At 35.1% G+C, this 72089-nt stretch overlaps 3 protein-coding genes and 2 long non-coding RNA genes across 5 annotated transcripts; 4 read left to right on the top strand and 1 right to left on the bottom strand.

The window, feature by feature from the left end:
• Positions 1-9742: 9742 nt before the first annotated feature.
• LOC145737136 (uncharacterized) lies at positions 9743-13074 on the top strand. Its single transcript, XR_014180267.1, has 2 exons — positions 9743-11061; positions 11567-13074. It is a non-coding gene; the product is annotated as an uncharacterized LOC145737136 (long non-coding RNA).
• A 12037-nt stretch (positions 13075-25111) lies between these two features.
• LOC145737119 (uncharacterized) lies at positions 25112-26515 on the top strand. The gene is made up of 3 exons (XR_014180243.1): positions 25112-25290; positions 25351-25639; positions 25698-26515. It is a non-coding gene; the product is annotated as an uncharacterized LOC145737119 (long non-coding RNA).
• Positions 26516-32716: 6201 nt separating this feature from the next.
• Positions 32717-33226, bottom strand: LOC145737319 (uncharacterized). Its single transcript, XM_081991954.1, has one exon. It carries the CDS (start codon positions 33224-33226, stop codon positions 32717-32719), a length of 510 nt encoding a protein of 169 aa, XP_081848080.1.
• A 1344-nt stretch (positions 33227-34570) lies between these two features.
• On the top strand, positions 34571-37096 carry LOC145737131 (uncharacterized). Its single transcript, XM_081991722.1, has 5 exons — positions 34571-35551; positions 35610-35859; positions 36130-36204; positions 36260-36403; positions 36660-37096. The coding sequence occupies exons 2-5, from the start codon at positions 35820-35822 to the stop codon at positions 36977-36979; spliced, it is 579 nt and encodes a 192-aa protein (XP_081847848.1). The 5' UTR covers positions 34571-35551; positions 35610-35819; the 3' UTR covers positions 36980-37096.
• Positions 37097-48842: 11746 nt separating this feature from the next.
• LOC145737116 (E3 SUMO-protein ligase ZBED1-like) lies at positions 48843-50572 on the top strand. The gene is made up of 2 exons (XM_081991715.1): positions 48843-49116; positions 49181-50572. The coding sequence occupies exons 1-2, from the start codon at positions 48944-48946 to the stop codon at positions 50553-50555; spliced, it is 1548 nt and encodes a 515-aa protein (XP_081847841.1). The 5' UTR covers positions 48843-48943; the 3' UTR covers positions 50556-50572.
• Positions 50573-72089: the final 21517 nt, after the last annotated feature.

Genomic DNA, 72089 nt, shown 5'->3' with positions numbered 1-72089 from the left:
GCTAGATTTTGATACTTCTTTCCTTTTATTGACAGAGGAAGAAGATCCCAAAACTTATAAAGATGCACTAGCAAGTGATGATTCTGAGAAATGGAAGCATGCTGTTCAAGATGAAGTCATTGCCTTAGAAGAGAGCCAGACTTGGGAATGTATGCAGAATGTTCCAGAGGGTGTTACTGAAAGTGATGTGATAAGTTGTAAGTGGGTTTTTAGGCGTAAGCAAAATGAAAGTGGTAGAGTGAATCGCTATAAAGCTCGTCTTGTAGCTAGGGGTTTTCAACAGAAAGAAAATGTGCTTTTTGATGATTTTTATAGCCCTGTGGCAAAATTAACATCTGTTAGAATTTGTATGGCTTTATGTAATAATTTAAAAATACCTGTTTTTCAACTGGATGTTTGTAGTGCATTTTTAAATGGTGATATTAAGGATAATGTTTATATTTCTTTGCCTGAAGGTTGTAAATATAAAAGGGGAACAATTTGCAAGCTAAAGAAGTCATTATATGGTTTAAAGGGTTCTCCAAAAAGTTATTATGAGAAATTTCATTTTGTAATGACTGATTTATCTTTTGTACGCTCTGAAAATGAATACTGTTTGTATGTAAAAGTCACAGAATCTTATAAAATGTATATTTTAATATATGTTGATGATTTGCTTTTAGCTGGAACTAATCCAAAAGAAGTTGAGTATATTAAGCAAATGTTGAATTCCAACTTCAAAATGAAAAATTTAGGTTTGGTAAAGTACTTTTTGGGTATGGTAATAACTCAAGATATTACAGCAGGAGAAATTAAAATTAATCAAACCAACTACTTAAAGAGTATTTTGCTGAAATATAATATGCAAAATTGCAAACCTGTAAGTTCACCAATGGATTGTAATTTCAAACATGATGTAACATATTACTTAGGAGTGCTTCTGAAAGTTGTGAACATGAAAATAAGTGCAGAGCTTTAATTGGTTCACTGATGTATAGTATGTTATGTTCAAGACCAGATTTTAGCATTTCTATTAGTATTTTAAGTAGATATCAAAAATGTGCTAGTTATGAACTTTGGCAAGCACTAAAAAGAGTCTTAAGATACATTCAGGGAACTTTGAATTATAGTCTTATATTTAAATGTAGAGACAGTTTTAATGAAGCAAACTGTATTGTTGGTTTTTGTGATTCTGACTGGGCTGGTGATGGGGTAGACAGAAAGAGTACATCAGGCTATGTATTCAAATTATTTGGATGTACTATATCCTGGACTTCCAGAAAGCAATCTACAGTTGCCCTGTCATCAACTGAGTCTGAGTACATAGCTTTAAGTTTTGCAGTGAGTGAAGCCTGTTGGCTCAAACATTTGTTGATTGATTTAAAGTTGTTTAAAAATGTACCATGTGTCACTTTATATGAAGATAATCAATCCGCTATAAAAATAACCAAGAATCCTGAGTATCATAAGCGGCTCAAACACGTGGATATAAAGTTTCATTTCATTCGTGAAAAAGTGAAAGAAGGAGTAATCAAAATAAAGTACATTAGTACTAAAAATCAATTGCCCGATGTTTTTACCAAGCCATTGGCTCCAACTGTTTTCAATGTTTTTTGTAGTCAATTGGGACTTGGATGTTAGATGTATATAATAAAAAAAAAATAATTTTTGCATAATACTGGATCTACCATTGAGGGGGTGTGTTATAGAAGTGTAGCAATGGTAATCCAGTTGCACCCTTAGTTTAGTTGGTTAGGCTTGGGTTGGTTGGTTAATTACGGGTCATACCCTGTCTGTCAGCTGTCAACGTCAACTCAGTGTCTTGTAAGTGAAGTTGAAGTTCGAGGTTTTTTTTTTTGAGAAGTTGTAAAATGACATGCTGTTTTGTGAATGTTAGTTTAACATTCTTTTAATTATTAAAACTTAAAACTCAAAGTTTCTGGCGTTTGAATTACCCTACTGCCTATCTATATTATATTCAATACCTAGCAACAATTTAAACAATGTTTTATTCACTAGTAAATTAAGTTTTTTTCAAATCACTCTAAATGACATTTGCTTACTTACAAACAAACATCAATGCTACATCTATAGGGTGCGGTGTAAATTTCACAGAACTGTAATTTTAGTTTTTTTTTTATTATTCACACGAAGAACCACTAGCTAGGCTTGTGCGCTTTATGTGCTGCTTATTTGCATTAAGTTAGTGTTGAGTAATATATGTTATTGATAATAAAAATAAAACAAAATCTCAACCATGTCATACATATTTTGAAAATATTTAGTTCTCGATTTAGTTGCATAAGATTATGTTTTTTTAAATGTCATTTTAGAAACAGAAAGATGTCAATAATGTATTTACTGAAATTTAAAATATATTTTTGTTTGTATTTAGTTTCTCAGAAATGTGGTTGGTCATAAAATTTGTTGAAGAAGATCTAGTGGAGGCTGTTCCAAAATCTTGGTTCAGAGAAGATAGAAATGAATGTTTTTGGCCACCCAACACAATTCCAGTTGACAAAGTATCTAAAATGATATTAAGTAATGCATGATGTCCCATTGATGATAGCTGGAAGCTGTATCCTGTGGAAGTCTTAGGGACTGATGGTAAGTTAAGATGCTGCAAAAAATTTTCCTTTTATTTGTTTCACACCAAAAGTTTTTCTTATTTCACTGTTGATTTTTGTGTACAGTTAAAGAAACAGTTAAGTAATCTTGAATATATGACTTATTATTTTTTTTTTAGCAAACATTGATATTGCCCGTAAGAAAGCGAAAAAAGCTACAATGACAAGTGACTTGTCATCTGGCATATCTGGGGCTGAAACCCATGGTAAAAGAAAAAGGTCCAAACGTTCATTTAATAAATGGATGTCATCCTCTGATGAGGGTGAAAACTCCTCTGACGATCAGAATAATTTTCCACCATTACCTGTTATGAAAAGTAAGTTTTTTGCTCGGTTGCTTGTACATAAGTCAGTTTATTTTATACTATCAAAACTCTGGCATTTAATAAACAAGTTTTTGAAAATATCAAAACTTAATGACATCTTGTATCTCAAAAAGAAGAAGTGGTGATGTCAACATTTTGTTTATGTGATAATGTCAAAGTCCTGCTAATAAACCAACTTTCCTTGTATATTTTGAGTGAGTCTTTTAAGAAGGTCAACTAAAACTCTGATTTTGTTTGAGTGCAGATCTGTTTTAATGTGGGATTGTTTCAGGTGGAAGTCGTCCCTCTTCATGTGTGCGACCTAAATACAGTTCCCAAACTGGAACTGTCAGTATGTGTAGTACTGGTAAGTAAAACAGAATAATTATATAAGTTATTTGTACCGGGTGGCCAACTAAGAATGTGAGATACCATATCTAGAAAACCAAAATTGATACATGTTTCAGACAAAAATTTTCTTATGTACTTCTAATATGACTATAAAGGCTAGGCCAAACCAACGCGTTCAATTTGCGTCCGCGGTGGCGTGCACGGTGGCGATCACTGCCAGCCTGGAGTCACGTCATTCAATACAATGCTCTCTGATACAGATAGTGAAATTGAAGAAATTTTACTTTTGTCTACTCTCATTGACGAAGAGGAACAAGAAAGGTAAGTACGACACAATCATTTACGAAGATATTGTGCCAGTTAAGTAGATACTATTGTAAGGTAATGTCTATTATGCTATATTTTTTTCAGAAAAACAAGAGTATGGGTACACACTATAAATGAAACCAGAGAAAGGGAAGGTGAATTCCATACCTTGCACTGGCAATTACGTGAAGATGAAAAGCGATTTTACATTTACTATAGAATGACGATTGAAAGCTTTGATAATCTTTTGAATATGATAAGAGACTCTATTAAAAAAGAATTCACAAATTATCGCAATCCAATATCACCAGTAGAACGACTGTGTATAACCTTAAGGTAAGTAATTATATTATAATATATAAAACACGGCGATAGGCTGACAACCTGTCACGTTTAACAGTGTTCGATATGTCAACCGTGGGTGGCGTCTCATCAACACTCGGGTTGTCATCCGAGGGGTGATGTGATGTCATCTCTGCTCACCCCAATAGGGAAAAATGGGCGTGAATTATATATATTACTGAATGAATGAAAGGTTTATTTTTATAATCAGAAACAATAATAATTACCAAATGAATTAATTATAGGTTACTCAACATTACTACTATCATCACTTGTGAAATTTCTGAAATATACTGAAACATCTTGTGTAGACCTATTGGTGATAGGAGAACGTTCACGAATGTGTGCTAGTTCTTGTTCCATTAATAGTTTTGCCATTTCAAACTTGACCAAAGCTTGTCTTTCTGCCGAGAATTTTTTTATAGTCTTAGCATATCCGAGGCAAATATGATCTATATCATCATAGTTTGGTTTCGAAGCACTCCGATTTTGAAGGTAATTTAATACTGAAGACGTGGTTGATCCAACGTTTGGAGAAGCATGTGTTCTTCTGGACCTGGCTTGTGAACCAATAGTAGAAGTATTATCTGATGTAGGCATAGAACGATTATCAAAACTTGCTTCACTTTCTATTTCTTTCTCTGTTGTATTTGCTGTAGTATTTTGGGTTTCCGTAGAGCTCAACATAGTTTTCTACAGTTAGCTCTATTATAAAAGAGGTGTGCACAGCTATTTGGGACAAATTGCAACCAGAATACCTACCTGAGCCAACAGAAGAAATTTGGGAAGCTTCTGTACGAGACTACAACAATCTTTGGGGGTTTCCAAATTGCTTGGGCGCCATCGATGGCAAGCACGTAACTATTAAATGTCCAAGAAATAGTGGATCTGATCATTTTTCATATTTAAAAAAGTTTTCAATAGTTCTGATGGCAATAGTAGACCCACATTACAAATTTATTACAATTGATGTTGGAGCATACGGAAAAAACAGTGACGGTCGTATATTCGAAGAATCGGCTGTAGGGCGTCGCTTAGAACAAAGAACAATGAATGTCCCACAAAACAGACCGTTGCCTGGTTGCCAGGAATCACTTCCATGTGTACTAATAGGAGATGAAGCTTTTGCGTTAAGTCCATATTTTATGCGCCCTTTTCCATATCGGCAATCAAGAGACGACCTCAGATTGACTACGTATAATAAACGACTCTGCAGAGCAAGGCGAGTAGTCGAAAATTGTTTCGGAATACTAGCTCAAAAATGGAGAATTTTCCACAGACCCATGGAGGCAAAAAGGTCAACGCTTACTGTAATTGTAAAAGCTGCGTGCATTTTGCACAATTATTTGAGATCAAACAGTCGAAATGTGCACTATGATAACACTCTTTTGACACCAGTTACTGAACAGCCAAATGCCTTCATAGCAATGCAAAATACAAATCATAGAAGTGCTAACTATGCTTTTAATATTCGTGAACAATATGTGAGATATTTCAATCCATAAGGATTTGTATAGAAACTTGTATCTATAATTAATGTTCTGTTACTTTATTGGAATAAATCTAGTTTTATAATCAAGTGTAGTTTTTAATGTAGGTAAAATATAATATTAGTAGGTACTTACCACTTATTCCATATCTCCTTCCTATTTCATCCCACACCTGGTCCTTCTTTCTGTTATTTTTATAATCGCAATGAGAAGTATCATATAGCACTGGGTTTTTGTGAACCTCATTTATAATTTGTTCCGCTTCCATATTAAAAAACACAGTTTTTAATAGCTGCGTGCGGCGTCCTAACGCAGCAAGCACGATCTGATCGCCACCGCTGCGTGCAGACGCTGCACCGGACGCCTCGGTGTGAACACGTCGCTACAAGTTCGCATGTAACAACTGATCGCCACCGCGGACGCAAATTGAACGCGTTGGTTTGGCCTAGCCTTAAGGAATACATCATCTAAAATATTTTCCTGTTTCCAGCATTACCGCACCGGCCACCCTGTACATGATATACTATGCTACTGATAGAAATTTTTTATATTTTTATTATAGCATAGCGTTGCTATCAAGGTTTCTATTGAACTAAATACACGTTCCTCCTCATGTGCATCTACCTTGTCGGGGTGAGGAGGCTTGTGTGTTCAATGATTTCGAGAGCCATGCCGGCGGTAGCATTGCTACCGGTAGGGTTCCACCCATGCCGGACGGGTCAAGAAGGAGGACCAGACTAAGTGATGCACGAACCCCAAAGCTAAGCTGTCAAGCGACCCGTGGCGATGGCTACCCTCGCGAGGGTTGGTATCAGGGGTTATTGATACCGCGAACGGAGCCTTCAGAATACCAGGCGACCTTCTGGAGTAACCAGCCTTACTGCGGTATGAGGCTCTACCGTAGCTGACATTTCATCCTCAATACTCGTGGGACTAATATGGACAGAGTAGAAACAAAAAAAACAAAAAACCCTCAGCTTGAGCAAGAGATGTCTTCGGACATGGACTTGCCAAGCACCTCAGAGCAGACGTCTAGCAACGAGACTGCTGAAAAAACTGGGACAAGTGAGAAAGACTTGGTGGAAAGGGTCACCTCGATGAACCTAAAAACCAAGAAGCTCTCGGGGGCCCAGCGAAAAAAGCTTACCAAGCAGAAAAAAATCGCTGAGGGTACGTGGACCGCGGAAAACCCGCGGAAACGTCCTCGCAAAAAGGAAGAAATTCCTAAAGAGAAAGGTGAGGAGGTGGCGAGTGGAAGCGGGGCTAAAAAGAGACCACTTTCAGACTCGACCACGCCGCCCTCGCTTGGGAGGAACGTCAAAAAGTCCAGGGGTTCTCACGAACGGACTGGTACTTACAGTGACGTAGCCTCCGGGCACAAGATGGCTGTTGTCCACAAGCGGCACCCGGACGGGACCCTTACTCAGGACCAGGCGGACCTGATCCAGGGGAAGGTTCTGGAGGCTGTTGACAACATACAGCCAGGGGAACAACCTCCACAATTCCTGGGGTCAAAGTTTGTGTGTGGCGTCATCACGATGACATGCGCAAACGAGACAACCCGGGACTGGCTATTGGGGACGGTGCAAGGCCTGGGACCTTTGTGGGAGGGAGCTGAACTGACTGTGGTCAAGGCAGCAGACCTTCCTAAGAGGCCTAGGTTCACTGTCTGGATACCAGAACTTGTGGACGAAGACAAGGTCAGGAAACGCCTCAGTCTCCAAAATCCAGGGCTAAATACGGCAGACTGGATGCTGCTTAGTAAGAAGCAGGCAGAGAAGGGGCAAACCATGGCTTTTTCGGTGGATCAGGAATCTGAAAAGAACCTGAGGAAAAATGGCTTGAAAGCGTACTGGGGGCTAGGAAGGGTAACCTTTAAGCCTCTGGAAGCCAGTAAAAGCGCAGAAAACGTGGGCAGAGCTGAGGGTAGCTCAGATAAACCTGCAGCACAGTAGGGCGGCAACAGCAGCCCTTCAGGTAATAAACGAAACAGAAAGGGTAATAAACGTATCGCAACGCTCGGAAAACTAACTGGGAATCCTTTAGGACAGACTTGTTTTCAAACATTCAAAGCGTTGAAACCAAAATAAAAAATGTGATAAGCCTAGAAAAAGCTGCAGGAGATTTACAGACTGCAGTAATAAAGGCATATGAGAACAACTGTCCTCTTATCCATAGGGTATCCAACAGAAATGTTGTCTGGTGGAATAATGACCTAGCGGCTAAGAGGAAGAAAGTAAGACAACTTTACAATAAGGCAAAAAAGACAGGACTCTGGGAACAGTACAGAGAGTGCTTAGTAAACTACAATAAATCACTCAGGAAGGCTAAATATGACTCCTGGAGAAGGCACTGTGAGGATATTGACAGCACTCCAGAATGCGCCAGACTCCAACGAATCCTATCTAAGAACTTCCAAAATGTGATAAGCAATATAAAAACTCCGAGTGGAGAATACACAAAGTCAGGCAAAGACACCTTGGAAGAACTTTTCAGGGTACACTTTCCTGGCTCAACAATCACAGAGAAACTTTCAGTAACTGAAGGCCTGGAGACTTGCAAAAAAGCCTCCAGAAGCGACTGGAAGGTAGCCTCACAAGTGGTGACCTATGACAAAGTAAAATGGGCAATAAATTCGTTTGAACCGTATAAATCACCGGGACCTGACGGAATACTACCCATAATGCTACAGCAAGGAACAGACTTGCTCACTAGCAAACTAACCAATGTTCTAAGAGCTAGCTTAGCACTAGGACATATTCCAATGAACTGGAGGCAAGTTAGGGCGATTTTCATACCCAAAGCAGGGAGACCATCCGACCTGGCTAAATCATTTAGACCAATCAGTCTCATGTCATTTATTTTAAAAACATTGGAAAAACTGGTGGACAGACATATAAGGGATGGTGTTTTAGTAAACAGACCACTACACCAAGACCAATGTGCGTACACAACAGGCAAGTCAACAGAAACAGCGCTTTTCCAGGTTGTACATCGACTGGAACAAGGCCTGGAAAACAAAGAGATAACATTGGGTGCCTTCTTGGATATAGAAGGTGCTTTTGATAATACCTCTTTTAAATCAATCATCACGGCAGCCAAAGAAAGAGGACTTGATGACACCTGCTGCAGGTGGATCAAGGGCATGCTCAAAAACAGATTGGTACATTCTTCACTCATGGGTGAAAGTCTTTCAGTGCAAGTAGCTGGAGGATGTCCCCAGGGTGGTAACCTATCGCCTATCCTATGGAACCTTGTCGTTGACGGACTGCTCAATAAGCTGAGCAGGGAAGGCTTCCATGTTAATGGATATGCCGACGACATAGTTATCATGGTGAAAGGGAAGTTCACAAGTACAATACGGGAAAGGATGCAGATGGCCCTAAATACTGTAGCAAGATGGACTGCAAGTGAAGGGCTGAATATAAGCCCCACAAAAGCCACCATCGTCTCATTTACCAGAAGGAAAAAATTGGATGGAATTGGACCAATTTATCTTCATGGTGAAGAGTTAACATTCAAGGGAGAGGTTAAGTATTTAGGAGTCATCCTAGACTCAAAACTAACCTGGAACCAGCATCTGGAAAAGGTCATAAACAAATCGGTAACCACATTTGCAATGGTTAGACGAATGTATGGAAAAACATGGGGTCTCAGACCTGGTATGGTGCACTGGGTGTACACCAGGGTGATCAGACCAGCAATAACTTACGCAGCTGTAAGCTGGTGGCCAAAAGTCATGCAAAACACTGCGATACACAAACTAGAGAGGATTCAACGAATGGCCTGTCTAGGCATAACTGGTGCAATAAGAACCACTCCTACTGCGAGCATGGAAGCTATATTAGACCTGCCTCCACTGGACCTAATAATTTTAGGGGAGGCAAGATGTGCTTACCAAAGGCTCCGGGACTTGATTGACCTGCCGGGGAACATAACAACGACAGGTACAACATCAATTTGGAACACAGTAAGGGATCCAATTCTTGAAATGAGATCGGATTACATGTGTCCTAAATATCACATTCAGAGGAAATTTGAGGTAATACTGGATCAAAAATTCTGGGTAAATAATGCGAAAAAACTGACCCAGGACTGTCTAATATGGTTCACAGATGGATCTAGACAGGAAAGGGGAAGTGGTGCAGGAGTTTATGGCGAGAGACCCAAGGTAAGCATCAGCATACCACTAGGAAAACACGCCACAGTTTTTCAAACGGAAATATATGCTCTGTTATGGTGCATAGAAGAAAACATTAGAAGGACTTACAAAAATAAGCAAATTCTAATAATAACTGATAGCCAGGCGGCCTTGAAAGCACTGCTTACGTGCAAAACATCGTCAAGATTGGTAGATGAGTGTCTACAGAGAATTACGGAACTGGCAGAACATAACAGGGTAAAACTTGTATGGGTACCAGGTCACTCAGGCATTCCTGGAAATGAAAAAGCAGATGAACTTGCCAGGCAAGGCTCAAATGCAAACATGATTGGACCAGAACCATCTGTAGGCATACCTAGATGCTCAACAAGACGGGTCACTGGAGAATGGATCAACACAAAACACCTGGAACGCTGGAAGACGTACCCAGGAAATAAGCATGGGAAGCAAGCTATTGCAGGACCAAATAAAAATAAGGCTCAAGAACTGCTAAAGTACAGCAGGAAAGAACTGAAAGACCTAACAGCGCTTCTCACAGGGCATGGACCTGTGAGACAACACCTGTTCACCATGAAACTATTCGATGATAACCTGGACTGCAGACTATGCGGGGAGGGGCTAACACATCATATGTGAATGTGAAGCACTTGGTCAAAGGCGACAAACAATCTTCGGGAAAACTAAGTTAGTACTGAAAGAGATACAAAGAGCACCAAGCAAGGACCTTCTTCACCTCGTACGGGAAACAGGGATAATGGACTGGTGTAACTAAAGTACCACAAACATGGGGACAGTACAATAAGCCATTAGGCTTACGTGCTATCTGGAGCTGACAGCCGACAGACCCATGGAGAAAGAAAAAAAAAAAATACACGTTTCTAGGATCGAGTACTCTGCCTAGTACCAGTACTTCAAAGGTCGAATGATGGCCGGCGACGTCAAAATGCATGTTCAACGGATACAGGTAGGTAGAATTGTAAGTTTTAATATGTAAAATTAAAGTGTATACCTATTATGTATAGGTATTAGAAAATGTTAGGTATATAATATACTATGGAAAGTTGTGAGGTAACAGTGATAACACAATTCTATTTTAGGCTTGATTCGTGCATCTACTACAGGACGGGAAGCAGGTCTGAGTGATACAGGTAAATGATACAAAAGTAGAACTGATTTGAGTTACGGCCAATCTTTTTTCCTAAAGAAAAACAATAGATAATAGACATTATTTTATTGGATTGTTTTATGATAGTTTTTTTTCAGATTTCAAAAAATTGGTTGTTGACGAACTAGCACAAATTAATTTAAAAATAAATATGGTGCTCGATAACATAAGCACCTTACTTCAATCACAAAGAATCATATCAGAAAAGGAAGTACATATGCTGCCTCAATCCGATTTTGATGAATTTCGAAAAATGATCCCAGTTAAAAGTGCTGAAGACCTGAAATTGTTAGAATACTGGTTGTCTGCAAAAGAAGCAAATTATGTTACAATGGTAAAAATTTTTTTAGTTAATTTATAATAATATATTTTTATGGTTATAATGTCATATTCAATGTGCAAGTTTAATATGGCATTAAGTTCTGCAATAAATTCATATTCACATTGATTCAGGTAAAAGAATTACGCCGAATGGGAGGTCAGTCCTACGGCCATGCTGTTAGAAGATTACTTTATTTGACTATTTCAAATAAAGTGGGTTTATTGTTTTCGTGGAATGGGGCGAAACAGAAACGCCCTTTTAAGAATTTACATCTAGCCAAAGGCATTCAGCATGTTCAGACTATTTTATTTATAAAACTACAGTTACATTCGTTTTTACATTTTGAAGAAGTTTTTTTTTAACATCATCTAACTTATTTTCTGAATTATTGAATTTTGGTGAACTAATTAAAAAGTAATATTTTCTACAAATATAAGGCTGCTTCAAATAATAACCTCCAATACTCTGAATGTAAATAAAGAATTGTTATATTAACTAAGCGTTTTTGAATTTGCAGATGCGATAAAACAGGAGTTTCCAGCAGTGTCAGAAATGTTGATAGTGAACGCAACCAAGGTTTGGTTAGTAAAATCCAAGCAAAGGATTCAATACCAAAAGAATCAAAATGGACAAGACTTGCCCAACAGTGACTTGGAAAGTATTTAGAGCTTTTTTCTTTTAAGTTATAAAAACTATTTATTTTACTAATAGTCTAAGAGCCAGCGCTGAAAAAACTGTTTGAATTTACTAAGGTGACGGTAGCTGTTCCGCGAGTAAAGTTCAAACAGCTTTTTTTCAGCGCTGGTTCTCCGTACGTCTAAAAGACTAAGACTTGGTTGTGTTTATTTTAGGTTGTTTTAGAACTTTTGTTTTTAAGAATTAAAATTATGTTTTATTTACTAAATCAGTTCGTTTTTGTGCATTGAAATTTTTCCAGGTAATTTAGCAAACAAATATTGAAATAGAGTGTACATAAGATGCTCTAATAATCTAACAATGATATGCAGAGAAATCTATAAACACAAGAAAAGAATGTTCCATTCAGAACTAAAATATAACCTCGGTTTTATTGAATAAAATAACAAGAATGGAATGTACTATATCATCTGAAAGAAGGGGTTTGTAACATGTTACATTCATGTGATACTCTAGTTCCCAATGAAAATTTTTCACAATCTTATCACCTTTCATATGACTAGAAGAAGATTCTTGTAACATGTCAAGAACGTAAAAATGTTATGTGGGTGTCAGTGTACACATCATAATATTACTTATTATTGTGGTGTTTAAGACTGAGTTGTGGTTATGTTAATGAACATGGCTTTAGGTAAACAAAGCCAGCAGCTTATCCCTGCTTTAATATCGTTTTTTGAACCTGAACGAGATCACCGAGGTTCTTTTATCCTTTTGGCTGCTGTGAGAGAAGTAAAACCAAAATTATTGCATTAGAGTTTTTTGTTTATCAACAGTATTTTTAGCAAGTGCAAAGCACTTAGACTGTTCCCACAGTTAGCCTTATATCCCAGAAAGTAAATCCATGCATTTCGTTGAGTTCACCTAAAATAGGTTTATATAGGCAGTCCTAACTAATTGAATCTCAATATATGAGATGTATGAAGAAAGTAAGTGGTTTTATTTATTTTATGTTCTGTTCATTAATGTTTTGGTAACACTTTGTTGTAGAAGAACTCATAATCCTGGAAAATATTTATCAAAAGTTAAAAAATAAAGAAGTATTTGTTGGTGGATGAAAATTATTGTCTAAAGTGCTTCACAAAGTTGTCAAAATATGTGTGTAATTATTATTAATTAGTTATTTGCAATCATACAGATTTTTAAACTAATTACATAAATAGTATAATAAATTATTAGTTTTTTAAGATCGTAACTTTTTAATACAATATGATATTGAAATAACTACTTTGATTTTTCTTTTAGAGGCACAACATATAGTTTTAGCAATTTTCAAAAGGATTAGGGAATAAACCTCCATATTGACTGATATTGTTATTAAAATATTTCTGTTAAAAACTGTGCCAACTTCTATATAAAAAATAAATAAATACAAAATTGATGTAAAGTTCAGGTTTTAATGATAAATAAAACATCTGGCAACGTGGTGCGTTAAACATCAATGACGTGCATCGGCCGATATAGTGCCGAGCCTTATATTTCTGAGCATGCTTTTAGATAAGGCTACATATACTCGTAAGACATATTAGCATTAGAGGTTCAGCAATGCAGTTTACTGAATCACCTAATGATGATATTGTTATATTGTGTTAAACATAAAAGACTGTTGATAACAATTCTATATGTATATGAACACTGTATTAGTTTATAAGTCAACTGTCATGTGTGTCATGTAAAAGATGTCAAGGGTAGTAGTTGTAGGAAGTCATGTCATGACATGCCATGTCATGTATTTTGTTTAAACACTGATTTAAAGTGCAATAAAACCATTAAAGTTAAGTTATCTTTTATTGAAAACTACATACAAAGAATCAACAAATCACAAAGACCACTGTAAACTGCAATGATTTTCACTTTTCAGTTAAGGGGGGAGTAGGGTTTTGAGGGTTCAAAAAAAGTGATTTTTTTATTGCATATTATGAAAGTATAGTAACTCAAGAATGTTGTCTGTTAATATGAAGTCAATCGGAGCAAAACTCACAAAGATATAGCTTTGGAAGTAGGCGTGTCTCGAACGACTACCAGGGTGCGTATTCTTGAAACAAGGGAAGGGAGTTGTCAAGAGAAAGACCTGTAGAATGTGACAGGAACCCGCCATTGTCAGCTTCTTCTGTCACATTCTATCAACACTTTGCAGACGCGGAGTGTAACAGTCGTGTTTTATTTTCTTACTCTATTTCGTTGTGATATTTTTGTTGTTCGCAAAATGCCGAGAAAAGTTTCCAGAGAGTGTAGAAAGGAGACTGGTAAAAAGTTGTATCAAGCTAAAAAAATAGTTCCTCCGCATAAACGAAGAAACGATGACGATATTGAGGCAAGAAGTACGTCAACGAAAAAAATCAGGCTAAGTTTTAGCCAAAAAGTTGCTGAAGATACAGATAAGCATTTCAGAATCATTGATTTTCTGTTAGTTTTTTCAACAATTTCTACGTTAGTGAAGTGTGCAGTTTGTGATAGTACAGTATCATTTCAGTGTTGTGGCAAAATAGGTCTTGGTTTCAAGATAAAAATAAAATGTGAAAAATGCAAAGAACCTCGTTACGTTCCATCTAGTAAACGAGTAGATAATCATATGTATGAAGTGAACTACCGATTTGCTTTCGTGATGCGAGTTTTAGGCTTGGGATTAGCTGGTTGTGACAAATTCTGCGGACTGATGGATTTATCCAGTAATTTCGTATCAAAATCGGTATACAATACTTACTTGAATAAAATGTGCTCCAGTGTGACGAATGCCGCAAAAAGATTTTTTGTTTCTGCGATTGAGGAAGAAAAAGCAGCTATGTGTAGAGAAAAAAATATTGAATCTTCATCAGAATTAACCGTATCAGGCGATGGAACTTGGAAAAAACGTGGATTTTCTTCTTTGTATGGCGTGGCTTCCTTGATTGGATATTACACCGGAAAAGTCATCGATGTTCTCGTAAAGTTCATACTGTCACATGTGCGTTACTTGGAAGAATAAGCTTGTTCTGCAGAGTTCGAAGAATGGCAAGAGAACCATATAAATGAAGATCAATGATCTGCAAATCACAAAGGAGCATCCGGTAACATGGAAGTCGACGCAATTGTCACAATGTTCAAAAGATCGCAAGAGAATAACGTGAAGATTCGCAACTATATTGGAGATGGTGACTCGAAAACATATAGTGGTGTTATCAATGCTGAACCCTATGGTGAAAATTTTCTAATCAATAAAAAAGAATGTGTTGGACACGTCCAAAAAAGGATGGGAACTCGTTTGCGTGATTTAGTCAAAAAAACTGTGACTGATAGTGAAACCAAAACTGGAAAAAAAATCCAAAAAAAAACTCTCTCAGGTAAAGGGAAACTGACTGCAAAAATGATTGATAAGCTCACCCAGTACTATGGCCGTGCAATTCGTTTCAATTCTAATTCTGTAGAAGAAATGAAAAAAGCCATTTGGGCTACTTCTTATCATTATGCCTCAACCGATGCAAAACCACAACACGAAAACTGCCCTAGCGGAGAAGACTCATGGTGTGAATGGCAGAAAGCTGCAGCTTCAAACAAGCTGAATAATTTCAAACACTCATATTCTGCTCTACCAAGTGATGGTTTACAAGGAATCAAGCCAATATATGAAGATTTAAGCAAAGATGCTCTCCTAGAGCGATGTATTGGCGGATTCACACAAAATAATAATGAGAGTTTGAACCAGCTTATTTGGAAGATTGCGCCGAAAGTTGAGTGGTTCAGCAATTATCGTCGAATTTGCAGCTTCAGTGGCTGCTTGTGTTTTCAATGAAGGCTGTAAAGCTTATTTAACCTTCCTAGAAGAAATGGGAATCAGTACTGGTCCAAGTTGTCATGGATGGGCGCTTCTAACCGACGATATTCGAATGAACAGAGCAGATGAGCGAGCAGCTGAAACCACTAAAAATGATAGAATTCGCCGCAGACTTGATCAAAAAGATGCTTTGGACATTCTTGACGAAAGGTCTATGCTCTATAGTCCCGGCATTGATGATTCTATGTGAGTAAAATAAAAAATAAATAGCTTACTAAGTTTTATCAGGGCCCTTTCGCTACGAAAAACTGTAAACGCGTTTTTCTCAAATCGATGTTTTTTGAGTCGGTGCACTCTGTATCTCAAAATCTAGACAGGGATACCAAGAGGGACATAAAAATTAAAGGAAAAACTTAGGTTATTTCATTTCAGATGATCCAGTGCTGAGGTATGACGTGCACCGCAAAATGTATTTTTTCTGAGGCGCCTGCGAAGAATTAATGCCGTTCGGTCAATTTTCAATATTTTTCAACCAATATTTCACAGAATATAGTTCAATTACTACTCTTTAATGTACAACAATCAGAAATAAATTTACTTTCACCGTACGCCCAAAATAAAATCTGTAAAAACCTGTTTTTTTCTGCCTTCAAAACCCTTGTCACAATGTTCAAAAAGATCCCGCTTTTCTTCGCTTGACAATAAGCGGGACTTTTTTAAATAAAATAACAGTCTAAACATTTAAACACGTAATATTTTCATAATGTGTAGAAATAGGAAACAAAATCCAACATTAAGGGGGTAATAATTACTACAATCACATATTTTAAATAAATTATACAAATCACATAGATAGAAACTTATTTTACATTAAAAAGTAACACATGACTAGATAATATAAAATATAAACGTTTTTTCGTTAATAAGTAACAGCCAAGGTACAATTACAGTTAGTTATATCACATAATATTATTAAAATATATGAATCATAAATGTTTGAATTTACTCATTTTCTTTGCTTTTTTTGATTTTTTTTTTGACCTTTTGGAATTTTCTATATATGTCATCGTAGTATTTGCGAATTTTAAGTTTTGTCGAAACAGATAAGAATTCACTTGTTATTAAATTTGCATATTCGTCACAAGTATACCAGCTGAAAGCGATATGTTCTTTTAAAGGTAAGTTAACTTTTTTGGACAAATGCGATATTTATCCATATTTAAGCAATACGAAAGTAATTATGTGTCCTAAGGTAAGTAATAGTATATTAAACACCGAGGTGGGAAGAGTTTCGTTACTGTCGCGAGATTAGTTAGATAGCCGAGACGCGAAGCGTCGAGGTTTAGCTAGGATCTCGAGACAATGAAACTTCCTACCGAGGTTTGTATACCATTTTATTTACAACATCATATTTCTATCAAAATTTACAAATCATTGTTTCATTCTGAACATATCTAGAATATTACATTTAACAAAAAACTACCAAGCAGGCATTTTTCTCAGAATAATCAATCAGGTATATTGTTACCGTAGCTATGTGGTAAACAACTAACCAATATAAATAAATGTCAGAAAAAGTTAGATCGATATTCATTTCCGGATTAATAAATTGAGAAAAATGTCCTCCGGTGAAGAATTGACGTGTACCCCGCCAGAAATACGACAGGCTGCTGACGCATTAGCACACGGCTTGGTGCCAGAGAAAAGTAAGCATCGCTACCTAAAAGCTATTGAATTATATAGGAAGTGGTGCGAAGAAAAAAAGGTGAAGAATACCAGTTCCGAAAGTGTACTCTTAGCATATTTTGGAGAACAATCCAAACAAAAGAAGCCGTCCACTTTGTGGGCAATGTACAGTATGATACGAACGATGCTACAAATTGAAGAAAAAACTGATATTTCAAAACATGGCCTTTCTAAAACGTCAAAATGTGGGCTTCAGGCCCAAAAAGTCGAACGTATTTTCTAGGAAAAATATATAGGATTTTTAAAACAAAGCTCCAAATAATCTTCTACCGATAAAGGTAAGATATTTGTGATCTTTAAATAGGTATTTTAAAAAAATAGTGTTTGAGCTTATACAAGTGCACAGTTATTATGGTATTATATTCTTCTTATTGTTTTAGGTCGCATTAATAGGTGTATCTGGAGCTTGTCGGACTATGTCGGAATTAGTGAAAATGAAAATGTTGGATGTTACTTTTTTTGAAGAAAAAATTTCGGTTGAGATTCCAGATTCCAAAACACATACAAGTAGATCATTTCTCATTACTGATCCAATATGGGTGAAGATCGTTCGAGACTACATAAATTTGAGAGAAAACATAGAAATCGATAGACTTTTTGTTCAGCTTAGAGGAGGAATAGCAAGAAATCAACCAATTGGGCACAATACAATAGCTAATTATTCCCAAAAAACTGCTACTTTTTTGAATTTAGAGAACTCGAAAGGCTTTACAGGCCACGCTCTAAGAAGAACCGCCGCTACGTTACTTGCCAACAGTGGAGCAAATGTACTCCAATTAAAAAGCCTGGGAAGATGGAAATCTAGTACTGGTGGCAGAAGGTTATGTGGATAGCTCAATGGAGAATAAAACCAAAACTGCCGTTATGCTGACCCAACGTGCCATGTCTTCTGAAGCTGTTGCAAGTAGTTCACAAACCTGTCATTCAGCAGCAAATTAATTTGTCGACCAAAGAGACAACTGTTGGAGACGCCAGTGCTGGTACTGGCCTAAATATTTCTATAAACACTTATAATAATTCAAATGTAACCATTAATTTCAATAAGTAGTTTGTTTTACTTTAGATCATGTTAATTTTAGTATTGTAATCTATTATAGGCATTATAACCGTTAGAATGCATACAATTCGAGTTGTAATCCAGGACATTTTTCTCAATTTATTATTTGCGAACTGAATATCGATCTGACTTTATCTGACATTAAAAAAATTTGAATCAATCATCATTTTTTTTTTCAAAAATATTAACAATCACACAATTTTAGAGGGCGGGAAGTAGAGGTGCGCAATATGATACTTCCTAACCTTCAATGACGTTAGTAATGACAGCATTACATATATGGTTGTAATAAACTATTTTTACTGACATAGGTTAGTTTAGTTAGTTTTTTGTTGTCTGTATATTCTTTGAAAGTGGAAAATAAATGTTCTGAACCCAACTGGTCTGTCGTTAAATTTGCTGCACACTCTTCACATGTATTACGAGATTTCAGTTTTTTTACTAAATACCCAGCAACATAGGAAACAGTGTGTTGTTCTGCAATGCTGTAATCTGCAGGAAAATCAGGAATATTTATAGACAGTAACTCATTTGGTTCGAGATCTATTAACGGAACTATGGTGGCATCTGATTCCAAAAAGTTTTGCAAGTTATCTAAAATAGAGTTTTCATCACTTTCACAATTGCGGTTGCATTGGGGGGGGGGGGGTAATTAAATTGTTCAGCATTGTAGTTTTAAATGCGGAAATAAACTGGTGGCTCCAAAATGCCTAATACCTGAAAAACTATTTTCTAGTGAGTCTTGATTTAGCGCCCTTGTCCTTAAAAAATTAAATCCCAATTCTTGACAAACTCCCCATAACCCTTTGATCGCATTTAGTGTTGTCAGCCACCCGTTTTTAAATGGCATTTTATTTTTCTTGGTTTCGCCATTTATAAAAATCCAACTATTAATTTTTGGTAACAATTCGTCCGATAACCTGAGATGCGGAAAATTTTTAGACAGACATCATCGATAAGGTTTTTCATTTCACCTCTACACACAAACAATTGTTAGTGTACAAATTGAGCAGTGTGCATGGCCTCCGGAGGCAAACGCCGCCTGAGCAACCAGAACTACCAGAAGCTATCATGGACTCGCTAGCACTGGCAATCAGCTATCTGGAGCTAGAATGGCACTGGCAACAGTTTGACTTAATGTTCGGGAAGCCACACAAACTTTCATTTTGAGTCGCTTGTGATCATTCGAATATAAATAGGCTTCAAGAATTTTTCTCATTGCTTAAAATTTTCTTTGTTGGTAAAATTTGTAACACTGGCGAATATGTGAAAAATTTGCTACTTGATCGTTAGATTTTATATCGTATTTCATAAAAGCCTCGATAAAAGCGTTTCGGGTTGATTTTAATAGATGTGGTGGGTCGAAAATTGCAAATACTTTGTGCTGATTTATATTAAAATATGGTCCTGGCCTATCAGATTCTTCACTTATTTGAAATATTGCGGAGCGATTCGTTGGACCTTGATCGCATACTGTTGCCAGTACAGGGAGGGCAAATTTCGATGTTTCTATAGGAGATCTCGAAAACTACAAGAGATAGAAGAAAACTGATATCCAAGTCTCGATGTCTTTTGTTGAGATATGTTTATGCTGTATTCAAATTTTTTTAATAAAAATTAGTTTTTGAGTTAAGTGTAAAAAAACGATTTTTATTGATTTTAAAATAATATTTTGGATTGTAGCTAAATATAACTGTTACATTATTAGGACAATTTTTCGCATAGATTCCAGTGACGTAGATGAAATTTTTATAAACTCATTGTTTTTTGACTCATTTGGTTCCAATGCAAACAGATCTAATTACGGTTCAAGACTAGGTCCTTCCTCTTCAAACTTCCGTCCCCGGAATATGCCAGTAATTGAAGAAGTTAAAATTTTACCAATGTCAAAATCCAAGTACATATTATCTTAACAGAACCGTCAATGAACAAACCGAAAATGAATTTTTTCAAGAAACTATACCTGAGTAATCTGGTCAACAGTCCCTTCTTTTCACCAACTTTTCGGAAGCGACAACAACACTTAATAACACCACCAACTAAACCCAAAATTATATCCTTTAACCTAGATTCTAACAGCGAGTTACCATATATAATATTCCCTGAACATAACTTAAAGATACTCATTGACTCAGGATCAACTAGATCTTTCATGAATCCTGACGTAATAAAAGCAATTTATCCTGATCGAATATCTTACGACCCGTTTGTAGTAAGTACAGTTTTCCAAAAATCAAACCACTAGTTTAGTGCATTGTTGCCAACTTTAAAAATATTTAATTTACCAAATTACCAAGATTTAAAGTTCTACCTTTTTAAAGTTCATCATGCGTCCGACGGTTTGTTAGGATTAGATAACATAAAATATTTGCAAGCCAACGTTAACTATAATACAAACCCCTAAAACGTTTAAAAACCCCTTTTGCAAGTATCCAAATTCAATTTCATCAAACAAATTCTGTAAATTGTTTTATTACTGTAAGTCCCCGCATGGAGCAAGTAATTAAGATAAAAACTACGGTTGCAAATGGTAATGTGATCGTTCCTTACCAAAAAATTAACAGCTGTGAAATTCCAGAATTGTTGACAGTTGCAAAAGATGGTTATGCGTTAACCACAGTTTTAAACAGCGGCATTTCACCAGCGACAATTGATTTCTCTGAACCTATTACAGTAGAAAGTTTCGATATTTCAAAAATTTAAAATATAGATTTAAACAATTTCGACGATAATATGGCATCAGGACCTAAATTGGACACATCAAAACTCCGACTCGATCATCTAAATTCGGAAGAAAAATATCACATTGTAAAATTATGCAAAGCCCAATGCCTAACCTTTTTTACTTATTACTATGAATTTGAAATAAACTTTATACTGTTTAGGGAATATGCAATGCCCAAATGGAATTTATAGCCATCTAAACAGGATGGCCAGGGTCTGCACATGATGCTAGAGTTTGGCAAAATTATCCCAATTATTCAAAATTAAAAAATCGTGTCCTACCAAGCTGCTATCATTTACTAGGGGACACTGCTTAATATAATATTTGTGTTCTTTTTATGATTTGTTCATTTGTGTGTAATTATTTTTGTTCGTTCGTACAAAAATTCATTGGATGGGTTGTGTAGCGAGTTTTGGGGGTGTCTAATTTTTGTTATGAGTCTAAGAGAAATGTGTTCTGTGACCTGTATGTGTTTTTTGTCTTGTCAGTTGCATAGTATATTATGTATATTATGTCCATAATCAAGTAGAGGTCTGCATATAGATTTATATATTTTAGTTGCAGTCATTGTACTTATTCCTTTGTCTTTGTATGTAAGTGTTCTGAAGTGTTTTGTTCTTTTTATGATTTCGTTTCTTACGTTTTGTGTATGTTTGGTAAATTTTAGTTTTTGGGCAAGTGTTATTCCTAAGTATTTCACGTCTTGATTAGGAGTAGTTCTGTTTCCGTCTGCTGTTATAGTAGGATAGTTGTCTTTAATTTGGTGGTTTGTTAAAAGTAGCTGATTTTTTGTGGCGTTTGGTGACAATCTCCATCTGTAGAACCACAACATGGTCTTGTCTGTGAGTATTTGCAGCTTCTCTACAGTTTTTGTTGTAGTTTTTATTTAAAAGCGTATGTATACACGATTTTCAATCCGTAATTTATACAGTCGATATATTTTTCAATTTTATTTGTTCGTTTATTATTTTTGATGTGCAATTAGTACTATTTGTTAATTGCTTTACTTATTAATTGAATTTTTATATAAATAAAGGAATAAACGTGAAAAATACCAAGCTCATATACTTAAGAGGGTTAGCATATTATTTTAATTATATCCCAAATGAGTAAATGTAATATTGACAAAATTGTATTTAGCGTACTGGCAATTTGCCCTAATCTGTCAAGCACAGATTTGTTAAAATTAACAGAAACAAGTGCTATTTTAAAACAAATTCTAAAACCAAACCAAGTGTGATCGTTCGATATCTTCAACGAAATAAGGAATATGTAATAGGGAATTTTGAGAAACTGAATAAAAGTTTTTGCTAGACAAAGTTTATTATGGGTGAAAAAAACCGTATTTCTAAAAGTATGTTTGGTAATTAAAGAGGTACAGAGTAGAGGTATATCTAACGAAAATCTATTAAAAAAGTTTAAATCTGATTTCTTTATTCAAATGATATGTTCCAAATTAGGTTGGGTGTAACAAAAAAAATAAGCACTTATTTGAAACACCAGTAGCGCCACCTGAAAATAAAAACTGTCAATTATTGCATGCTGATAATCTAGACGTTGCTCTAGAAAACGATGCTGAAATCGATTTATCTTTATTGCCGTTAAATAATCATGAAGATGTTCAAAGTAAATTGGAATTGTCGCCGTTCGTCATTACTAGTCAACAATTATTACAGTCGCCTAGAAGCTACAGCACTTCTAATAGTAATAGTATGAGTTTAACTCCATTTAATATAGTAAACCGTAGTTCCGTAAAAAGAAATAGTTTTAATAACATAACTCGCAAAAAAATTGATTTTCCTACTTCGCTTATTGATGTCTCTCCAGACAGCAGCAGTGTGATTTTACCACTAGGAGCAAAAAATATTTTCCATCTTAAAAAGCCATCTTATAATAAATGTAAACATTTAAAGGGCTCTGTTTCAATTGCAGAAGGTGACTGGGGTTCAATTTTTAAAGAAGCAAATAAGTAGTAAATAACACTTGCCTTATTGTTTTTAAAAGTAAAAAGCAATGTAAAGATGGTAGTATCATATTGTATGCTATTTGTAGACACAATAATTATATTTTTTGTGAATATATATATAATATAAATTCTTTGTGATACATATCGATAAATTCATGAATGTCAGCGTCTACAGTTCATCAAAAGATTTCAGTCATACAAAACAACTTACTGGCTACGTAGGGGTATAGAAAGATCAGCAATGCAACAAAAATCGTTGACAAATAAACCTTCTGTCTTAAAAAGACGATCACTTTTAAAAGCTGACACTGATTTTGTAAATAAAAGTAGAAATTTGGAAAACATTAAGTCTGACGCTACTATCCGAAAAATTAGATCAGAAGCTATCAGTTCTTTCGATCGAAGCAAAGACGACTTATATGACATGTTTATTATGCAACGCGACCATCCATAGTACATCCGAGAAGTGTCTTCACCATTTTGCGTAAAATTATTTAGCAAAGAGCAAATATGTCTTTGTGAGAAACAAATTGTAGGTGAAAAATTTCCAATTTTTTATTTTGATGCCACAGGCAGTGTAGTACGAGCGCCAAATATTTTAAAAAACTGTAAAAGGATTTATATGTACAGTGGTGTAATTCATTTGCAAAACACAAATAGGGTTGTATCTGGCTTAGACATAATCTCCGCAAAACACTTTACTACTACTATTTTTTAATTTTTTGTTCGATTTCAAATGCTACAGCATGGAATTACGTAAATGGCCTTTATTTGGTGCAGTAGTAACCGATTTCAGTTTTGCAAGCATGCATGCTGTAAGCAGAGCCTTCAATGACATGACTTTACAATGCTACATTAACGAATGTTATGAGATTTGTCAACATGGTAGCAATAAAGTAGTAAGTTCATCATTTGTTTTATTACATCTCTGCTGTGTTCATTTTATGAAAATGGTTTCCAGAGATTAAAAAAAAATGTAAATAATGACTTTAGAAAAAGTTTTTAAAAACCTGTTTGCAAAATGTATAATGTTAACAACAAAACTTCAAAACGTTATTGAGTGGTTAAATTATATGTGTATTATACTTTTATCGAGTCACGACAATACTCAAGTTCAAGCAGCCTATGAAAGTTTATGCAAGCTTGACAATTGCATAATTTTTAATGATTTAATCCTTGACAACCCATCACTGTGTAGTGAGTATCTCGAAATAAAATTGTCTCCTTCTGACACCGCTCTTCATAAAGGCAGTCCATTTTATGTCTTATTTCAGTCAAAATTAGACCAAACTGTCATGACGTCATGACTGTAGGGCAGAAAAATAAGTATTATTTTCCTAATTGGGCACATTTCATTACTTCCAAATACCAGGTGTCCAAGAGCACCCTCGACATAGGAGATTAACATGGGAAAACGGTTTTGATTTTTTTGCACCTGTACGGTTGATTTGATTGAAAAATCAAACACAACACAACACAACACAATGAAAGTTGTAGTACCTATCACGGACTAGTTTTCTGTATTTTTTTCAGATCTCTAACTTGAGCCCTTTCGTCGTAAAACACGAACAAAATTGAGAAAATATAAACTTTTAGCCTGCACTGTAGAAGCGGTTGTCGAGCAACGGATAAACAGGTCATTGTTGCTGATACAGTTGCTCGGCAACTGCTTATACAGTGCAGGTAAAAGTTTAAATTTTCTCAATTTTGTTCGTGTTTTACGACGAAAGGGCTCAAGTTTAGGCAACAACAAAATTAGTCCGTGATAGGTACTACAACTTTCATTAATACGATTTTTCAATCAAATCAACCGTACAGGCGCAAAAAAATCAAAACCGTTTTCCCATGTTAATCTCCTATGTCCAGGGTGCTCTTGGACACCTGGTATGTTACTCAATAAAAACATATTTGAAATTATGCCTACCACTTTTATATCTTAAGCTGGGTTTATACAGCGCACAATGCATAACTTAATGCATAACATAGAAAGTTGGCTTTACAGTAATGCCTACTGTCGTTTATACAGCGCACAACACTTGCACAATACCGCATAGAAAGTTCATAATTTTTAACTTTCTATGCAATTCTTATGCGAAAACAACTGTACGCATGCGCAAAATTTTGTAATGTCATATTTTGACATCCGCCGTCCGTTATTGTATTGTGTTATTGTTTTGTTTATGAATTGTGGATTTGGATTGTTCAAGAATTGTGGTTTGTTGTTGATTTTGTATTTGTGATTTTTTGGTCATTTAGTGCAATAAAAACAGTTGAAGTGTCTACGGAAAAAACAGAGTTTAGTGGTAAAAATTCTAGAGCTAATTAGTTTCTCTTTACATCAAGAATTTATTAAACAATTGCAGATGGAACCTTGGCAACAATTGGGGCATCTACTCTTGATGGGTGCTGCAACTACAGCATTAAGCTTAGATGTCAAGAAAAGGAGAATACGGAGGTTTAAAACGCGACCGAACATAGTGTTTTTGAAAAAATAGTTTGCAGAAAAACATGATACAGAGCAGTTTTTCAAATATACGCATATGACTCCAGAACTGTTCCATAAGTTATTAGCTCTTGTGGGGCCATTCCGGCAGAAAGACAAGACAAAAAATCCAATTAGCCCAAAACAAGGTCTTCTGCCCTCACTCTGCAGTAAGTATATTCTCAATTAAAAATAAAAATGTGTAGTATTGCCAGTTCTGTTTTTCAGTTATTTATCAGAAGGTTGTTCTATGCAGGAAATAGCATGGAATAATAACACCTGAACGCTGCCATCTTGTGTTGTGAGTGGTGGTTGGAATCGTCAGGGATGGCATGGTCGGTTTGTGTTGGCTTTCTAAATATGGAGAATTCTAATATATTGTTGTTATTAAAAATGTTTTTTTCCCCTTATCCAACTTTACAACAGCAAGCACACCTTTTTTGCCTTATCGTCCTTATCTGTGCTTGACATGATTGACAAATGGCAAGTGACAGAAAAATAACATTTCACATTGCAATGACATTTATCACGTGTTGTCATAAACTCTTTTCATTGGTTAAAAATTATATGTTGTGTGACTGTATAAACACCAAAAAGAAACGCTTGTGATTTCTTGTGCAATGTTATGCATTAAGTTATGCATTGTGCGCTGTATAAACCCAGCTTTAAAATTTTATTTTGCATCTTTAGTAAGGCTATTTTCTGTTCTGGCTTTGTCATTGCATCTTTTTCTGCTGATTGTTCATATCTTTTATTGTGCTCTGCTTATGCTTATATTACTGTCAAGCAACAAATCGTCGTGTCTAAAACTTATTGCAGGTAATTGCCACTTTTAACTACTAACTCTTATTTATCTGAATTTAGTGTATTCTTACTACTATACCAAAAAATAGTTTTATGATTACAATAAAAGTAAACTTAAATTATATTTACTCTTCAATATGCTACAGGTACTAAACAAAAATATTTTAGTTTGCAGTAGTGCGATTTGGAGAAGGATCTATCAGCGTTATTCCCCAGGAATGGCTCATTAACAATATTTTAGCTTACTGGCCGAACACAAAAAACTTGAAGTATTCACATATTTTAATGAGTTGCATCTTATAAAGAATGACTGTTTTATTATAGTGTAGGTACTAGTTGGGTAGGGCATTAGAAGGATATTCATTATAAAGCATAAAGTCAATATTAGATATGTATATTATAATAGGTGCCTACTATAAATACCAGATTTTTTATATTTGACTATTTTGGTGAATATATTTGGTTTAAAATAATGAAATATGACTTCTTAGTCACACTATGTCAAAAAGTTAACTCTAAATCTTATTATGCTAGGAGTTTTCTTAGCTACACAAATTAATTTTAATTAAATGTATTTTTAAATGTTTAACTACATATGAAGCAGCACGAGATCAAGAATTAGTAGCCGTTCGAGATTCTGAGTCAGAACCAGAATTACCAGGAAGAAGGAAACGAAAACCAAAAAATGTTTATTCTCTTCCACCTTCCTTTAATGAATGTGCGTTAAGTATTTTCATACTCATGCAATTTTGTTTTAAAGTATCTTTTTTTATTAGCACCAGAAAGCAGTGATCAAGAAATAACTGTTGTCCCAGAACAAATAAGTTACCATAAATCTGACAGAAATGAGAATACCCCGCCGTTGATTGTTATCTACAGCCAAAATATTGCCGAAGACCAGCCATGTGGAGAAACTTGTTCGTCAAGCAAAATAATACAAGTGACTGATTCCACTGTAGGTAATATGTAACTTTTTGTAAGCTTTGTTTATTGAAATTTCTAGTTTTATACATATCATGTATGGAGTAAGACTAAATCTATTATAATTAACATTTCAGATAAGAAAATGAATGAAAACTCAATAGAAAATAAGACATTTTATCTAATTATTAACAGCTTAGTTATGAAACTGTCTATATAGTATTTATTTCACAATGTATTGTAAAGACAAACCCAAACGGATTTATAATAATGGTTATTTTTAACCTCAATGTTTTTTTAGGAACTTCACAAGTTAACCAAAATATAGGAGTCATAGATGTAGAAGTTTCCAACACTCAAATTATGGACAAATTAATTAGCATTGAGAACACATTAAAATTCGTATTAATGCGTTTAAACGCATTAGAAATTTCGAATAAGCAGGTTTCAGAAAATAACATAATGGAGTTGTCGCTGCCAATAAAACTACCTGTATATTCAATAACTCTCCTTTTAGAAGCAGAAAATGAGATAATAAAAACGGAAGAGAATAAAAAGCAAATGGTAGGTAACATCGAATTTACAAGGAAAGTTTGTGGCAGTATGTTATCACTTGTAAACATTTCAGATGCATAAGTTCCTGCAAGTATCGAGAAAAAACGCAGCCGATTTCACTAGAAGAGGATTAGCGACAATTTTTACCAATGAATTGGCGGTTCAGTGTTCTTGGACAGGCAAAAAAAATAATTTCAGAGTAAAAGACTCTGAATTTGTTCGGATATTAAAAGGCAATTTTTTTTCGTATAAATGTATTATGTTTTACATTTATTATGTATCTACTTCACAGAAGCCGTACAGCACGTATTCAAGTCAGGCACGGAAGAGATTGAAACGTATATGATGGATTGGTTCCGACATGGGAACCAAAGATTGAAAAGCTCCTTAAATTAATTTCATCGCGTTCAGAGCAGCCATAAATAAGAAATCGAAATTGATTTCAAATTGATATTTTTAAATGGATTATTTAATGCAATACATTAATAAAATATATGTTAAACTTTCAGGTGAACAAGATTTATCATTAGGTTAGGCGTAGTTATTTTATATTATTATACTCATAAGATATATGATATACTAAATACCAGGTGTCCAAGAGCACCCTGGACATAGGAGATTAACATGGGAAAATGGTTTTGATTTTTTTGCGCCTGTACGGTTCATTTAATGGAAAAACGCTTTAAATAAAAGTTGTAGAGCACATTTTCGGCTATCAACTTGTAATTTTTTCAATACCGTAGATTTGACCATTAAGACGAAAAACATATCTAAAATTCGGAAATTTTGAATCTCGCGCCAAGCGGTCGTTAAGGAAAGTTTATATCCGGCCGTGCTACCAACCTTTCAAAATCATAACAAATCGCTGTCAGTCATTCTGTAATCAAAACATTCAAAACAAGTTTATTAAGTAATAATTTTGAGTTAATACCCACATATTGCAAAGAAAATACAAATAAATCGTGATAAAAATACTTTATCAGTAGCCACAGCCCAAAAATCTGGTAAGTTGCGTTTATAACCTCATTCAATGTCTCTACTCAACTTATTTACTTTGTAGCAAAATTCTTTAAGAAAACACTGGTTTTGCTTTCTGTGGAACAATCACTGTTTATGTGGTAAGACCAGTTTTCTTTGCCACCTATTGTACCTAAGCTTTTCACTTGAAGAAAATGTATACTACCTTACCTACCGTACCTTGAACTGTGAATAAATAATTAATACAAACATTCAGTGTACAAAGTTTTATTTGGAACAATTGAGTGTGTGGAAAAAAGAACACAATTATAATGTTAGTACCTAAACCTAGAATAGAACAGCTCATGTAGATAGCTCAATTGAAAAGTTGGTTTTTTGACAATACCTACCCATATACAAAAACTGTTGTCACCTGACTGATAATTTGACTGTGTAAGTCCATATTCTGTTCCTAGAAGGGGTTTCTCAGAGGTTTTATAGCCCCAGTTTAAGATTAATCACATTTCACAGTCCCATCAAATTTTGAGATTTAAGTCAGATATCAACACTGAATCATTTTAAGTTTTAGTTGCAACACTGATGAAGACCCTCGCTGATGATAGTCCATGAAGTTAAGCACATTGAAGCTAAATCACACCACTTTGGAATGAAGTATTTGGCCCCTTTGTTGTTGTCCCTGTACAGTAGGAAACTTATCTTCAAAGATCTGGCTTCATTGTCCACTGTTTTTATCACTTTAAATCGTTTGGTAATGTTATGAAGAGGCTTGAGATAGGTGATTCGGCCATCCTCATTAAATATTTGCAAGCAAAACCAGTGTTTTCTTAAAGAATTTTGCTACAAAGTAAATAAGTTGAGTAGAGACATTGAATGAGGTTATAAACGCAACTTACCAGATTTTTGGGCTGTGGCTACTGATAAAGTATTTTTATCACGATTTATTTGTATTTTCTTCGCATTATGTGGATAGTAACTCAAAATTATTACTAAATAAACTTATTTTGAATGTTTTGATTACAGAATGACTGACAGCGATTTGTTATGATTTTGAAAGGTTGGTAGCACAGCCGGATATAAACTTTCCTTAGCGACCGCCTTGGCGCGAGATTTAAAATTTCCGAATTTTAGAGCCGTTTTTCGTCTTAATGGTCAAATCTACGGTATTGAAAAAATTACGAGTTAATAGCCGAAAATGTGCTCTACAACTTTTATCTAAAGCGTTTTTCCAATAAATGAACCGTATAGGCGCAGAATAACTCTTTAGAACCCTTTGTCTTGGTATACCTTTGTCTGTTGAGTCACGGGACACCCTGTATATTTGTAGTTAGTAAAAGTTAAGATTTGTTTTTATTTAGAATCTGTTCATTAATTTATTTTAGATGTATTTTTTAAATACATATTTTTTTCCCTGCATTTTATATGCAAATAATGTGAAATATTTAAAAAATTAAAACATTTGTATGAAATTTTGAAGATGGTAATATAATAAACTTGAATACGAGCCTATTGTAATAATCATAATATCATAAAGAATACATATGTATTCTTTAAACTGTGATCATAATTTTAACCCTGATTTTATTTTGTGATATTAAAAATATTTTCTTGCCAGGCTACTTTGCCAATTGGAGAGATAAAATATTGTTTTAATTTATCCCGCATGTCGGTTAATGAATGAGAAAACCTATTAGCACATAATCTACCCACTGACTGCAAGGGCTCAATTTCATCTCTCCAACTACCTAGATTTCCATCACCATCAGCAAATCCTAGTGGACAATATGCATTTTCTTTATTTGATTGTGATTCTTTATTAGCAAAATTGTGTAGACATACAATAGCTTTAACAAAGCTATCAATATTATCTACATCTGCATTAACGGAGTTTCTAAGTAATCTCCATCTACTTACTAAAATACCAAAAGTGTTCTCAATAACTCTCCTTGCTCGAGAAAGGCGATACTTGAAAATTCTTTTTGGTGTATCTAAATTTCGTCCTGGGTATGGTCTTAAAATATAACTTTTAAGAGGGAATGCTTCATCGGCAACGAAAGTAAAAGGGTGTATTAGTGCACTATTAGATAAAGGTCTGGGTTTTGGAACAGCCATTTGATTACCATCTAACATTCTACCAAATACTGATTTAGCAAATACTCCTCCATCACTTTCACTTCCATAAGCACCTATATCCACCAAGGTGAAATTGTATGTAGCATCACAGCTTGCCATTAATATAATACTGAAGGTCTTTTTGTAGTTGAAGAAAATGCTGCCACTTCTAGGTGGGGCTTGAATATTTATATGTTTGCCGTCTAAGGCACCAATACAATGAGGAAAATTCCAGAGTTCATGAAAGGCACTAGATATCTTAATCCATTCCTTTTCAGATGAGGGTGGCTTTAAATAAGACTTGGATAATGCCTCCCAAATTGCAATGGCAGTTTCTTTAACTGCATAGTGTACAGTTGAGTGTCCGACATGATAAGCCCACGCTATTGTTTGCATTGTAGAGCCCTGGGAGAAGTAACTAAGAACAAAATTACATGTATTTTTAAAGGTCTATACGGAAAATAAAAAACTTGACTTACTGCAGGGTCATAGCCAATCTTTCCTCGGGACCTATACCATCTGGCAACGACTTTTTTTTTTAGGAATGGTGTGACCATTAGCAGTAATTTGTTAAAAGATTCCACAGATAATCTAGTATATTTGAAAAATTGTTTAGCATCATTTGATTTCATGGGCAGAAAGTAAGTTTTGTAAAATCCTTTGGTTTTTCTTTGTCGATTTATCAATCTTGTCTTAAATGCCCGTTTTTTTCGACCACTCTGTTTTAATAAAATCAAATAGCACAAAAGTATTCCTGCACCAGCAATAATAACTGTATCCTCTTCATTATCCATTGCAGGCTTGTTGGATTTTTGTATTGTTAAGTAAACCACCGTGTTTTGTAAGACAGTATGCACCACTTTTCAAAATATAAATCATATAACTAGGTTATGATAAATTAAATTTAAAATGTATTTCTACCGTACTATGAATGTCAACCGGTTTCTTACTTCTAACTTTATTGCTTATCTCTTACTGTTATTGCTTATTTCTTACTGAAATCAGACTATGAATCCCGCTTTATGCACCAGTTGCAAGATTAACAACTTTAAGGTTTTTGCTTGCTGTTTCAAATTTTAAGCATTATCACATAGAGCAACTTGATGTAAAGTCTGCATTTTTGCACGGCGAAATTGAAGAGGAAATATACCTGTCGATACCTGAAGGATTCCAAAATGCAGGGGAAGTTTGCAGATTAAAGAAGGCTCTATATGGTCTTAAGCAGGCACCTTTTTGCTGGAACAAAAAGTTTGATTGTTTCATCAGAAGTGAATAATTTATAGTCTAATAGTGATCCATGTCTTTATCTAAAGAAACTTAGTGAATCAAACATCTATTTGCTATATGTTGATGATATAATAATTGTCAGTGATAACAAAAGAGAGATAAATGATTTAAAAGTAAAATTACAGAACAAGTTTGAGATGCAAGATATGGGAAAACTAAAGAATTTCTTGGGAATAAATATTAAATTTGATGAAAAAGGTATGTGAAAATGCATTAGATGCTGTTATGTTCTCTTGTTGTGGTAAAATAAAACAAGCTTCTAAACTGACTAAAAAAATGGACTGTATTTACTAAATTAGCCACGCTAATGTAATGTTTACTGCTTAATGGCCGACGGCAGACAAAAGACAAAGCATGTGCACGCACTTCTTCACGTTCATTCCCGTGCGAGAGGTCGGTTCCATTTTCATCGCGGAGGGACGGACACTTTGAGCTTCGCGCGCGTTTTTGAATCGTTAACATAACCGCCGGCCTTAAAAGATTTATCTTTCAACAACTACATAAATTCTATATTAACAATAGGTCTTCAAACGAAGAAAAAATAAACATGAGAGAACACTTAAACTAGTGATGAGTTGCGCTTAAACTTAGGTTCATGAGTTGGTTTCATCTGACCGACTCATATTGTGCTCTGGCAAAGTGTCTATTGGTAGTGGACAAACCTTTTGAACGGCACGCTTTAAAATACCACTCACAGTTTGGACACTCACTACGCGAATTAAATTGTCCGGACAAGGGTGAACTGCCACTACACGACCTAACCTCCAGTTGAGGGGAGCTGCACCATCTTCCTTTATAACCACTAATGTTCCTTCTTGGATGTTCCCGATTGGCTGCTTCCACTTATAGCGCTGTTGCAAGAGGGACAAGTATTCGGATGACCATCGGAACCAAAATAGTTGGAACATTTTCTGTAGTAGCTGATACTGCTGAAGTCGATTTGAAGGTATGTCGGTAACATCTTTTTGTAGAATGGCATTTAGAGAGTCCCCAATAAGGAAGTGACCGGGGGTAAGAGCTAGGAGATCTTTTGGGTCATTGGACAAAGGGTATAGTGGGCGAGAATTTAACACAGACTCAACTTGTGCCAGCAAAGTGAGCATGTCCTCAAAAGTCAATGTATTATTATTCAGTATTCTGGAAAGATGATATTTAGCGGACCTTATGGCCGATTCCCACAATCCCCCATGATGAGGTGATCGCGGAGGGATATATTTCCAATCAATGCTAAACTTAAGACAAAAATTTCTAAAGTCATTGTTGTTGTTTAAGTTGGATAAAAAATGCGAAATCTTCTGAAGCTCATTATTGGCTCCTGCGAAATTGGTTGCATTGTCTGAGTATAATCGAGAGCATAGACCACGCCGAGATACAAATCTTTTTAATGCATTCAAGAACGAGTTTGAACTTAAATCACCTACAAGTTCAATATGTGTAGCCTTAGTAGTGAAGCAAATGAACAAGCACATATATCCCTTAACAATTGCCCTATTTCAAAGTTTTCCGTCCTTTAAGTTATATGGCCCAGCTAAATCAACACCGGATATTCCTTGGGCAAATTACCCATTTTTTGACTCAGAACCTGAGGACTCACCCTAAAACAAGTCATGCATTTGCAAAGTACACTTCGAACAGCGCTTCTACCGTTAACTATCCAATATTTTGTTCGCAGCGAAGCTAATAATGCTTGTGAGCCTGCATGTAGCTGTTTGTGGTGTGTGGTGATAATCCAGTATAATTAGTTTGGTTAGTATATGTTTTTGACCCAAAATAATAGGAAATCGCTCTGAATAAGTCATATTTGCATTGCGTAGTCTACCACCTACTCGTATTATTCCATTTTTATCCAAAAATGGATCCAATGAACTTATAGAACAATGCTTTGACAATGGTTTGGATAATTCTAGGGTTGCTAATTCTTCCCTAAAAACTTGCCTCTGCATAATGCATACCAATACTAATAGAGATTTATCTAATTCCTCGACTGAAAGATCACCAACCAATCTATCACCCTGTTTAGTTTTAAATTATTAAAAAATCTCAGACAAAATGCTACTACCTTCTGTAATTTAAATAAATTAGAAAACTTATTAAACAAATCGAAATCTTCAATGACACTTGCACAAACTAATTTTAATTCTTTCCTCTCGGGAACTAGATCTCTGTCTAATATATGGTTTTGTGGCCAATTGACCTGATCAGTTGATAGCCAACTGGGCCCTTGCCACCATATATCTAGTGTTTTTAATTGACTCGGTTGGACCCCTCTGGATATTACATCAGCAGGATTTTCTTGTGAAATTACATGACCCCACTGGTAATGTTTAGTAATAGCTTGAATTTCGGCCACTCGGTTTAAACTATAAAGACTTTCCAGTTACTTGGTTGCTCAGCTAACCAAGATAATACAATCGTGGAGTCAGTCCACAGATATACCTGATCTACATTAACATCCAAGGCATTAACAACCCTATGAACTAGCTTCGATAACAACAAAGCTCCACTTAACTCTAGCCGTGGAATACTTAGTTTCTTTATCGGTGCAACTCGAGACTTAGCACAAATAAGACGAACACAAAGTTCACCGAGACTATTCTCTGATCTCAAGTACAAGGCACAACCATATGCGAGGTCACTGGCATCGCAGAAACCATGTATTGATATTTTTGTTGGATTACTAATTAAAATTTGTCTTGGAATTTTTATTTCATTTAGTGCGTCTAATTGCAAGTAAAACTGCGTCCAATTAGTGAACAGCTCCATTGGGATAGTTTCATCCCAACTTAGCCCCATTTCCCACAATTTTTGTAAGAAAATTTTAGCTCTAACGATTATTGGGCCTACCAATCCAAGAGGATCGAAAATCTGAGAAATAAAAGACATTAGAAAGATATCGCAACGCACAAACTAAATGACTTTAATAAAGTATTCCTTTATTTTGACATCTGAGCATGCGCATTTAATGATATTAATATAGGCTACTTTATTAGAATACTGCTCGCCTTTATTTAAGTTGTTTTTAAGTTGACCTTTATTTGACTTTTATACGATCGTCGGGTAAACTCGGACTCGAGAACAGTACTGGTGGCAGATCGGCAAATAATTTTAGCGCAATTTTTGAGGTTATGAGGTTTGTTTATTTTTTCAATAAATCGGATTTTTTTGATACTTTTGGATGTGAGGTGAATAAATAATAAGATTATGGAGAGACAGAAGCAACGACGCTTGAGATTTACACACGAAGACGACGTAATATTTCTCCGGGAAGTAGTTCAACAGATACCAATGTTGCATCCTGAAAGGTGGGAAATTGTACAAATTAATATGGAGAGGCTTACCTCCAAAAAGTTTGTCATAAAAACCTTAAAACAACATCTGCAGTGGCTAATTGAAATGTGGAAGGCGAAAGAACAGAAAGAAAGAGTAAAGTAGGTTAATTTGTGTTAGCACTTTATATACCTGGGTAACAAAATAATATTTTTACAGATCTGGTTGTGAAGAACCTTACTCAGAAAAAGATACCCTATTGCAAGAAATAATTTCAATGGAGGCTGATTTGGTTATAAAAAAAAGGCATAAAGCCACAACCAAAGAAAAAGTGATTCGGATGCAGGAAGGAGTACAAGAGAAACAATTGCTCTTAAAAATTATGAAAATCAGGGTCAATTTGATTTTGTAGAAGAGTCTGAATTACCAATGTACAATTTATCCACACTTCACGATACTTCTGAGACAGGTATATATTATGTAGGCTCATATGTAGGTGTTTCAGCAAATGACAAACCTAGTTGATAATTGGCACTATTGCAACTGAAAATTAGTACTTTTTATTTTATTTACTTATTTTGCTTAATGCAAAGACAGTTTGAATATAAATATGAATTTATGTTATGACTCTACAGCTTATACTCATATAAGATGATCATCATTTGAGGTAACACTTCATCTATAAAGATATGCGTCATTGTAAACTTTTATGTTTTAAAGGATCAATTGGTTTTTACAGGACCTCCTTTTGAAAGTGAAACTGTTATACAATCCACTATCATAGACCATGATTATCACAGTCTAAATTTGGACGGTTAGAAAAAAAACTGACTCAGTACTTGATATATTTTAATATAATAGAATTGTAGGTTCTCAGCAGAGTGAATCTGTAGGAATAGGCAGCAAACTGGTTGAAAATTATGCAGAAACTACTGGAGAAAAGCAAATGGCGTCACAACAAGACCTGAGAGTTGACAAAAATAAAATTCAACTTGAAAAAAGAAAAATATTAGGTAACTGTTTGATAATATGATATGTAGTACAAGTATGGGTGCACATCATTAGAATTTAACATTTGCAATTCCACCAATCAATATAGGCTTTTTTACAAGTTACTTGGGTCACTTATCTAACTCAGTATTGTAACCTGGATTTCTCACTAGGCCACAAAACTTACAAAAAAGCCAAATAATAAATTCGGATGATGTGTAACTATACACTTGTATTGGATATTGTATATGAAGTATTATAACCCACATATTGCATTAGTTCCAGTTAGAAAAAAAACTAACAAAAGCCGAATATTAAAGAAAGATGCATTATCATACCTAAATGAGAAACAGGAGAGAGAACGAGAAATTCGGCTAAAGGAGATAGACCTTGAAGAAAAAAAATTAAAATTAGAAAAGCGAAAATTGGCGCTAGATGAAGCCAGATTAAAATTTGACGAGCAGAAATTTGAAATAGAGAAGCAAGAAAAGCTCCAAAGATTAGGATTCGAAAATGAGAGACTATCAATGGATTTGTCTGAAATGAAAACCAAAAATAAGTTAATTGAAGCTCAGCAAAAGATGATAGAGGGGTTGTAACAAAACAAATCTTCATTGACATGCCATAAATGTAACGAGCTGTAATACATTAATGCACAATTAATTTGTACTTTTATACTTTTATTTGTTAATAAAGATTTTAAATTTTTTTTGTCACTTGTTGTATAACTATTATACAATTTTATTTACAAAGTTCAAAGGTTTTTTCAACCTAAATACTCCTCTAAACTCGGAGGTTCTACATTAAAATATGTGCTAGTTTGACTTCCATATATAGAAGTGTGGCAATTTGTCAGAAAAACTGCGAATTTAAATAAATTATCAATATCTTGAAGAAGCAATTTTTGATTTTTTTTAAAATCTACAAAAGCAAATTCACATACAACTTTTTGGAAACCCCATTCTACTGCTACACGTAAATTTCTCATTGACATGTTAAACTGTTGTTGGTAGGGAAGCAGAGCTTCAGGTCTCCCAGGGAAAGGTGACAATAATAATTCCATAACTCCATAAGCTTGATCTCCATAAAGCACATACTTTTCATCTCCAAATACAGCTTTTAATTCCAAGCGTTCATATAAGCCGGAGTCCCTAAAAATGCCAGCATCATGTCGTCTACCTAAGTGCAAAATAGACAATGAAAGATTTGTAGTACTTATTTCAAGTGAACTATAGTACCTGGATAAGCTCCTTTTAAACTGACAATCAGACCATCAGGACAAAGTACTGACTGATACATGCAGTGGTTTCTTTTATGGCCTGAATAATATTCTTCCTGTTGGACAGAAGGCCTGCAAATTTGTCTAGCTGTCCCATCGATAAAACCCCAACAGTTGGGGATTGCGCCACCTTTGTTATGAATTGCCTAAAACATTGTTTAACACTAACTTCCTAAATTTATATGCAGAGTTAACATACCTGAGCATAATATTGAAGTCTATTCCTATCTAACCAATTTAAAACATTTAGATCATCTAACAATGAACCATGACTTTCAATTATTAAGCTAGCTGTTTTATTTATAATTTGAGAGAGTGATTGAGGCGAAAGTTTGAACATCTGAGAAATATCTGCCAGTCGATTGGGGTATGCCAGTCTTCTTAAAATAATACATGGGCAGTTAATTCTTGAATTAAAAAAAAAAATAGTACAGAAGTGAATTAAAAAAATTATACTCACTGTTGACTTTGTGTCTGGTATCAGTTTGTATTTCTGGTGGTAATCTTAGGGTGTTTGTTAAAATTTCAATATCATGCCTATTGAATCTGAAGTTCAGCTTTATTTCTTGATCAGAAAAATTATCTAAATAGAAAGTGCTATTTTCTGGTTCTCCTACATCATCCCGATCTACTAATATATTATTTAAGATCACAAATTCTACTTCGTCCTCAGCACCACCTCCCAAAATAACTGCTTCCAAAATGTTTTCCATTATCACTATCACCAGTAATATTTTTTTCTAGTCGTACCACCTAGTCCTAGTCTCTCCTTCTATTGACCCCCAAATTCGTTGTAAATTGCAAATAGCTAACTTAAAATAAGTGTGAAAAATCTCAAAAAAGTAATTTTTAATAATTTCGTTTTTTTTTAGGTCATGTTTAAAAAAAACGGTGTTCGTTTTTCACTGCGATAACCTGAACTTAAAATAGATGAAATTAAGCATTGCTTTTAATAAAATTTACTTTAATAATGCCGTAATGTGGCTTGCAATAACTCTCTAATATTACTCTTTTCGTTAAATGATCCTTTCTTGAATTACTTGTCTTAACAACATATTCTAAAAAATCTGAAGTAGAATTAAAATAAATTCCTAAAGTTTTCTTACAATCTCCCTCGGATATCATGTAGCCTATCTCTGTATCATCTTGAGAAATTTCCTTTAGTATATTTTCCTTATTGCTTGACCATTTTCGGAGTGGGAAACCATACTGATTCAGAATATTTGACAATTGACTAACAACATCTAAAGCCCTTTCCTCAGATTCCACACTCAGAATTAGATCATCAACATAGAAATTTTTGTTAATAATTTGACTAATATCGGGTCTTGTTTTCTCAATATCAATAGCAATTTGATGCAAACAGTGAGTGGCCAAAAATGAAGCTGAAGCAGTGCCATAGGTTACAGTATTTAGCTGGTAGTGTTCAATTTCAAGGGATGGATCTGACCTCCATAGGATTCGTTGCAAGTCTCTATGTGCTTCAGTGACATTTATCTGTCGATACATTTTGGCAATGTCCGCGGTCAATACTACATCAAACTGCCTGAATCTAATTAATATGTTTAATAGATCTTCTTGAATGGTTGGACCAACTTTCAGTACATCATTTAGTGATAGTCCACTAGCACTTTTAGCGCTACCATCAAACACCACTCGCATTTTAGTAGTTAAACTATCACTATTTATCACACCATGGTGAGGTAGGTAGAATATAGGAGACGTAACATTTTCGTTGTCCGGTTCTATTTGCGTCATATGACCTAGCTTCATATACTCTTGCATAAATTCTACATATTGCTTTTGTAACGAAGAATTCCGTGAAAGCTTCTTTTCTAGGCTGTGAAACCTATTTAGTGCACTTTCAAAGGAATCCCCTAATCGGTTCACATTGTCCTTGAGTGGTAAAGCTACATTAAACCTACCGGTTTTATCCCTAGCATAATTTTCTACAAAATCCTCCTCACATTCAACTTCTTCTTTAGAGAAAAATCTTTTAGGCTCACATTCCTCAATGTTCCAGAACCTTTCTAACTGATTTTCTAAATCCTGATTTGTAGTTGTGTGACAAACTAGCACTGAATTACTGTAGTCTTCATAGACTAGGATTCATAGATTTCTCCTGAAACTAACCAGCCTAACACGCTTTTCTGTAGAATTGGTTGCTGATCACCCAATTTTATTTGTCCTACGCACAACAATTTAAGAAACAAACCTGCACCTAACAAAACGTCTATGTTAGAAGAAACATTGAAGCTAGGATCAGCCAACTGCAAATTTGGTGGTATGTTCAGTTCCGCAACACTAAATGTTCTAATTGGAAGGTTAGAAGTGATATTGTCTAGTACAAGGAATGTTAGATCAGCCTGGAAGTTATTGTAGCACGATTTTATTACAGAGTGTAATTTAGATCGTATTTTAGTCGATATTTGATTAACTCCAGTCACAGGAATATTCACTCGTTGTTGAGTCACCTGCAACCTGTCAGCTAATTCAGAAGTGACAAAGTTCGACTGAGATGCATTGTCTAATAAAGCTCGACATTTTATAAATGAACCCTGTCTATTTTTAATAAAAATTATTGCCGTTGTTAACAACACCTGCGATATTTTTTTCGACTTACTAACCGATGTTGCCACAACTACGGGTTCATCTCGTTCTCCTGACGTTTCTAAACTAACATGAACACTATCTGAATTGTTAGTAGTTCCAATATTTCTATGAACATCTCGAGAACTATTAGAATCTAGATGCAATAGTGTATTGTGGCGCTTCCACATTTTCTACAGGTACCAGATGTGCAGTCTCTCGATGAATGACTAGAACGTAAGCAGTTAAAGCAAAGTTTAAGTCTCTTAACTTCATTTGACCGTTCTGAAATTGACAGTGACAGCAACTGCATACAATTATAAACAAAGTGTGAACCCTTGCATACTTCACATTTAAGCTGAGAGCCTGATGCTCGCTCGGAAGTATAGTTGCAAACTCTACCCACTTTAACATCGGACTTAAAACGGGAATTGACGGGTTTTATGTTCGTTTCAACGGTTTCTAGAATTAAAGATTTATTGCTTAAAAACTTTGTTAGGTCACTTAAAGTTGGATCTCCATGAAAAACAGAAATTGTTTTTTCCTCCCATTCTTTCTTGGATTCAATATCTAGTTTCCTACTCAAAATGAATATCAGCAGTCTATCCCATTGTTCTACTGGCTCACCTAGTGCCTTTAAGGCTCTAACATGTTTTTCTATTGAGTCATTTATAGTTGGCAACAAATTAGGCAATGCATTACTTATTGGTGGCATGTCAACTAGTGCTTTGATGTGTTTCTGTATTATTACAGGCTTATTTTGGTAGCGATTTTCTAATAATCCTAAAGCAACTGCGTAATTGTCACGTTTAATTTCTAAGCAATCTAAAAGTTCTCTAGCAGGGCCCTCTAAGCTATCTAATAAGTAATAAAACTTTTGAATCGTGTCTAAATGCCGATTATTGTGAACTAACGTTTGGAAAGTTTCAGAAAACTGCGACCATTTCTCAAAGTTTCCATTAAATTTTGGTAATTCTAAATTTGGTAATCTAGTACTACCTAGTACTGTATTACTACCACCAATATTCACGTCTGGTTGAGGAATATAATGAGTAGCAGAAACCAAAGGACTAGTAAAATCACTAACCAGCTTATTTGCAATAGAAGCTAGACTATAGAATCGCTTTTCAAAGCTACTTTGATCGTCATTACCATCCTCAGGCTCTGGATGCAAAATATCCATTTTTTAATTGAATTTCTTCAAATCTTTCCAATAAATTTCCTATTTTAGAAATACGCATTTGCAATTCATTTATTTGAACTGCATCAGGTTGACTGATTGCATATAAGAAGTCGGAAAATCTATCTAATTGACCCGTTAACTGATCCGACTAATAGCCGACGTCAGACAAAAGACAAAGAATGTGCACGCACTTCTTCACGTTCATTCCCGTGCGAGAGGTCGGTTCCATTTTCATCGCGGAGGGACGGACACTTTGAGCTTCGCGCGCGTTTTTGAATCGTTAACAGTATGTATTTATGTCAGAAAAGTTATATTGAGTCCATTTTACGTCGTTTTAATATGAGTAACTGCAAACCAGTGAAAACACCAATGGAAGTTGGAGGTTTTGAGATTAATGAGTGTACTGATACTGAAAATCAATCAAGTGAAGAGAACTGACCTGTTCTTTAATATATTTGATGTTGGCGACTAGGCCAGATATCTGTTTTGCAGTAAACTTGTGTAGTAGATTTCAATCAAAACCTTCACAACTACTTTGGCAAAAACTGAAAAGAATCTTGAGAGAGGTACCGGGATCGTTACCCGGGGCCTTTCACATCATCAGACCCAGTCAATCACCATGGGCCAGTCCGGTCGTCTTGGTAAAGAAAAAGTCGGGCGAATCTAGGTTTTGCGTGGATTATAGAAAACTTAACGACGTAACAAGAAAATCAGCATACACAGTACCAAATATCGACGACATCTTAACATACCTAGGCAATTCAAAGTATTTTTCAACGTTGGACATGTACTCTGGGTTTTGGCAAGTACCGATAAGCGAGGATTCTAAACAATATACTGCATTTCAAACACAAGGGCACGGACTATGGGAATTTAACTATATGAGTTTTGGACTATGTAACGCGCCGGCGACATTTCAGGCACTAGCGGATAGGGTGTTTAGAGACATGAAATGGAAAGAAATACTTATATACATGGATGACATAATTATATTTTCAAAAACAAAAGAAGAACATCTGTTTAAGCTAAGAAAAGTATTTCAACGCTTGAGGGACGCAGGACTAACCCTAAAACCCAGTAAATGCGAATACCTAAAAGAAAAAATTAATGTTCTAGGGTACAGCGTCTCGCGGGAAGGCCTTCAGCCAGATGAATCAAAATTAATAGCGATAAGAAACTTCCCAACCCCAAAAAATGTAAAAAGTGTACAAAGCTTTTTAGGGCTGTGTAATTATTATCGAAAGTTCATAAAGAATTTCAGCCAGTTGGCCAAGCCACTATACGGAGTGACACATAAGGATACAAAATTCATCTGGGGCGGAAGTCAAGAAGAAGCATTCCAAATTTTAAAGGAAAAACTTTGCACTGCACCAGTGTTAGCGCACTACAATCCCGAAAAGCCGACGGAGCTAAGAGTGGACGGAAGTTTGTTAGGCGTAGCAGCTGTGTTGCTACAGGAAGATGAAGAAAGAAAGAAGCACCCCATCGCCTATGCCAGTAGGACACTATCAAAAGCAGAGAAAAATTACACCATAACAGAAATCGAAGGACTCGCGGCAGTATGGGCATTAAAATATCTCAGATCATTAATATATGGAAAACCAGTAAAAATTATAACCGATCATCACGCGCTCTGCTGGTTAAAAACTTTAAAGGACCCAATAGGCAGGCTAGCGAGATGGGCTATCACATTGTCGGAATTCGACTACACCATAGAACACAAGAGTGGGGTTGCTCACAAAGACGCCGATTGCGTAAGCAGACACCCAGTCCTGCCGCCAGAAGAAGTGGAAGAAGTAGACACGTTTCTGTTAGAGGCCATTGACATTCAAGGATTTCAAAACAAAGATGATGCTATAAGAGAGCTAGTGGAAGCTGTAGAACACCCGGAAAACGCAAGTATTGGACTAGCGAAAAGGGCCAAAAACTTTAGACTGGAAAATGGGGTCCTATACAAGATAAATAGTAACAATACAGGTCGTAGTAAATTGTTGGTAATCCCGAAAGAATTAGTAGGAGAAATTATGTACAGCCACCACTCGGAACCCCTTTGCGGACACCTCGGTATGGCAAAGACCTTGCACAAAATCAAGGACCGTTATTACTGGGACGGACTTCAGAAGGACGTCGAAAGGTTTGTGAAAGGCTGCGCAGACTGTCAAGCAAGAAAAGGACAGCAAAATAGAAAACCAATAGGACTGCTTCAACCGATCCCTGTGGGAACCCCTTTTGAAAGAGTAGGAATCGACTTATTGGGACCATTTCGAAAAAGTAGAAACGGAAATACTATGATTGTAGTCGCAACAGATTACGCAACCAGATGGGCTGAAACAAAAGCATTACCGAACGGAAAAGCCGGGCCCGTAGCAAAATTTATACTCGAAAATATAGTAACAAGACACGGAGCACCAAAATATTTACTTTGCGACAGAGGAAAGGTGTTTCAGTCCGAATTAGTCAACGAATTATTAAAAAAAAATGGGTACAACTAAACAATTCACAACAGCATACCACCCAAGTACGAATGGTCTCACGGAGTGATTAAATAAGACACTGGCGGACATGTTATCAATCTATACAAACACGCAACAGACAGATTGGGACGAATATTTGGGCCAAGTCACCTTTGCCTACAATACAAGCCGACAAGATACGACACAATTCTCACCTTTTATGTTAGTATACGGACGAGAACCAATATTACCTACAGAAGCAAATCTGATTCCCGCAGAAGGACCCTGCACAAGTAACGACATCCGAGAGGGCGCATTAGCGGCTAGAAATCGGGCAGTCAACAATATACAAAAGAAACAACAGAGTGATAAAATAAGATACGATAACAAACACCGACACGTAGAATATGCCGAAGGAGACCAGGTAAAGGTATTCACACCCTTTAGAAAAGTCGGGAAAAGCGAAAAATTACTTTTAAGATGGTCTGGGCCCTACTATATAACAAGGAAGGTATCGGACGTGGACTACGAGGTACAACTGGGGACATCGAAAAAATCAAAAAAAGATAAGCCGAATATTACCATATAATGATCCTTGGACTCCCGAGGCTTATCCCAAAGACGATAACAACGATAACAATTAAACACATAATGTCTTCTTATTTTATACTTATTTTTTTTTTTATATATAGGCTTGAGCATATTAGGGAGAGTAATTTCCACTTAATAATCCTATTATCTTGTGTAGATTAACAACCCTGTTATACCAATATGAGGGACTGGAATATCATGTGGAAGTGAGCGCAGGGGCATTTTGGAAACCGCTGTCAAACACCATAACCTACGAAGCAACGATACCTCTAAAATACGAGACGACTTGGGATGAAAGTTTCGACGCCAGCTTTACGAGCCAAAAACCATTAAAAACACAATGCCAAGAAAGCAGCGAAGAATGCATATTCCAGAATCACCTAGACCAACTATCGGAAGCCTTTACGCAGGAATTCAGTTTATTTGAGGAAAGTTGGAGTATAAAATCAATGGATAAACACTCCAAAGGAGAGAAAACAGAGTATAGCCAGTTTAGAGGAAAAAGGGCACTAGATTTTATCGGAGAAGGGTTCGCGTGGTGTTGTGGTTTGGCTACAGAGAAGAAACTTACACTTCTAACGGAAAATGAAGAGAGAATGAAAAATCGACTCAACACACTAGGAAAAGGGCTTTCAAACACATTAAGAGAGATTAGCGAAAACTCTATGCATTTTAAGGAATACGATAAAGCTATACGGTCATCGTTCAAAGAGACAGAAAATAGAATAAAATACATAGAAGGCAGCACAAACGAACTTCGTCGACAAATAATGAATTTGGGACACCAAGCCAATTTTACCACAATTCTGGCATACAATGAATTTCAAAACCTCAAACGAATTATCGTGATAACAAGAGCCTTACGAAGACACACCATCCTTGACCAATGTAAGGACCATAAAATCCCACCCTCTATCATTAACCCATCGGTTCTGGGAAACGATTTGAAAAAACTAAAATTAGAGATTGAAAAATCCGAGCAAGACATTGCAATCCCTCTTAAACAGATCTCCACGTATTATGAACTCCCAATTGCAGAATGCTCATTTTTCCAAAACAGAATTCTAGTATTAGTCAAAATACCACTGATACAGAAAAATCAACATTGGGACCTTTTCGAATTAGTAACCTCACCCTTTGCGTGGTTTAACCAAACTTGCACAATACCACATCAAACATTATTTTTGGCAGTAAACAACGAACCCACCCAAGATAAACAAAGTCTACGTCAAATTTCGGGCTCCGGATTACACCAATGTAAACCTTATCACGATAAATTATGTTTCATCCCACGATTCTCATCAGATAATACCCAAGGTCCTGAATGTGCAAGAAAACTGTACGAGGGATGTACGGTACAAGAGTTAAGTCAATTCTGTCCAATGAACTGCCACACGTCAAGTTCACTAATAATTTCCGAAATAGCAGAAGAAACATACATTATTACCCACCCTGACCCTACAACGATTATCAAATGCGGCGAAACCAGTTCAACAATACCAAAAAATTACAGCCACCAGGACTCAATTAAGGTAAAACTGCCCTGTAATTGCAAACTGATAGCGCAAGGCAAAACTATCATTCCTCAGCGTTTTCCCTGTCCCGACGTCGTAACTCTCAAACCAATGGCTATCCACATTATCCCAGCGACATGGTCCAACCTACAGTCTTTCATACTTAACCCTAAAATAACAAATAATGTACCCACTTATAAAAACATAGAAGAATGTTTAAATACGAATTGGTCCCTGCAAATACCGCACTTGAATCTGACTAGCAACGAGAATCTAGTCAGGACAGTAATCGACCAAATTGACGAAATAAGCCAAGAGAATACTTATAGTGACAGATACGGTCTGCACAGTGACACAATATTCCTGATGTGGAATATCATATTGTCAATTCTTGTAGTATATTTGATACAAAGTCAAAATAGAGTAATAGTAGCGTCAAATTTAGTAGCTGCCGCAAGAGCAGACAAAAAAGGGGAAGCATCCTCTGAATATCTACATGATGTATTCTTTTATACTACTTGTGCGTGCCTCCTTCTTTCCGTAATTATTATAGCACATAAACTCATAAAATACGTAGTAAACTGCAGGAAAAGCAGACACCGTGGAAATCCGAAATCGCCCATAAAAGAAAAAGAAAGAATTGAAATGACTAAGATGGGCGAAAATAAAAGCTCTACAGAATCAAAAATTTTTACGCTCGAATTAAAAGAAAATAAAGAATTACGCTCACTGTCCCAAGGCGAAACAGTATTAGCCCAAATAGAGTGTACTAAAGTACGCAAGTGATTTTCCTTAGTAAGGGAAAAAGGAAAAAATGATACATGTATCTACAATTAATTCTTCTCCTATGCTGCAAACGGATGACGATCACTTTGTTATTTAAGTCATCGCGGTACGTATACGAAAAAACTGCTGATGAATAAATATCATCGTTATTTCAGTTCCAACTTGCACAATCCAGCATACGAGAATAATTAATAAAAAGCGCGCGCGAAGATTAATAATTACATAATGATATGTAAAGAAACAAAATAATTATATAAAAATAATAAGGGGCAAATGAAAGAAAAAGTATATTGGGGCAAAAAAATACACTACGAGCATATGCGGTAATTAAGTACCGTAGTCAAAATATGGGGCGTTAAATTCCACGGGTTTACAAATTCAAAAATTATATGAGTTGCTAAATGTAATAAATAAACGATTGCATGTAACTACTTGCAAATGTAACTTGAAGACTTTATAAAAGTCAAACGGGGCACGTAAGAAAAAGTTTACAAAGTTTCAATATTAGGACGTTAACTGTTTTCACATGAAATGATATGAGCAAGCAGAGCTTGATCGGCATATTGCAAGTTTTCAAAGAATTACAGTAAGGCTTTACAATGTATCAAAATAAAACCAGTGGTAGGCAAATGGACAATTTATAATATAGAAAAACAAAGGGATTTATTTTTTTTTAGTGCATAACTTAACTAAGGCTATTATCAATATGCCTATATATTTTACGAGGGATTTTATGATTATAACGGGAATGTTAGACATTAAGATTTAATTCGCAGTAGGTAGTAATACGTTTTTTTTTATTGCGTTTAACACTGACGGGAGTTACTACGCGAAGAAGCCAGAAGGAAACCACTACAAAATGAAGAGCGATCAAGGCTTTGGATCAGACTCGGTAAAAACTAATACACGCCACTGGAAATGGAAACTAGAATCAGCAAAAGTTAAAGGTCCGGGCATTTCTCTAAGGAGACTGGAAACGCTGACGATGAAAAACCAGCCACGGGACGTCAGACCGCGACCACAGTTGAGTCGGTTTGTGATCGTGGCCGCGGTAGGAATAGACACACTGGGCCGTGGTGACCTGCCGCGGGGGATGATCCCAAATCGGCTCCCGTCAAGTTATGTTGACTCAATACGATAAGTTTTGTTATTGTACCCGGTCATGACAATAGAACCAATAAGGCGCTGCTGGAATCCCTGAAGCGAACCCCCTTGATATGGCTGTCCACCACAACATTGGGTTGGCACATATTTCCATCTCGGACCGGAGTCTCTTGAAATTCTAACAATTTATGTATCATGGGCAGGAGGAACATGGCCCGAAGATTCAAAAGTTGAAACTGGTTGAGGTACATTCTCACCAGAATCAATAAAATAGAAAAGGGCCTACACTTTGATCCTAGCCAAAAAGGGCCTACACTTTGATCTCAGCCAAAAGGGCCTACACTTTGATCTTAGCGAAAAGGTCCAGCACAAGGAGCTACACTTTGATCTTAGCGAAAAGGTCCAGCACAAGGAGCTACACTTTGATCTTAGCGAAAAGGTCCAGCACAAGGAGCTACATTTTGATCTTAGCGAAAAGGTCCAGCACAAGGAGCTACACTTTGATCTTAGCGAAAAGGTCCAGCAAAAGGCCTACAGTTTGATCTTAGCCATAAGACAGATAACAGATATGTAGTTCCAGACTCCAGACACTAGTGATGGGCGATTCTGAATCGATTCAATACTATATCGATTAACTATGTATCGAAAAAAATGTATCGATTAATTTATACGCGATTATTTTGAGAATCGATTAGTGCATTCCGATTATTTGAAGCGATTCCTATGAATGTATGTGTGTTAAATTTAAATAGAATATTATGATGATATGACATTATGACCGGCTGTAAACAGGTTTGAGGCAGAGCCCTGAAATGTGAATTCAATTGAAACATTTGCATTTAGTTAGTAAATGCAGAGAAGAAAAAGATGAACGAAAAAGAAGAATTAGGGTTAAGTTTGTTTCAGGAGTGACAGGTTTGACAGTATTGACATTCAATTTAACTTGTGGTTGGCAGGTTGACTTTGATTTGATTTTTGTTGACTTCTTAATATTTACTTTGTTTTCTAATTTTCTACACCACGTACACCTTTTTTGAATTAAGTTTTAATTCAAATAATGAATAATGTCTCCACCAAAAACGAGCACTGTATGGAAATTTTTCATTAAAGAAGAGAGAGACATAGTAAGGTGTAAAATTTGCCATTTGTCTCTAAAGTTTTCTGGTAACACCACCAACTTAAGGAATCATTTGAGCAGAAAACATAAAAACGCAGGCCACTCAGATGTGGAAACAATGTAAGTAGTGTAATTTATTTTTAGATATCATATGCTTTGATTTTCGAATTTTTGTTTATTGCAGTCCTATGGAAGCATCAAACTTTGACACTGCTGAGCAATCTCCAAACAGAAGTACCCCATGTTCTAGTATGAGTTTTATTAGTTCACTATCTGCTGAAGCCAGTACTAGCTCAGTATCTGAACCGACCACTGTAAAGAAACTGAAGATTTTACCCATAGATGATGCTTTCAATTCAGTTAGCTCATTCAGTAGGAAGGGCAGTAAATCTAAACAAATTACTGAATCACTTTTGTTTATGATCGCCAAAGATGCTCTACCCTATTCTCTAGTAGAAAATGAAGGATTTAAACATTTTATTAAATGTGCTGTACCACTTTATAAAGTGCCCAGTCGGCGTACTATCACCAAAATGATTGACAGCAAGTATGACCAGTTAAGGGAGATTGTGAAATCCAACTTTAAGTCCGCCACCAACTTAGTCCTTACTACAGACATTTGGACTGAAACTGGAAATACAGTGAGTTATTTAGGATTAACTGTACATTATTTGAAACCAAAAACAGAATTGAAAACAGTACTTGTAGGAGTTTTTCCATTAAGTAATAGCCATACAGCGTCTTATATAAAAGATAATATGATAAGTGTATGTGACCAGTGGGCGATTGATTTAGAGAAGGTTGTTTGTGTTGTAACGGACAATGGTGCCAATATGGTAAGAGCTGTAAATGACACATTTGGACCTAACAAGCACATTCCTTGTTTTGCTCATACATTAAATCTAGTTGCAATCAAATCCATCGAGTTATCAGATGTGGCCATAAAAAATTTAATATTAAAAGTTAAAAGTATTGTTACTTTTACAAAGCAGACTGTGAGTGCATCTGATGAGATTAGGCGTCTCCAACTGAATGAAGGCAAAACAGAAGGCAGCATTTTGAAGTTAATTCAAGAAGTTCCTACGCGGTGGAACTCCACATATCATATGTTGGAGCGTTTTATTTTATTATCCGATATTGTTAGTGTAATGCTGTTGAAGTTTCCAAAATCACCTCCTATGTTAACTGCAACTGAACTAGAAATGGCAAAAGAAATTAAAAAAATTTTGCAACCCATTGAATTTATTACAGTTGAGCTTTGTGGAAGTGATTATGTTACATGCAGTAGTGTAATACCATTAGAAAAATGCATGTCACATGCTATTGAAAGCTGTACTACTTTAAATTCCGATGCAGTATTAGACTTGAAGTCAAACATTTTGAAACAAATTGACAAAAGGTTTAAAAGTGTGGAATTGGTGAATATTCTGGCTGTGTCTACACTATTAGATCCACGTTACAAAAAACTTCACTTCAAAAACCCTCTTGCTCTTAGTTCAGCAATTCAGTTTATCTCTAATATTCTTAAAAAAAGCTCAATCAGTGTCAGAGCCAGTTGAGCAAACACATAATGATGATGACTTGTGGTCTTACCACGAATTTTTAATGACCAAAGAGTCAACCAAGACTCAGATGGATACGTCATCAAATGAGTTGCATGTTGAATTAAGGCACTACCTTCAACAACCTCTGATTAACAGAAAAGATGATCCCATTAAATATTGGGTTGAGATGGAAAATATTTTTCCTATGTTGTCAAAATTAGCTCTGAAATATTTGATTGTTACTGCAACATCCGTTCCTTCCGAAAGATTATTTTCAAAGGCGGGGAATATAATGACGGAAAAAAGAAATCGACTATCCTCTAAAAGACTTGCTGCCTTACTTTTTCTGGGGTCTTTGAATAAGGATGATTGGCCAGAAACAATAACAATAAGTGATTTTGAATAGGCGTTTTAGTTACTTTTTTTATTACTTGACTGTTCTATGTGATATTTTATGATGTTGTACCTGACAAAACTCTAGTGTAGGTTAAGTTTTTGATGTAACTTAAGTTATGTTGATGATAAGAAACAAACCAGTTCCTTTAGTTCCTATTACTAACATATAAAATGCACTGTTTGAACATGTTTTTATGTTTTAAATAATTGCTGAATTACACTTGCACCACAGGCGTTAGGGAGAGTATAATGACCATTGGCCCGAACTTCAGGTCATTATGTTCTCTCTAATGTCCTTGGTACATAAAAAGCTACCAGCACATAGCACGTAAGTAGAATTAAAATGCAACTTTTGGAAACAATGCAAACTTGCAAACTTATTTTTGTTGAATACGTAGGTATGTAGTATTTTTTGTAATATTGTTTAAATAAAATTTATTTTTGTATGATGTAATAATTGATTTATTGGCTTTCGTTGAACATACAGTGCAGTGTGTAGTGCACTAATTTGTTTGGTCCTACCTCCCACATTAATGATAACTGAATTGAATTCGATTCGATGCATCAAAAAAAAAGTGCGTGATAAGTAATCGAATCAAATTATCACCATTAGATCTGAATCGATTCAGCTAAATCGAATTCTTCATACAACTTGCCCATCACTACCAGACACCGTCCAAACTGTCTCCAGAAGCCGTGTTTAGTGCAGTGAAGTGCCGCGAAAAGAAGATAGAATCCCCGAACAAACAATAGTGCGCGGAATACTAGTGAATCGCGAGTGAAAAGTCTCCCGCCTCAGTGTTAAAGCATAGAGACATTAAGTTTTTTTTTTTACAAACTCTAGAGGTAAGAAAATAACAAAAACATTTATTTTTATTGTTATATGTTTTCTTTTATAATTTTTCTTTTGGGGTATGAACGGGATACTAACGAAAATAACGGAATTTATTTATTTTTTTATCAACCTATCGGAACTTATGTCCATAGATACTACATTTTTTGATTTATTTTTAATTTTAATATTGTGAAAAGCTAGGGACTACCTTTTGTCGGCCGGGGGAATGTGTCACAAGTAGATTTTCGTTAATTACTTATTCAGCAAATAATCGGCCACTGACCGAAACAAGTCGTCGACCACTTGAGCTGCAAAATAAGCAATCGAACCTTTTTAGAACGGAAGCTAGCTAAGGTGTTGCAATCGCCAGTCAGCAATAAGTCATCAATTGTTCGGACAATGATCCAAGTGCTTAGACAAGCAATTAAGAAATTGAACTGACTAAGGGATCGCAATACCTTACAATAAATAGCCGAGAAATTGGGAAAGAAAAGTTAGTTAGAAATTATCCGCGAAACTAAACGGTTCGGTCGCGAAAGTTAAGGGAACTCTACCCTGACACTTACCCTCGTCCAAAATGGTTTGTGAATTAATTGTCATGTAAGTACAAGATAATTTGAATTGAACCAACTTATGTCTGACAATGCTTTTTATTTATTTTATTATCTTCTTATAAATTCAGTATTCGTTTAATCTTTCTCTATGAATAAACGTTGTTGTTTTTGTTATCCAATCTTTGAGTTTAACTTGACTACGACCCCAGCCTACACGTCCCCGCGTTACGGCTAAAAATTAGATCGTGACAATATAAATTGCGATGTGTGTTGTAAAGCTACAAACGCTTATAATTTAAATTTTTCTTGTTATTGGGAGAAGAAAACCAAAATAATAACGACAGCGCCTTAGAAGACGAAATAGGAGAAGATGTCGTAAGTAAGACGTATAGCTGTTGCACTTATAATCCAAATATTGACGTGATATTAAGAATAAATCCTGAAGTGAATGATTTCTATGAAGCTCCAGTTCACAAGCGTGTCCAAAATATTACTGGAGTTGTTAATCAATGCGATAAGGATTGGTGGTTATGGAATCGTGCTGTACGACACCATGAATCAATAGTGTTTTGTAATTTCCATTATGTTCTTCAGATAAGATCTATAAATTTAATTATGAATATTTGCATTAAATGTCATGAAGGTTTTGTTGATGAGTTTTACAAAAAAGTGGCTTATCACTACAAGGGAGTGTCTTTTTTGCTAGTGCATGAACATGACTTTTTTCATATGAATTGCGATGTGTGTTGTAAAGCTACAAACGCTTATAATTTAAATTTTTCTTGTTATTGGGAGAAGAAAAGCAAAATAATAACGACAGCGCCTTAGAAGACGAAATAGGAGAAGATGTCGTAAGTAAGACGTATAGCTGTTGCACTTATAATCCAAATATTGACGTGATATTAAGAATAAATCCTGAAGTGAATGATTTCTATGAAGCTCCAGTTCACAAGCGTGTCCAAAATATTACTGGAGTTGTTAATCAATGCGATAAGGATTGGTGGTTATGGAATCGTGCTGTACGACACCATGAATCAATAGTGTTTTGTAATTTCCATTATGTTCTTCAGATAAGATCTATAAATTTAATTATGAATATTTGCATTAAATGTCATGAAGGTTTTGTTGATGAGTTTTACAAAAAAGTTGCTTATCACTACAAGGGAGTGTCTTTTTTGCTAGTGCATGAACATGACTTTTTTCATATGAATTGCGATGTGTGTTGTGAAGCTACAAACGCTTATAATTTAAATTTTTCTTATTATTGGGAGAAGAAAACCAAAATAATAACGACAGCGCCTTAGAAGACGAAATAGGAGAAGATGTCGTAAGTGAGACGTATAGCTGTTGCACTTATAATCCAAATATTGACGTGACATTAAGAATAAAGGAAGTGAATGATTTCTATGAAGCTCCACTTGACAAGCGTGTCCAAAATATTACTGGAGTTGTTAATCAACGCGATAAGGATTGGTGGTTATGGAATCGTGCTGTACGACACCATGAATTAATAGTGTTTTGTAATTTCCATTATGTTCTTCAGATAAGATCTATAAATTTAATTATGAATATTTGCATTAAATGTCATGAAGGTTTTGTTGATGAGTTTTACAAAAAAGTTGCTTATCACTACAAGGGAGTGTATTTTTTGCTAGTGCATGAACATGACTTTTTTCATATGAATTGCGATGTGTGTTGTAAAGCTACAAACGCTTATAATTTAAATTTTTCTTATTATTGGGAGAAGAAAACCAAAATAATAACGACAGCGCCTTAGAAGACGAAATAGTAGAAGATGTCGTAAGTGAGACGTATAGCTGTTGCACTTATAATCCAAATATTGACGTGACATTAAGAATAAAGGAAGTGAATGATTTCTATGAAGCTCCACTTGACAAGCGTGTCCAAAATATTACTGGAGTTGTTAATCAACGCGATAAGGATTGGTGGTTATGGAATCGTGCTGTACGACACCATGAATTAATAGTGTTTTGTAATTTCCATTATGTTCTTCAGATAAGGTCTATAAATTTAATTACGAATATTTGCATTGAATGTCATGAAGGTTTTGTTGATGAGTTTTACAAAAAAGTTGCTTATCACTACAAGGGAGTGTCTTTTTTGCTAGTGCATGAACATGACTTTTTTCATATGAATTGCGATGTGTGTTGTAAAGCTACAAACGCTTATAATTTAAATTTTTCTTGTTATTGGGAGAAGAAAAGCAAAATAATAACGACAGCGCCTTAGAAGACGAAATAGGAGAAGATGTCGTAAGTAAGACGTATAGCTGTTGCACTTATAATCCAAATATTGACGTGATATTAAGAATAAATCCTGAAGTGAATGATTTCTATGAAGCTCCAGTTCACAAGCGTGTCCAAAATATTACTGGAGTTGTTAATCAATGCGATAAGGATTGGTGGTTATGGAATCGTGCTGTACGACACCATGAATCAATAGTGTTTTGTAATTTCCATTATGTTCTTCAGATAAGATCTATAAATTTAATTATGAATATTTGCATTAAATGTCATGAAGGTTTTGTTGATGAGTTTTACAAAAAAGTTGCTTATCACTACAAGGGAGAGTCTTTTTTGCTAGTGCATGAACATGACTTTTTACATATAAATTGCGATGTGTGTTGTAAAGCTACAAACGCTTATAATTTAAATTTTTCTTGTTATTGGGAGAAGAAAACCAAAATAATAACGACAGCGCCTTAGAAGGCGAAACAGGAGAAGATGTCGTAAGTGAGACGTACAGCTGTTGCACTTATAATCCAAATATTGACGTGATATTAAGAATAAATCCTGAAGTGAATGATTTCTATGAAGCTCCAGTTCACAAGCGTGTCCAAAATATTACTGGAGTTGTTAATCAATGCGATAAGGATTGGTGGTTATGGAATCGTGCGGTACGACACCATGAATCAATAGTGTTTTGTAATTTCCATTATGTTCTTCAGATAAGATCTATAAATTTAATTATGAATATTTGGATTGAATGTCATGAAGGTTTTGTTGATGAGTTTTACAAAAAAGGTGCTTATCACTACAAGGGAGTGTCTTTTTTGCTAGTGCATGAACATGACTTTTTTCATATGAATTACGATGTGTGTTGTAAAGCTACAAACGCTTATAATTTAAATTTTTCTTGTTATTGGGAGAAGAAAAGCAAAATAATAACGACAGCGCCTTAGAAGACGAAATAGGAGAAGATGTCGTAAGTAAGACGTATAGCTGTTGCACGTATAATCCAAATATTGACGTGACATTAAGAATAAAGGAAGTGAATGATTTCTATGAAGCTCCAGTTCACAAGCGTGTCCAAAATATTACTGGAGTTGTTAATCAACGCGATAAGGATTGGTGGTTATGGAATCGTGCTGTACGACACCATGAATCAATAGTGTTTTGTAATTTCCATTATGTTCTTGAGATAAGATCTATAAATTTAATTATGAATATTTGCATTGAATGTCATGAAGGTTTTGTTGATGAGTTTTACAAAAAAGTTGCTTATCACTACAAGGGAGTGTCTTTTTTGCTAGTGCATGAACATGACTTTTTTCATATAAATTGCGATGTGTGTTGTAAAGCTACAAACGCTTATAATTTAAATTTTTCTTGTTATTGGGAGAAGAAAACCAAAATAATAACGACAGCGCCTTAGAAGGCGAAACAGGAGAAGATGTCGTAAGTGAGACGTACAGCTGTTGCACTTATAATCCAAATATTGACGTGATATTAAGAATAAATCCTGAAGTGAATGATTTCTATGAAGCTCCAGTTCACAAGCGTGTCCAAAATATTACTGGAGTTGTTAATCAATGCGATAAGGATTGGTGGTTATGGAATCGTGCGGTACGACACCATGAATCAATAGTGTTTTGTAATTTCCATTATGTTCTTCAGATAAGATCTATAAATTTAATTATGAATATTTGGATTGAATGTCATGAAGGTTTTGTTGATGAGTTTTACAAAAAAGGTGCTTATCACTACAAGGGAGTGTCTTTTTTGCTAGTGCATGAACATGACTTTTTTCATATAAATTGCGATGTGTGTTGTAAAGCTACAAACGCTTATAATTTAAATTTTTCTTGTTATTGGGAGAAGAAAAGCAAAATAATAACGACAGCGCCTTAGAAGACGAAATAGGAGAAGATGTCGTAAGTAAGACGTATAGCTGTTGCACGTATAATCCAAATATTGACGTGACATTAAGAATAAAGGAAGTGAATGATTTCTATGAAGCTCCAGTTCACAAGCGTGTCCAAAATATTACTGGAGTTGTTAATCAACGCGATAAGGATTGGTGGTTATGGAATCGTGCTGTACGACACCATGAATCAATAGTGTTTTGTAATTTCCATTATGTTCTTGAGATAAGATCTATAAATTTAATTATGAATATTTGCATTGAATGTCATGAAGGTTTTGTTGATGAGTTTTACAAAAAAGTTGCTTATCACTACAAGGGAGTGTTATTTTTGCTAGTGCATGAACATGACTTTTTCATATGAATTGCGATGTGTGTTGTAAAGCTACAAACGCTTATAATTTAAATTTTTCTTGTTATTGGGAGAAGAAAAGCAAAATAATAACGACAGCGCCTTAGAAGGCGAAATAGGAGAAGATGTCGTAAGTGAGACGTATAGCTGTTGCACTTATAATCCAAATATTGACGTGATATTAAGAATCAATCCTGAAGTGAATGATTTCTATGAAGCTCCAGTTCACAAGCGTGTCCAAAATATTACTGGAGTTGTTAATCAATGCGATAAGGATTGGTGGTTATGGAATCGTGCGGTACGACACCATGAATCAATAGTGTTTTGTAATTTCCATTATGTTCTTGAGATAAGATATATAAATTTAATTATGAATATTTGCATTGAATGTTATGAAGGTTTTGTTGACGAGTTTTACAAAAAAGTTGCTTATCACTACAAGGGAGTGTTATTTTTGCTAGTGCATGAACATGACTTTTTTCATATAAATTGCGATGTGTGTTGTAAAGCTACAAACGCTTATAATTTAAATTTTTCTTGTTATTGGGAGAAGAAAAGCAAAATAATAACGACAGCGCCTTAGAAGACGAAATAGGAGAAGATGTCGTACGTGAGACGTATAGCTGTTGCACTTATAATCCAAATATTGACGTGACATTAAGAATAAAGGAAGTGCATGATTTCTATGAAGCTCCAGTTGACAAGCGTGTCCAAAATATTACTGGAGTTGTTAATCAACGCCATAAGGATTGGTGGTTATGGAATCGTGCGGTACGACACCATGAATCAATAGTGTTTTGTAATTTCCATTATGTTCTTCAGATAAGATCTATAAATTTAATTATGAATATTTGGATTGAATGTCATGAAGGTTTTGTTGATGAGTTTTACAAAAAAGTTGCTTATCACTACAAGGGAGTGTCTTTTTTGCTAGTGCATGAACATGACTTTTTCATATGAATTGCGATGTGTGTTGTAAAGCTACAAACGCTTATAATTTAAATTTTTCTTGTTATTGGGAGAAGAAAACCAAAATAATAACGACAGCGCCTTAGAAGGCGAAATAGGAGAAGATGTCGTAAGTGAGACGTATAGCTGTTGCACTTATAATCCAAATATTGACGTGATATTAAGAATAAATCCTGAAGTGAATGATTTCTATGAAGCTCCAGTTGACAAGCGTGTCCAAAATATTACTGGAGTTGTTAATCAACTTGATAAGGATTGGTGGTTATGGAATCGTGCTGTACGACACCATGAATCAATAGTGTTTTGTAATTTCTATTATGTTCTTCAGATAAGATCTATAAATTTAATTATGAATATTTGCATTAAATGTCATGAAGGTTTTGTTGATGAGTTTTACAAAAAAGTTGCTTATCACTACAAGGGAGTGTTATTTTTGCTAGTGCATGAACATGACTTTTTTCATATGAATTGCGATGTGTGTTGTAAAGCTACAAACGCTTATAATTTAAATTTTTCTTGTTATTGGGAGAAGAAAAGCAAAATAATAACGACAGCGCCTTAGAAGACGAAATAGGAGAAGATGTCGTAAGTAAGACGTATAGCTGTTGCACGTATAATCCAAATATTGACGTGATATTAAGAATAAATCCTGAAGTGAATGATTTCTATGAAGCTCCAGTTCACAAGCGTGTCCAAAATATTACTGGAGTTGTTAATCAATGCGATAAGGATTGGTGGTCATGGAATCGTGCTGTACGACACCATGAATCAATAGTGTTTTGTAATTTCCATTATGTTCTTCAGATAAGATCTATAAATTTAATAATGAATATTTGCATTAAATGTCATGAAGGTTTTGTTGATGAGTTTTACAAAAAAGTTGCTTATCACTACAAGGGAGTGTCTTTTTTGCTAGTGCATGAACATGACTTTTTACATATAAATTGCGATGTGTGTTGTAAAGCTACAAACGCTTATAATTTAAATTTTTCTTGTTATTGGAAGAAGAAAACCAAAATAATAACGACAGCGCCTTAGAAGACGAAATAGGAGATGTCGTAAGTGAGACGTATAGCTGTTGCACTTATAATCTAAATATTGACGTGACATTAAGAATAAAGGAAGTGAATGGTTTCTATGAAGCTCCAGTTAACAAGCGTGTCCAAAATATTACTGGAGTTGTTAATCAACGCGATAAGGATTGGTGGTTATGGAATCGTGCTGTACGACACCATGAATCAATAGTGTTTTGTAATTTCCATTATGTTCTTCAGATAAGATCTATAAATTTAATTATGAATATTTGCATTGAATGTCATGAAGGTTTTGTTGATGAGTTTTACAAAAAAGTTGCTTATCACTACAAGGGAGTGTCTTTTTTGCTAGTGCATGAACATGACTTTTTACATATAAATTGCGATGTGTGTTGTAAAGCTACAAACGCTTATAATTTAAATTTTTCTTGTTATTGGAAGAAGAAAACCAAAATAATAACGACAGCGCCTTAGAAGACGAAATAGGAGATGTCGTAAGTGAGACGTATAGCTGTTGCACTTATAATCTAAATATTGACGTGACATTAAGAATAAAGGAAGTGAATGGTTTCTATGAAGCTCCAGTTGACAAGCGTGTCCAAAATATTACTGGAGTTGTTAATCAACGCGATAAGGATTGGTGGTTATGGAATCGTGCTGTACGACACCATGAATCAATAGTGTTTTGTAATTTCCATTATGTTCTTGAGATAAGATCTATAAATTTAATTATGAATATTTGCATTGAATGTCATGAAGGTTTTGTTGATGAGTTTTACAAAAAAGTTGCTTATCACTACAAGGGAGTGTTATTTTTGCTAGTGCATGAACATGACCTTTTCATATGAATTGCGATGTGTGTTGTAAAGCTACAAACGCTTATAATTTAAATTATTCTTGTTATTGGGAGAAGAAAAGCAAAATAATAACGACAGCGCCTTAGAAGACGAAATAGGAGAAGATGTCGTAAGTGAGACGTATAGCTGTTGCACTTATAATCCAAATATTGACGTGACATTAAGAATAAAGGAAGTGCATGATTTCTATGAAGCTCCAGTTGACAAGCGTGTCCAAAATATTACTGGAGTTGTTAATCAACGCCATAAGGATTGGTGGTTATGGAATCGTGCTGTACGACACCATGAATCAATAGTGTTTTGTAATTTCCATTATGTTCTTCAGATAAGATCTATAAATTTAATTATGAATATTTGCATTGAATGTCATGAAGGTTTTGTTGATGAGTTTTACAAAAAAGTTGCTTATCACTACAAGGGAGTGTTATTTTTGCTAGTGCATGAACATGACCTTTTCTCTTTCTTTTGGTGAGAGACTGTGCTTTTGCCTTGAGCGTTCCACTTTGCCACCTGTTCAATCTTTCTGTGAGCAACGGTCAATTTCCTGAGGTCTGGAAGGTTGCCAGGGTTTGTCCTGTCTTTAAAAAAGATGACCCACATCAAGTCGAGAACTACCGAGCTATTTCAATCTTGTGTAGCTTTTCTAAAGTGTTTGAGATCATTCTCTATAAGCGTCTCTTTTACAGGGTTTGCAACGGGCTCTCGAGTCATCAGCATGGTTTCTATTCTGGGAGGTCATGTTTGACTAATTTGTGCTCGTTCTCCTCTTACGTCTGCGGCGCCATTAACAATGGAGGCCAAGTTGATGTTGTTTACACGGACTTTACCAAGGCATTTGACCAGATTGACCACTCCCTTTTACTCCAGAAAGTTTCTGAGCATTTTGGTTTCTCCGACAACTTGGTTTCGTTGTTGAAATCTTACCTCTTGGGGCGTAGGCAGTTCGTTGAGTATGAGGGCTTTAGATCGGACATGTTTATTCCTACTTCTGGCGTACCTCAGGGTTCTAATCTGGGCCCTTTACTTTTTAACCTTTATATAAACGATCTGATTTCAACACTCAATTGCAGTACACTGGCTTATGCTGACGACATAAAAATATTTAATCGCATTGATACTTCGGCGGATTGCACCCTCTTGCAGGACAGCATATCCGTTCTCAGTCAGTGGTGCCTGGCTAGCCGGCTAAACCTCAACATCTCGAAATGTAACGTAGTCTCATACTCACGAAATAAAACCCTCGTACAATTTAATTATACATTGTGCGAATCCACCCTTGACAGACTATCCACTATAAAAGACCTGGGAGTGGTTTTCGATGCCAAATTCTCTTTTATTCCTCACATCGAACAGGTGTCTGCCAGCGCCTCTAAAACTTTGGGCTTTCTTTTGAGAAACTGCAAACATTTTGCTAACCAGGATACTATCAAAGTGCTGTATAACTCCTATGTAAGATCAAAATTGGATTACGGTTCAATAGTGTGGTCCCCTATACAGGGTGTCCCACGACGAAAGACCTCGATTGATATTGGAAAAAGTATAAATAGGAGAGTTTTGAAAATTTGGTAGGATACTGATGTGGGCATGCCCAATCCAACTAAAATATTTTCAAGATGGTTGCACTTCCGCTTATACCGGAAGTCGATCACAACTTTCTTATTTTAAATAGAACACCCTATATATTATTACATATTTGGATTCCTCACAAAATTCTGACCAACTTTTGTATAGAATGCCCTATGCCTATCTCTAGCCGTTTTCGAAATATTTGATGTTTTTCCAAAAAAGTGACAGTTGCAACGCTCAACATATTTTTGTACTATGTTAAAACCGTATTTCATTTTGCAATGAAACTTTGGGTTATTGTAAATAAAGGATCGTTTTATTAAACTGAGGGTGCGTAATGACTCATTTGTATACAGGGTCGTCAAAAAAAAAATCATAAAGTTGCCACTAAAAAAAATGAAAAATCTTAAGTTTTTTAAATAGAAACCCACATTTTTTATGACGGAATCATTTTGAGCATTAAAAATTACTATAAGTTTCAATTTACTTGCCTATACCTAAATCCAACCCATTTCGTTTTATTTGAGAATAAACATTTTTTATTAGGCTGCATGGTTGGGATTAGCTGGTACTCTAGTTAGCCATGCTTTTGACACACGGTGATATTGGAGAACTGCAAAGCATGTTATGTTGAGCGTTGCAACTGTCACTTTTTTGGAAAAACATCAAATATTTCGAAAACGGCTAGAGATAGGAATAGGGCATTGTACACAAAAGTTGGTTAGAAATTGCAATTTCTACATTTGTATTATTAAGGATTGGTTTTGTTTTAATAGCTTTTATCTTCACAGATCCCGTATTCTTAAAATTTTCAATTATTTGCTTGACAGCTTTTCGTGATGGCTTTGGTTTTTCTGGATAACGAGCGGCAAATACCTCACATGTTCTACTCACAACTTTATCTCATTCTCCGTAAATAATAAACAGATTTAAGTAATCTTGGTTTGAATAACGTAACCGCGACGGCATATTTGTAGTTGTCAAAACACTCAAAACTAGTGTTATTAACATGCCCTGCAGGTCTCCAATATCACCGTGTGTCAAAAGCATGGCCAACTAGAGTACCAGCTAATTCCAACCATGCAGCCGAGCATGCAGCCTAATAAAAAAATGTTTATTCTCAAATAAAACGAAATGGGTTGGATTTAGGTATAGGCAAGTAAATTGAAACTTATAGTAATTTTTAATGCTCAAAAATTCCGTCATAAAAAATGGGGGTTTCCATTTAAAAAACTTGAGATTTTTCATTTTTTTTAGTGGCAAGTTTATGATTTTTTTTTGACGACCCTGTATACAAATGAGTCGTTACGCACCCTCAGTTTAATAAAACGATCCTTTATTTACAATAACCCAAAGTTTCATTGCAAAATGAAATACGGTTTTAACATAGTACAAAAATATGTTGAGCGTTGCAACTGTCACTTTTTTGGAAAAACATCAAATATTTCGAAAACGGCTAGAGATAGGCATAGGGCATTCTATACAAAAGTTGGTCAGAATTTTGTGAGGAATCCAAATATGTAATAATATATAGGGTGTTCTATTTAAAATAAGAAAGTTGTGATCGACTTCCGGTATAAGCGGAAGTGCAACCATCTTGAAAATATTTTAGTTGGATTGGGCATGCCCACATCAATATCCTACCAAATTTTCAAAACTCTCCTATTTATACTTTTTCCAATATCAATCGAGGTCTTTCGTCGTGGGACACCCTGTATACAACTCCCACATTCAAACTCTTGAGTCCGTGCAAAGAAGATTCCTGAAATACTTGATGTTTAGAGAGGATAATGTATACCCAGAAAGGGGGTTGGAGCATAACCGTATTCTTCTTAGGTTTTCAGAACTTCCTCTGGCTGTACGTCGGGAGTTGCAGTCACTCTCGTTTCTTTATAAACTTACCAACTCTAAAATAGACTGCCCGTACTTGTTAGAGCGGGTTTCGTTTAATATTCCTCGTACGGCGGTTAGGCATCAACCAACTTTTTCATTGGCATTTGCGAGGTCCAACATCCTATTCCAAGACCCTATACACAAAGCCTGTTACACCTATAACCGTGTAGCGGCTGAATCAGATATCTTTTGCGACAGTCTCTCGTCCTTGTTGCGCAGGTTTCGCTCGTTCTCCGGCTTTCCCCCCTAAATCCTGTTGTCCACAAGCACATATCCTTTGTACCTACCTCCCTCTACCTTTTTCTGATTGTATTGTGTAACTTCATTCTTGTTCGTCTTTTTTTTTTTAGTTATTAGTATTTAGTTATTAATTATTTAAGTTTGTGTTCGTATACTATTTTTCAATTTCCTGTAAGTGGGCCTCGGCCTGTTGGAAATAAACGGCTTTATTATTATTATTATTATTATTATTTCTATGAAGCTCCAGTTGACAAGCGTGTCCAAAATATTACTGGAGTTGTTAATCAACGCGATAAGGATTGGTGGTTATGGAATCGTGCTGTACGACACCATGAATCAATAGTGTTTTGTAATTTCCATTATGTTCTTGAGATAAGATCTGTACATTTAATTATGAATATTTGCATTGAATGTCATGAAGGTTTTGTTGATGAGTTTTACAAAAAAGTTGCTTATCACTACAAGGGAGTGTCTTTTTTGCTAGTGCATGAACATGACTTTTTTCATATAAATTGCGATGTGTGTTGTAAAGCTACAAACGCTTATAATTTAAATTTTTCTTGTTATTGGGAGAAGAAAAGCAAAATAATAACGACAGCGCCTTAGAAGACGAAATAGGAGAAGATGTCGTACGTGAGACGTATAGCTGTTGCACTTATAATCCAAATATTGACGTGACATTAAGAATAAATCCTGAAGTGAATGATTTCTATGAAGCTCCAGTTGACAAGCGTGTCCAAAATATTACTGGAGTTGTTAATCAACGCCATAAGGATTGGTGGTTATGGAATCGTGCGGTACGACACCATGAATCAATAGTGTTTTGTAATTTCCATTATGTTCTTCAGATAAGATCTATAAATTTAATTATGAATATTTGGATTGAATGTCATGAAGGTTTTGTTGATGAGTTTTACAAAAAAGTTGCTTATCACTACAAGGGAGTGTCTTTTTTGCTAGTGCATGAACATGACTTTTTCATATGAATTGCGATGTGTGTTGTAAAGCTACAAACGCTTATAATTTAAATTTTTCTTGTTATTGGGAGAAGAAAACCAAAATAATAACGACAGCGCCTTAGAAGGCGAAGTAGGAGAAGATGTCGTAAGTGAGACGTATAGCTGTTGCACTTATAATCCAAATATTGACGTGATATTAAGAATAAATCCTGAAGTGAATGATTTCTATGAAGCTCCAGTTGACAAGCGTGTCCAAAATATTACTGGAGTTGTTAATCAACTTGATAAGGATTGGTGGTTATGGAATCGTGCTGTACGACACCATGAATCAATAGTGTTTTGTAATTTCTATTATGTTCTTCAGATAAGATCTATAAATTTAATTATGAATATTTGCATTAAATGTCATGAAGGTTTTGTTGATGAGTTTTACAAAAAAGTTGCTTATCACTACAAGGGAGTGTTATTTTTGCTAGTGCATGAACATGACTTTTTTCATATGAATTGCGATGTGTGTTGTAAAGCTACAAACGCTTATAATTTAAATTTTTCTTGTTATTGGGAGAAGAAAACCAAAATAATAACGACAGCGCCTTAGAAGGCGAAATAGGAGAAGATGTCGTAAGTGAGACGTATAGCTGTTGCACTTATAATCCAAATATTGACGTGATATTAAGAATAAATCCTGAAGTGAATGATTTCTATGAAGCTCCAGTTGACAAGCGTGTCCAAAATATTACTGGAGTTGTTAATCAACTTGATAAGGATTGGTGGTTATGGAATCGTGCTGTACGACACCATGAATCAATAGTGTTTTGTAATTTCCATTATGTTCTTCAGATAAGATCTATAAATTTAATTATGAATATTTGCATTAAATGTCATGAAGGTTTTGTTGATGAGTTTTACAAAAAAGTTGCTTATCACTACAAGGGAGTGTCTTTTTTGCTAGTGCATGAACATGACTTTTTTGAATTGCGATGTGTGTTGTAAAGCTACAAACGCTTATAATTTAAATTTTTCTTGTTATTGGGAGAAAAAAAGCAAAATAATAACGACAGCGCCTTAGAAGACGAAATAGGAGAAGATGTCGTAAGTAAGACGTATAGCTGTTGCACGTATAATCCAAATATTGACGTGATATTAAGAATAAATCCTGAAGTGAATGATTTCTATGAAGCTCCAGTTCACAAGCGTGTCCAAAATATTACTGGAGTTGTTAATCAATGCGATAAGGATTGGTGGTCATGGAATCGTGCTGTAGGACACCATGAATCAATAGTGTTTTGTAATTTCCATTATGTTCTTCAGATAAGATCTATAAATTTAATAATGAATATTTGCATTAAATGTCATGAAGGTTTTGTTGATGAGTTTTACAAAAAAGTTGCTTATCACTACAAGGGAGTGTCTTTTTTGCTAGTGCATGAACATGACTTTTTACATATAAATTGCGATGTGTGTTGTAAAGCTACAAACGCTTATAATTTAAATTTTTCTTGTTATTGGAAGAAGAAAACCAAAATAATAACGACAGCGCCTTAGAAGACGAAATAGGAGATGTCGTAAGTGAGACGTATAGCTGTTGCACTTATAATCTAAATATTGACGTGACATTAAGAATAAAGGAAGTGAATGGTTTCTATGAAGCTCCAGTTAACAAGCGTGTCCAAAATATTACTGGAGTTGTTAATCAACGCGATAAGGATTGGTGGTTATGGAATCGTGCTGTACGACACCATGAATCAATAGTGTTTTGTAATTTCCATTATGTTCTTCAGATAAGATCTATAAATTTAATTATGAATATTTGCATTGAATGTCATGAAGGTTTTGTTGATGAGTTTTACAAAAAAGTTGCTTATCACTACAAGGGAGTGTCTTTTTTGCTAGTGCATGAACATGACTTTTTACATATAAATTGCGATGTGTGTTGTAAAGCTACAAACGCTTATAATTTAAATTTTTCTTGTTATTGGAAGAAGAAAACCAAAATAATAACGACAGCGCCTTAGAAGACGAAATAGGAGATGTCGTAAGTGAGACGTATAGCTGTTGCACTTATAATCTAAATATTGACGTGACATTAAGAATAAAGGAAGTGAATGGTTTCTATGAAGCTCCAGTTGACAAGCGTGTCCAAAATATTACTGGAGTTGTTAATCAACGCGATAAGGATTGGTGGTTATGGAATCGTGCTGTACGACACCATGAATCAATAGTGTTTTGTAATTTCCATTATGTTCTTCAGATAAGATCTATAAATTTAATTATGAATATTTGCATTGAATGTCATGAAGGTTTTGTTGATGAGTTTTACAAAAAAGTTGCTTATCACTACAAGGGAGTGTCTTTTTTGCTAGTGCATGAACATGACTTTTTACATATAAATTGCGATGTGTGTTGTAAAGCTACAAACGCTTATAATTTAAATTTTTCTTGTTATTGGAAGAAGAAAACCAAAATAATAACGACAGCGCCTTAGAAGACGAAATAGGAGATGTCGTAAGTGAGACGTATAGCTGTTGCACTTATAATCTAAATATTGACGTGACATTAAGAATAAAGGAAGTGAATGGTTTCTATGAAGCTCCAGTTGACAAGCGTGTCCAAAATATTACTGGAGTTGTTAATCAACGCGATAAGGATTGGCGGTTATGGAATCGTGCTGTACGACACCATAAATCAATAGTGTTTTGTAATTTCCATTATGTTCTTGAGATAAGATCTACACATTTAATTATGAATATTTGCATTGAATGTCATGAAGGTTTTGTTGATGAGTTTTACAAAAATGTTGCTTATCACTACAAGGGAGTGTCTTTTTTGCTAGTGCATGAACATGACTTTTTTCATATGAATTGCGATGTGAGTTGTAAAGCTACAAACGCCTATAATTTAAATTTTTAGTGTTATTGGGAGAAGAAAACCAAAATAATAACGACAGCGCCTTAGAAGACGAAATAGGAGAAGATGTCGTAAGTGAGACGTATAGCTGTTGCACTTATAATCCAAATATTGACGTGACATTAAGAATCAAGGAAGTGCATGATTTCTATGAAGCTCCAGTTGACAAGCGTGTCCAAAATATTACTGGAGTTGTTAATCAACGCGATAAGGATTGGTGGTTATGGAATCGTGCTGTACGACACCATGAATCAATAGTGTTTTGTAATTTCCATTATGTTCTTCAGATAAGATCTATAAATTTAATTATGAATATTTGGATTGAATGTCATGAAGGTTTTGTTGATGAGTTTTACAAAAAAGTTGCTTATCACTACAAGGGAGTGTCTTTTTTGCTAGTGCATGAACATGACTTTTTTCATATAAATTGCGATGTGTGTTGTAAAGCTACAAACGCTTATAATTTAAATTTTTCTTGTTATTGGGAGAAGAAAACCAAAATAATAACGACAGCGCCTTAGAAGGCGAAACAGGAGAAGATGTCGTAAGTGAGACGTACAGCTGTTGCACTTATAATCCAAATATTGACGTGACATTAAGAATAAAGGAAGTGAATGATTTCTATGAAGCTCCAGTTGACAAGCGTGTCCAAAATATTACTGGAGTTGTTAATCAACGCGATAAGGATTGGTGGTTATGGAATCGTGCTGTACGACACCATGAATCAATAGTGTTTTGTAATTTCCATTATGTTCTTGAGATAAGATCTATAAATTTAATTATGAATATTTGCATTAAATGTCATGAAGGTTTTGTTGATGAGTTTTACAAAAAAGTTGCTTATCACTACAAGGGAGTGTCTTTTTTGCTAGTGCATGAACATGACTTTTTTCATATGAATTGCGATGTGTGTTGTAAAGCTACAAACGCTTATAATTTAAATTTTTCTTGTTATTGGGAGAAGAAAAGCAAAATAATAACGACAGCGCCTTAGAAGACGAAATAGGAGAAGATGTCGTAAGTAAGACGTATAGCTGTTGCACGTATAATCCAAATATTGAAGTGACATTAAGAATAAAGGAAGTGAATGATTTCTATGAAGCTCCAGTTGACAAGCGTGTCCAAAATATTACTGGAGTTGTTAATCAACGCGATAAGGATTGGTGGTTATGGAATCGTGCTGTACGACACCATGAATCAATAGTGTTTTGTAATTTCCATTATGTTCTTGAGATAAGATCTATAAATTTAATTATGAATATTTGCATTGAATGTCATGAAGGTTTTGTTGATGAGTTTTACAAAAAAGTTGCTTATCACTACAAGGGAGTGTTATTTTTGCTAGTGCATGAACATGACTTTTTCATATGAATTGCGATGTGTGTTGTAAAGCTACAAACGCTTATAATTTAAATTTTTCTTGTTATTGGGAGAAGAAAACCAAAATAATAACGACAGCGCCTTAGAAGACGAAATAGGAGAAGATGTCGTACGTGAGACGTATAGCTGTTGCACTTATAATCCAAATATTGACGTGACATTAAGAATAAAGGAAGTGCATGATTTCTATGAAGCTCCAGTTGACAAGCGTGTCCAAAATATTACTGGAGTTGTTAATCAACGCGATAAGGATTGGTGGTTATGGAATCGTGCTGTACGACACCACGAATCAATAGTGTTTTGTAATTTCCATTATGTTCTTGAGATAAGATCTGTACATTTAATTATGAATATTTGCATTGAATGTCATGAAGGTTTTGTTGATGAGTTTTACAAAAAAGTTGCTTATCACTACAAGGGAGTGTCTTTTTTGCTAGTGCATGAACATGACTTTTTTCATATAAATTGCGATGTGTGTTGTAAAGCTACAAACGCTTATAATTTAAATTTTTCTTGTTATTGGGAGAAGAAAACCAAAATAATAACGACAGCGCCTTAGAAGGCGAAACAGTAGAAGATGTCGTAAGTGAGACGTACAGCTGTTGCACTTATAACCCAAATATTGACGTGATGTTAAGAATAAATCCTGAAGTGAATGATTTCTATGAAGCTCCAGTTGACAAGCGTGTCCAAAATATTACTGGAGTTGTTAATCAACGCGATAAGGATTGGTGGTTATGGAATCGTGCTGTACGACACCATGAATCAATAGTGTTTTGTAATTTCCATTATGTTCTTCAGATAAGAACTATAAATTTAATTATGAATATGTGCATTGAATGTCATGAAGGTTTTGTTGATGAGTTTTACAAAAAAGTTGCTTATCACTACAAGGGAGTGTCTTTTTTGCTAGTGCATGAACATGACTTTTTTCATATGAATTGCGATGTGTGTTGTAAAGCTACAAACGCTTATAATTTAAATTTTTCTTGTTACTATGAGAAGAAAACCAAAATAATAACGACAGCGCCTTAGAAGACGAAATAGGAGAAGATGTCGTAAGTGAGACGTATAGCTGTTGCACTTATAATCCAAATATTGACGTGACATTAAGAATAAAGGAAGTGCATGATTTCTATGAAGCTCCAGTTGACAAGCGTGTCCAAAATATTACTGGAGTTGTTAATCAACGCGATAAGGATTGGTGGTTATGGAATCGTGCTGTACGACACCATGAATCAATAGTGTTTTGTAATTTCCATTATGTTCTTGAGATAAGATCTATAAATTTAATTATGAATATTTGCTTTTAATGTCATGAAGGTTTTGTTGATGAGTTTTACAAAAAAGTTGCTTATCACTACAAGGGAGTGTTATTTTTGCTAGTGCATGAACATGACTTTTTCATATGAATTGCGATGTGTGTTGTAAAGCTACAAACGCTTATAATTTAAATTTTTCTTGTTATTGGGAGAAGAAAACCAAAATAATAACGACAGCGCCTTAGAAGGCGAAATAGGAGAAGATGTCGTAAGTGAGACGTACAGCTGTTGCACTTATAATCCAAATATTGACGTGATATTAAGAATAAAGGAAGTGCATGATTTCTATGAAGCTCCAGTTGACAAGCGTGTCCAAAATATTACTGGAGTTGTTAATCAACGCGATAAGGATTCGTGGTTATGGAATCGTGCTGTACGACACCATGAATCAATAGTGTTTTGTAATTTCCATTATGTTCTTGAGATAAGATATATAAATTTAATTATGAATATTTGCATTGAATGTCATGAAGGTTTTGTTGATGAGTTTTACAAAAAAGTTGCTTATCACTACAAGGGAGTGTCTTTTTTGCTAGTGCATGAACATGACTTTTTTCATATAAATTGCGATGTGTGTTGTAAAGCTACAAACGCTTATAATTTAAATTTTTCTTGTTATTGGGAGAAGAAAAGCAAAATAATAACGACAGCGCCTTAGAAGACGAAATAGGAGAAGATGTCGTAAGTAAGACGTATAGCTGTTGCACGTATAATTTAAATATTGAAGTGACATTAAGAATAAAGGAAGTGAATGATTTCTATGAAGCTCCAGTTGACAAGCGTGTCCAAAATATTACTGGAGTTGTTAATCAACGCGATAAGGATTCGTGGTTATGGAATCGTGCTGTACGACACCATGAATCAATAGTGTTTTGTAATTTCCATTATGTTCTTGAGATAAGATCTATAAATTTAATTATGAATATTTGCATTGAATGTCATGAAGGTTTTGTTGATGAGTTTTACAAAAAAGTTGCTTATCACTACAAGGGAGTGTTATTTTTGCTAGTGCATGAACATGACTTTTTCATATGAATTGCGATGTGTGTTGTAAAGCTACAAACGCTTATAATTTAAATTTTTCTTGTTATTGGGAGAAGAAAACCAAAATAATAACGACAGCGCCTTAGAAGGCGAAATAGGAGAAGATGTCGTAAGTGAGACGTATAGCTGTTGCACTTATAATCCAAATATTGACGTGATATTAAGAATAAATCCTGAAGTGAATGATTTCTATGAAGCTCCAGTTCACAAGCGTGTCCAAAATATTACTGGAGTTGTTAATCAATGCGATAAGGATTGGTGGTTATGGAATCGTGCTGTACGACACCATGAATCAATAGTGTTTTGTAATTTCCATTATGTTCTTCAGATAAGATCTATAAATTTAATTATGAATATTTGCATTAAATGTCATGAAGGTTTTGTTGATGAGTTTTACAAAAAAGTTGCTTATCACTACAAGGGAGTGTCTTTTTTGCTAGTGCATGAACATGACTTTTTTCATATGAATTGCGATGTGTGTTGTAAAGCTACAAACGCTTATAATTTAAATTTTTCTTGTTACTATGAGAAGAAAACCAAAATAATAACGACAGCGCCTTAGAAGACGAAATAGGAGAAGATGTCGTAAGTGAGACGTATAGCTGTTGCACTTATAATCCAAATATTGACGTGACATTAAGAATAAAGGAAGTGCATGATTTCTATGAAGCTCCAGTTGACAAGCGTGTCCAAATATTACTGGAGTTGTTAATCAACGCGATAAGGATTGGTGGTTATGGAATCGTGCTGTACGACACCATGAATCAATAGTGTTTTGTAATTTCCATTATGTTCTTCAGATAAGATCTATAAATTTAATTATGAATATTTGGATTGAATGTCATGAAGGTTTTGTTGATGAGTTTTACAAAAAAGTTGCTTATCACTACCAGGGAGTGTCTTTTTTGCTAGTGCATGAACATGACTTTTTTCATATAAATTGCGATGTGTGTTGTAAAGCTACAAACGCTTATAATTTCAATTTTTCTTGTTATTGGGAGAAGAAAAGCAAAATAATAACGACAGCGCCTTAGAAGACGAAATAGGAGAAGATGTCGTACGTGAGACGTATAGCTG

The sequence above is a fragment of the Ips typographus genome, linkage group LG13 (assembly GCF_016097725.1).
Source record: "Ips typographus isolate SLU linkage group LG13, UJ_Ityp_2.0, whole genome shotgun sequence".
Taxonomy (NCBI): Eukaryota; Metazoa; Arthropoda; class Insecta; order Coleoptera; family Curculionidae; genus Ips; species Ips typographus.
Note: the sequence above shows the minus strand (reverse complement) of the source record. Positions and strands in the feature narration are given on the sequence as shown.

Coding starts and splice junctions, on each gene's coding strand:
- LOC145737131 (XM_081991722.1), top strand. CDS start 35,820: ATGTACAATTTATCCACACTTCACGATACTTCTGAGACAG. Junction 36,205..36,259: donor TCACAGTCTAAATTTGGACG/GTTAGAAAAAAA, acceptor ATAGAATTGTAG/GTTCTCAGCAGAGTGAATCT. Junction 36,404..36,659: donor TGAAAAAAGAAAAATATTAG/GTAACTGTTTGA, acceptor ATATTGCATTAG/TTCCAGTTAGAAAAAAAACT.
- LOC145737319 (XM_081991954.1), bottom strand. CDS start 33,226: ATGCTCACTTTGCTGGCACAAGTTGAGTCTGTGTTAAATTCTCGCCCA.
- LOC145737116 (XM_081991715.1), top strand. CDS start 48,944: ATGTCTCCACCAAAAACGAGCACTGTATGGAAATTTTTCATTAAAGAA. Junction 49,117..49,180: donor CACTCAGATGTGGAAACAAT/GTAAGTAGTGTA, acceptor TGTTTATTGCAG/TCCTATGGAAGCATCAAACT.